We start from the raw sequence: 69,831 nt of genomic DNA, 5'->3' as shown, positions 1-69,831 counted from the left end.
TAGACCTCTCGGGTATGCATCACTTTCCCTCCAAGTTCAGCGAGTACCTCCAGACCCCTGTGGGGCGGCTGAGCAACTTCGAGGCCCATTGGTTGACCCCACTCCCCCACCCCCGGAGGCCCTCTGTGCGTGCCGCGCGATGGGCTACACACTGGACGTCCCTCGAGGAGCGCTACATTTCCAGAGCCCTCGAACAGCCTCAGGACAGCATTTCGGGTGAGTCCGACTTTGTCATGGCCCTTGTGTGAGCTGCCATGGGAAAACACTGTGCTTTGAATACTTGGAGGACCTCGTACCTGAAGTCACTCTGCCCGAGGAGAAAGTCAGCATCTTACCATGCCGTGTCGCTAACGGCACGCCCAGCACGAACACAGGCCTGGAAGTAAGGCCCCGAGTGGCGGTGCAGAAGCGGAGGCGTTCAGCAGTTTACAGGAGGTGGCGGCCTCGGCTCTGGGCACCTTCAACGGCAGCAGGGTTTACTGGACACCTAGGAGGCTGGCGCGGGCCCCCTGTTCCCGGCAGGAACACTGAGTACCGCCAGGCCCACCTGGGTCTGCTAAGCAACATCCAGGCCCGTAGCCCTTTAGAGCCCCTCTGTGTATGCCGAGCGTAGGGAAACGCGCTGCACTCTCCTTGGGAGCAGCTTAAGGTCCTCAGCAATCGCACACGTTCACGGACACCGTTCTGGCACGTCCCACATGGCGTCGAAGTCTTACGCATTACCCGAGGCTGAGCTGAACTCAGAGAAACCCTCGGCTTCGCATTCCACCTAGGACCTCCTGCCTGAAGTCACCGTGCCTCCCAGAGAGAGTCGGCTTGCGTTCTTACTGCCATGTAAGTCCCCTTCCTCCTGTGGCACTGCAGGCTTTGAATAGCCACAGGCCCAGAGGAGCAGCTACGGCGTTCCTTGGTTGAGGCAGGTCGCTTGATGCAGAACACCCTACTTCGAGAAGTTGATTCAGGGAAGGAAACTCAGGGTGACCTGTGTCTCTTTGGGCTTGTTAGAAACCACGGGGATGTCTGCTGAGTGCGCCCACGGAAACGGGGGCCTGCTGCAAGTAGCCTTGCTTTCCCGTTTGGAAGGCTGCGTTCATGCTGCCTTGAAGCTACCTGACATTCCCTGCTCTCGACAGGCCTGTTAGCCCTGTCAGAGTGCTTCGGGGAACGTTATGAGTCTGCTCTGTCTAAACCAGGTGCTTCCATGGCCGCGGCTCTGGTCCGCCTGACAAGCTCTAGAGCTAGAGGGAACCTCAACGTGACAAGTTGCCTCCAGCGTTGGCCCCTAGTAGCCGTGCAGAAAGGGAGGCAGGCAGCTGTCTCCATGAGTTCTCAGTCGCTTAGAGGCTTTCTTTTAAAGGAAGTAGTACACTTTGGAGGACTCCTAGGCCTCTCGGGTATGCATCACTTTCCCTCCAAGTTCAGCGAGTACCTCCAGACCCCTGTGGGGCGGCTGAGCATCTTCGAGGCCCATTGGTTGACCCCACTCCCCCACCCCCGGAGGCCCTCTGTGCGTGCCGCGCGATGGGCTACACACTGGACGTCCCTCGAGGAGCGCTACATTTCCAGAGCCCTCGACCAGCCTCAGGACAGCATTTCGGGTGAGTCCGACTTTGTCATGGCCCTTGTGTGAGCTGCCATGGGAAAACACTGTGCTTTGAATACTTGGAGGACCTCGTACCTGAAGTCACTCTGCCCGAGGAGAAAGTCAGCATCTTACCATGCCGTGTCGCTAACGGCACGCCCAGCACGAACACAGGCCTGGAAGGAAGGCCCCGAGTGGCGGTGCAGAAGCGGAGGCGTTCAGCAGTTTACAGGAGGTGGCGGCCTCGGCTCTGGGCACCTTCAACGGCAGCAGGGTTTACTGGACACCTAGGAGGCTGGCGCGGGCCCCCTGTTCCCGGCAGGAACACTGAGTACCGCCAGGCCCACCTGGGTCTGCTAAGCAACATCCAGGCCCGTAGCCCTTTAGAGCCCCTCTGTGTATGCCGAGCGTAGGGAAACGCGCTGCACTCTCCTTGGGAGCAGCTTAAGGTCCTCAGCACTCGCACACGTTCACGGACACCGTTCTGGCACGTCCCACATGGCGTCGAAGTCTTACGCATTACCCGAGGCTGAGCTGAACTCAGAGAAACCCTCGGCTTCGCATTCCACCTAGGACCTCCTGCCTGAAGTCACCGTGCCTCCCAGAGAGAGTCGGCTTGCGTTCTTACTGCCATGTAAGTCCCCTTCCTCCTGTGGCACTGCAGGCTTTGAATAGCCACAGGCCCAGAGGAGCAGCTACGGCGTTCCTTGGTTGAGGCAGTTCGCTTGATGCAGAACACCCTACTTCGAGAAGTTGATTCAGGGAAGGAAACTCAGGGTGACCTGTGTCTCTTTGGGCTTGTTAGAAACCACGGGGATGTCTGCTGAGTGCGCCCACGGAAACGGGGGCCTGCTGCAAGTAGCCTTGCTTTCCCGTTTGGAAGGCTGCGTTCATGCTGCCTTGAAGCTACCTGACATTCCCTGCTCTCGACAGGCCTGTTAGCCCTGTCAGAGTGCTTCGGGGAACGTTATGAGTCTGCTCTGTCTAAACCAGGTGCTTCCATGGCCACGGCTCTGGTCCGCCTGACAAGCTCTAGAGCTAGAGGGAACCTCAACGTGACAAGTTGCCTCCAGCGTTGGCCCCTAGTAGCCGTGCAGAAAGGGAGGCACGCAGCTGTCTCCATGAGTTCTCAGTCGCTTAGAGGCTTTCTTTTAAAGGAAGTAGTACACTTTGGAGGACTCCTAGGCCTCTCGGGTATGCATCACTTTCCCTCCAAGTTCAGCGAGTACCTCCAGACCCCTGTGGGGCGGCTGAGCATCTTCGAGGCCCATTGGTTGACCCCACTCCCCCACCCCCGGAGGCCCTCTGTGCGTGCCGCGCGATGGGCTACACACTGGACGTCCCTCGAGGAGCGCTACATTTCCAGAGCCCTCGACCAGCCTCAGGACAGCATTTCGGGTGAGTCCGACTTTGTCATGGCCCTTGTGTGAGCTGCCATGGGAAAACACTGTGCTTTGAATACTTGGAGGACCTCGTACCTGAAGTCACTCTGCCCGAGGAGAAAGTCAGCATCTTACCATGCCGTGTCGCTAACGGCACGCCCAGCACGAACACAGGCCTGGAAGGAAGGCCCCGAGTGGCGGTGCAGAAGCGGAGGCGTTCAGCAGTTTCCAGGAGGTGGCGGCCTCGGCTCTGGGCACCTTCAACGGCAGCAGGGTTTTCTGGACACCTAGGAGGCTGGCGCGGGCCCCCTGTTCCCGGCAGGAACACTGAGTACCGCCAGGCCCACCTGGGTCTGCTAAGCAACATCCAGGCCCGTAGCCCTTTAGAGCCCCTCTGTGTATGCCGAGCGTAGGGAAACGCGCTGCACTCTCCTTGGGAGCAGCTTAAGGTCCTCAGCAATCGCACACGTTCACGGACACCGTTCTGGCACGTCCCACATGGCGTCGAAGTCTCACGCATTACCCGAGGCTGAGCTGAACTCAGAGAAACCCTCGGCTTCGCATTCCACCTAGGACCTCCTGCCTGAAGTCACCGTGCCTCCCAGAGAGAGTCGGCTTGCGTTCTTACTGCCATGTAAGTCCCCTTCCTCCTGTGGCACTGCAGGCTTTGAATAGCCACAGGCCCAGAGGAGCAGCTACGGCGTTCCTTGGTTGAGGCAGGTCGCTTGATGCAGAACACCCTACTTCGAGAAGTTGATTCAGGGAAGGAAACTCAGGGTGACCTGTGTCTCTTTGGGCTTGTTAGAAACCACGGGGATGTCTGCTGAGTGCGCCCACGGAAACGGGGGCCTGCTGCAAGTAGCCTTGCTTTCCCGTTTGGAAGGCTGCGTTCATGCTGCCTTGAAGCTACCTGACATTCCCTGCTCTCGACAGGCCTGTTAGCCCTGTCAGAGTGCTTCGGGGAACGTTATGAGTCTGCTCTGTCTAAACCAGGTGCTTCCATGGCCGCGGCTCTGGTCCGCCTGACAAGCTCTAGAGCTAGAGGGAACCTCAACGTGACAAGTTGCCTCCAGCGTTGGCCCCTAGTAGCCGTGCAGAAAGGGAGGCACGCAGCTGTCTGCATGAGTTCTCAGTCGCTTAGAGGCTTTCTTTTAAAGGAAGTAGTACGCTTTGGAGGACTCCTAGGCCTCTCGGGTATGCATCACTTTCCCTCCAAGTTCAGCGAGTACCTCCAGACCCCTGTGGGGCGGCTGAGCAACTTCGAGGCCCATTGGTTGACCGCACACCCCATCCCTGGAGGCCCTCTGTGCGTGCCGCGCGATGGGCTACACACTGGACGTCCCTCGAGGAGCGCTACATTTCCAGAGCCCTCGAACAGCCTCAGGACAGCATTTCGGGTGAGTCCGACTTTGTCATGGCCCTTGTGTGAGCTGCCATGGGAAAACACTGTGCTTTGAATACTTGGAGGACCTCGTACCTGAAGTCACTCTGCCCGAGGAGAAAGTCAGCATCTTACCATGCCGTGTCGCTAACGGCACGCCCAGCACGAACACAGGCCTGGAAGTAAGGCCCCGAGTGGCGGTGCAGAAGCGGAGGCGTTCAGCAGTTTCCAGGAGGTGGCGGCCTCGGCTCTGGGCACCTTCAACGGCAGCAGGGTTTTCTGGACACCTAGGAGGCTGGCGCGGGCCCCCTGTTCCCGGCAGGAACACTGAGTACCGCCAGGCCCACCTGGGTCTGCTAAGCAACATCCAGGCCCGTAGCCCTTTAGAGCCCCTCTGTGTATGCCGAGCGTAGGGAAACGCGCTGCACTCTCCTTGGGAGCAGCTTAAGGTCCTCAGCACTCGCACACGTTCACGGACACCGTTCTGGCACGTCCCACATGGCGTCGAAGTCTTACGCATTACCCTAGGCTGAGGTGAACTCAGAGAAACCCTCGGCTTCGCATTCCACCTAGGACCTCCTGCCTGAAGTCACCGTGCCTCCCAGAGAGAGTCGGCTTGCGTTCTTACTGCCATGTAAGTCCCCTTCCTCCTGTGGCACTGCAGGCTTTGAATAGCCACAGGCCCAGAGGAGCAGCTACGGCGTTCCTTGGTTGAGGCAGGTCGCTTGATGCAGAACACCCTACTTCGAGAAGTTGATTCAGGGAAGGAAACTCAGGGTGACCTGTGTCTCTTTGGGCTTGTTAGAAACCACGGGGATGTCTGCTGAGTGCGCCCACGGAAACGGGGGCCTGCTGCAAGTAGCCTTGCTTTCCCGTTTGGAAGGCTGCGTTCATGCTGCCTTGAAGCTACCTGACATTCCCTGCTCTCGACAGGCCTGTTAGCCCTGTCAGAGTGCTTCGGGGAACGTTATGAGTCTGCTCTGTCTAAACCAGGTGCTTCCATGGCCGCGGCTCTGGTCCGCCTGACAAGCTCTAGAGCTAGAGGGAACCTCAACGTGACAAGTTGCCTCCAGCGTTGGCCCCTAGTAGCCGTGCAGAAAGGGAGGCACGCAGCTGTCTGCATGAGTTCTCAGTCGCTTAGAGGCTTTCTTTTAAAGGAAGTAGTACACTTTGGAGGACTCCTAGACCTCTCGGGTATGCATCACTTTCCCTCCAAGTTCAGCGAGTACCTCCAGACCCCTGTGGGGCGGCTGAGCAACTTCGAGGCCCATTGGTTGACCCCACTCCCCCACCCCCGGAGGCCCTCTGTGCGTGCCGCGCGATGGGCTACACACTGGACGTCCCTCGAGGAGCGCTACATTTCCAGAGCCCTCGAACAGCCTCAGGACAGCATTTCGGGTGAGTCCGACTTTGTCATGGCCCTTGTGTGAGCTGCCATGGGAAAACACTGTGCTTTGAATACTTGGAGGACCTCGTACCTGAAGTCACTCTGCCCGAGGAGAAAGTCAGCATCTTACCATGCCGTGTCGCTAACGGCACGCCCAGCACGAACACAGGCCTGGAAGTAAGGCCCCGAGTGGCGGTGCAGAAGCGGAGGCGTTCAGCAGTTTCCAGGAGGTGGCGGCCTCGGCTCTGGGCACCTTCAACGGCAGCAGGGTTTACTGGACACCTAGGAGGCTGGCGCGGGCCCCCTGTTCCCGGCAGGAACACTGAGTACCGCCAGGCCCACCTGGGTCTGCTAAGCAACATCCAGGCCCGTAGCCCTTTAGAGCCCCTCTGTGTATGCCGAGCGTAGGGAAACGCGCTGCACTCTCCTTGGGAGCAGCTTAAGGTCCTCAGCAATCGCACACGTTCACGGACACCGTTCTGGCACGTCCCACATGGCGTCGAAGTCTTACGCATTACCCGAGGCTGAGCTGAACTCAGAGAAACCCTCGGCTTCGCATTCCACCTAGGACCTCCTGCCTGAAGTCACCGTGCCTCCCAGAGAGAGTCGGCTTGCGTTCTTACTGCCATGTAAGTCCCCTTCCTCCTGTGGCACTGCAGGCTTTGAATAGCCACAGGCCCAGAGGAGCAGCTACGGCGTTCCTTGGTTGAGGCAGTTCGCTTGATGCAGAACACCCTACTTCGAGAAGTTGATTCAGGGAAGGAAACTCAGGGTGACCTGTGTCTCTTTGGGCTTGTTAGAAACCACGGGGATGTCTGCTGAGTGCGCCCACGGAAACGGGGGCCTGCTGCAAGTAGCCTTGCTTTCCCGTTTGGAAGGCTGCGTTCATGCTGCCTTGAAGCTACCTGACATTCCCTGCTCTCGACAGGCCTGTTAGCCCTGTCAGAGTGCTTCGGGGAACGTTATGAGTCTGCTCTGTCTAAACCAGGTGCTTCCATGGCCGCGGCTCTGGTCCGCCTGACAAGCTCTAGAGCTAGAGGGAACCTCAACGTGACAAGTTGCCTCCAGCGTTGGCCCCTAGTAGCCGTGCAGAAAGGGAGGCACGCAGCTGTCTCCATGAGTTCTCAGTCGCTTAGAGGCTTTCTTTTAAAGGAAGTAGTACACTTTGGAGGACTCCTAGGCCTCTCGGGTATGCATCACTTTCCCTCCAAGTTCAGCGAGTACCTCCAGACCCCTGTGGGGCGGCTGAGCATCTTCGAGGCCCATTGGTTGACCCCACTCCCCCACCCCCGGAGGCCCTCTGTGCGTGCCGCGCGATGGGCTACACACTGGACGTCCCTCGAGGAGCGCTACATTTCCAGAGCCCTCGACCAGCCTCAGGACAGCATTTCGGGTGAGTCCGACTTTGTCATGGCCCTTGTGTGAGCTGCCATGGGAAAACACTGTGCTTTGAATACTTGGAGGACCTCGTACCTGAAGTCACTCTGCCCGAGGAGAAAGTCAGCATCTTACCATGCCGTGTCGCTAACGGCACGCCCAGCACGAACACAGGCCTGGAAGGAAGGCCCCGAGTGGCGGTGCAGAAGCGGAGGCGTTCAGCAGTTTCCAGGAGGTGGCGGCCTCGGCTCTGGGCACCTTCAACGGCAGCAGGGTTTACTGGACACCTAGGAGGCTGGCGCGGGCCCCCTGTTCCCGGCAGGAACACTGAGTACCGCCAGGCCCACCTGGGTCTGCTAAGCAACATCCAGGCCCGTAGCCCTTTAGAGCCCCTCTGTGTATGCCGAGCGTAGGGAAACGCGCTGCACTCTCCTTGGGAGCAGCTTAAGGTCCTCAGCAATCGCACACGTTCACGGACACCGTTCTGGCACGTCCCACATGGCGTCGAAGTCTCACGCATTACCCGAGGCTGAGCTGAACTCAGAGAAACCCTCGGCTTCGCATTCCACCTAGGACCTCCTGCCTGAAGTCACCGTGCCTCCCAGAGAGAGTCGGCTTGCGTTCTTACTGCCATGTAAGTCCCCTTCCTCCTGTGGCACTGCAGGCTTTGAATAGCCACAGGCCCAGAGGAGCAGCTACGGCGTTCCTTGGTTGAGGCAGGTCGCTTGATGCAGAACACCCTACTTCGAGAAGTTGATTCAGGGAAGGAAACTCAGGGTGACCTGTGTCTCTTTGGGCTTGTTAGAAACCACGGGGATGTCTGCTGAGTGCGCCCACGGAAACGGGGGCCTGCTGCAAGTAGCCTTGCTTTCCCGTTTGGAAGGCTGCGTTCATGCTGCCTTGAAGCTACCTGACATTCCCTGCTCTCGACAGGCCTGTTAGCCCTGTCAGAGTGCTTCGGGGAACGTTATGAGTCTGCTCTGTCTAAACCAGGTGCTTCCATGGCCGCGGCTCTGGTCCGCCTGACAAGCTCTAGAGCTAGAGGGAACCTCAACGTGACAAGTTGCCTCCAGCGTTGGCCCCTAGTAGCCGTGCAGAAAGGGAGGCACGCAGCTGTCTGCATGAGTTCTCAGTCGCTTAGAGGCTTTCTTTTAAAGGAAGTAGTACGCTTTGGAGGACTCCTAGGCCTCTCGGGTATGCATCACTTTCCCTCCAAGTTCAGCGAGTACCTCCAGACCCCTGTGGGGCGGCTGAGCAACTTCGAGGCCCATTGGTTGACCGCACACCCCATCCCCGGAGGCCCTCTGTGCGTGCCGCGCGATGGGCTACACACTGGACGTCCCTCGAGGAGCGCTACATTTCCAGAGCCCTCGAACAGCCTCAGGACAGCATTTCGGGTGAGTCCGACTTTGTCATGGCCCTTGTGTGAGCTGCCATGGGAAAACACTGTGCTTTGAATACTTGGAGGACCTCGTACCTGAAGTCACTCTGCCCGAGGAGAAAGTCAGCATCTTACCATGCCGTGTCGCTAACGGCACGCCCAGCACGAACACAGGCCTGGAAGGAAGGCCCCGAGTGGCGGTGCAGAAGCGGAGGCGTTCAGCAGTTTCCAGGAGGTGGCGGCCTCGGCTCTGGGCACCTTCAACGGCAGCAGGGTTTTCTGGACACCTAGGAGGCTGGCGCGGGCCCCCTGTTCCCGGCAGGAACACTGAGTACCGCCAGGCCCACCTGGGTCTGCTAAGCAACATCCAGGCCCGTAGCCCTTTAGAGCCCCTCTGTGTATGCCGAGCGTAGGGAAACGCGCTGCACTCTCCTTGGGAGCAGCTTAAGGTCCTCAGCACTCGCACACGTTCACGGACACCGTTCTGGCACGTCCCACATGGCGTCGAAGTCTTACGCATTACCCTAGGCTGAGGTGAACTCAGAGAAACCCTCGGCTTCGCATTCCACCTAGGACCTCCTGCCTGAAGTCACCGTGCCTCCCAGAGAGAGTCGGCTTGCGTTCTTACTGCCATGTAAGTCCCCTTCCTCCTGTGGCACTGCAGGCTTTGAATAGCCACAGGCCCAGAGGAGCAGCTACGGCGTTCCTTGGTTGAGGCAGGTCGCTTGATGCAGAACACCCTACTTCGAGAAGTTGATTCAGGGAAGGAAACTCAGGGTGACCTGTGTCTCTTTGGGCTTGTTAGAAACCACGGGGATGTCTGCTGAGTGCGCCCACGGAAACGGGGGCCTGCTGCAAGTAGCCTTGCTTTCCCGTTTGGAAGGCTGCGTTCATGCTGCCTTGAAGCTACCTGACATTCCCTGCTCTCGACAGGCCTGTTAGCCCTGTCAGAGTGCTTCGGGGAACGTTATGAGTCTGCTCTGTCTAAACCAGGTGCTTCCATGGCCGCGGCTCTGGTCCGCCTGACAAGCTCTAGAGCTAGAGGGAACCTCAACGTGACAAGTTGCCTCCAGCGTTGGCCCCTAGTAGCCGTGCAGAAAGGGAGGCACGCAGCTGTCTGCATGAGTTCTCAGTCGCTTAGAGGCTTTCTTTTAAAGGAAGTAGTACACTTTGGAGGACTCCTAGACCTCTCGGGTATGCATCACTTTCCCTCCAAGTTCAGCGAGTACCTCCAGACCCCTGTGGGGCGGCTGAGCAACTTCGAGGCCCATTGGTTGACCCCACTCCCCCACCCCCGGAGGCCCTCTGTGCGTGCCGCGCGATGGGCTACACACTGGACGTCCCTCGAGGAGCGCTACATTTCCAGAGCCCTCGAACAGCCTCAGGACAGCATTTCGGGTGAGTCCGACTTTGTCATGGCCCTTGTGTGAGCTGCCATGGGAAAACACTGTGCTTTGAATACTTGGAGGACCTCGTACCTGAAGTCACTCTGCCCGAGGAGAAAGTCAGCATCTTACCATGCCGTGTCGCTAACGGCACGCCCAGCACGAACACAGGCCTGGAAGTAAGGCCCCGAGTGGCGGTGCAGAAGCGGAGGCGTTCAGCAGTTTCCAGGAGGTGGCGGCCTCGGCTCTGGGCACCTTCAACGGCAGCAGGGTTTACTGGACACCTAGGAGGCTGGCGCGGGCCCCCTGTTCCCGGCAGGAACACTGAGTACCGCCAGGCCCACCTGGGTCTGCTAAGCAACATCCAGGCCCGTAGCCCTTTAGAGCCCCTCTGTGTATGCCGAGCGTAGGGAAACGCGCTGCACTCTCCTTGGGAGCAGCTTAAGGTCCTCAGCAATCGCACACGTTCACGGACACCGTTCTGGCACGTCCCACATGGCGTCGAAGTCTTACGCATTACCCGAGGCTGAGCTGAACTCAGAGAAACCCTCGGCTTCGCATTCCACCTAGGACCTCCTGCCTGAAGTCACCGTGCCTCCCAGAGAGAGTCGGCTTGCGTTCTTACTGCCATGTAAGTCCCCTTCCTCCTGTGGCACTGCAGGCTTTGAATAGCCACAGGCCCAGAGGAGCAGCTACGGCGTTCCTTGGTTGAGGCAGTTCGCTTGATGCAGAACACCCTACTTCGAGAAGTTGATTCAGGGAAGGAAACTCAGGGTGACCTGTGTCTCTTTGGGCTTGTTAGAAACCACGGGGATGTCTGCTGAGTGCGCCCACGGAAACGGGGGCCTGCTGCAAGTAGCCTTGCTTTCCCGTTTGGAAGGCTGCGTTCATGCTGCCTTGAAGCTACCTGACATTCCCTGCTCTCGACAGGCCTGTTAGCCCTGTCAGAGTGCTTCGGGGAACGTTATGAGTCTGCTCTGTCTAAACCAGGTGCTTCCATGGCCGCGGCTCTGGTCCGCCTGACAAGCTCTAGAGCTAGAGGGAACCTCAACGTGACAAGTTGCCTCCAGCGTTGGCCCCTAGTAGCCGTGCAGAAAGGGAGGCACGCAGCTGTCTGCATGAGTTCTCAGTCGCTTAGAGGCTTTCTTTTAAAGGAAGTAGTACACTTTGGAGGACTCCTAGGCCTCTCGGGTATGCATCACTTTCCCTCCAAGTTCAGCGAGTACCTCCAGACCCCTGTGGGGCGGCTGAGCATCTTCGAGGCCCATTGGTTGACCCCACTCCCCCACCCCCGGAGGCCCTCTGTGCGTGCCGCGCGATGGGCTACACACTGGACGTCCCTCGAGGAGCGCTACATTTCCAGAGCCCTCGACCAGCCTCAGGACAGCATTTCGGGTGAGTCCGACTTTGTCATGGCCCTTGTGTGAGCTGCCATGGGAAAACACTGTGCTTTGAATACTTGGAGGACCTCGTACCTGAAGTCACTCTGCCCGAGGAGAAAGTCAGCATCTTACCATGCCGTGTCGCTAACGGCACGCCCAGCACGAACACAGGCCTGGAAGGAAGGCCCCGAGTGGCGGTGCAGAAGCGGAGGCGTTCAGCAGTTTCCAGGAGGTGGCGGCCTCGGCTCTGGGCACCTTCAACGGCAGCAGGGTTTTCTGGACACCTAGGAGGCTGGCGCGGGCCCCCTGTTCCCGGCAGGAACACTGAGTACCGCCAGGCCCACCTGGGTCTGCTAAGCAACATCCAGGCCCGTAGCCCTTTAGAGCCCCTCTGTGTATGCCGAGCGTAGGGAAACGCGCTGCACTCTCCTTGGGAGCAGCTTAAGGTCCTCAGCAATCGCACACGTTCACGGACACCGTTCTGGCACGTCCCACATGGCGTCGAAGTCTCACGCATTACCCGAGGCTGAGCTGAACTCAGAGAAACCCTCGGCTTCGCATTCCACCTAGGACCTCCTGCCTGAAGTCACCGTGCCTCCCAGAGAGAGTCGGCTTGCGTTCTTACTGCCATGTAAGTCCCCTTCCTCCTGTGGCACTGCAGGCTTTGAATAGCCACAGGCCCAGAGGAGCAGCTACGGCGTTCCTTGGTTGAGGCAGTTCGCTTGATGCAGAACACCCTACTTCGAGAAGTTGATTCAGGGAAGGAAACTCAGGGTGACCTGTGTCTCTTTGGGCTTGTTAGAAACCACGGGGATGTCTGCTGAGTGCGCCCACGGAAACGGGGGCCTGCTGCAAGTAGCCTTGCTTTCCCGTTTGGAAGGCTGCGTTCATGCTGCCTTGAAGCTACCTGACATTCCCTGCTCTCGACAGGCCTGTTAGCCCTGTCAGAGTGCTTCGGGGAACGTTATGAGTCTGCTCTGTCTAAACCAGGTGCTTCCATGGCCGCGGCTCTGGTCCGCCTGACAAGCTCTAGAGCTAGAGGGAACCTCAACGTGACAAGTTGCCTCCAGCGTTGGCCCCTAGTAGCCGTGCAGAAAGGGAGGCAGGCAGCTGTCTCCATGAGTTCTCAGTCGCTTAGAGGCTTTCTTTTAAAGGAAGTAGTACACTTTGGAGGACTCCTAGGCCTCTCGGGTATGCATCACTTTCCCTCCAAGTTCAGCGAGTACCTCCAGACCCCTGTGGGGCGGCTGAGCATCTTCGAGGCCCATTGGTTGACCCCACTCCCCCACCCCCGGAGGCCCTCTGTGCGTGCCGCGCGATGGGCTACACACTGGACGTCCCTCGAGGAGCGCTACATTTCCAGAGCCCTCGACCAGCCTCAGGACAGCATTTCGGGTGAGTCCGACTTTGTCATGGCCCTTGTGTGAGCTGCCATGGGAAAACACTGTGCTTTGAATACTTGGAGGACCTCGTACCTGAAGTCACTCTGCCCGAGGAGAAAGTCAGCATCTTACCATGCCGTGTCGCTAACGGCACGCCCAGCACGAACACAGGCCTGGAAGGAAGGCCCCGAGTGGCGGTGCAGAAGCGGAGGCGTTCAGCAGTTTCCAGGAGGTGGCGGCCTCGGCTCTGGGCACCTTCAACGGCAGCAGGGTTTTCTGGACACCTAGGAGGCTGGCGCGGGCCCCCTGTTCCCGGCAGGAACACTGAGTACCGCCAGGCCCACCTGGGTCTGCTAAGCAACATCCAGGCCCGTAGCCCTTTAGAGCCCCTCTGTGTATGCCGAGCGTAGGGAAACGTGCTGCACTCTCCTTGGGAGCAGCTTAAGGTCCTCAGCAATCGCACACGTTCACGGACACCGTTCTGGCACGTCCCACATGGCGTCGAAGTCTCACGCATTACCCGAGGCTGAGCTGAACTCAGAGAAACCCTCGGCTTCGCATTCCACCTAGGACCTCCTGCCTGAAGTCACCGTGCCTCCCAGAGAGAGTCGGCTTGCGTTCTTACTGCCATGTAAGTCCCCTTCCTCCTGTGGCACTGCAGGCTTTGAATAGCCACAGGCCCAGAGGAGCAGCTACGGCGTTCCTTGGTTGAGGCAGTTCGCTTGATGCAGAACACCCTACTTCGAGAAGTTGATTCAGGGAAGGAAACTCAGGGTGACCTGTGTCTCTTTGGGCTTGTTAGAAACCACGGGGATGTCTGCTGAGTGCGCCCACGGAAACGGGGGCCTGCTGCAAGTAGCCTTGCTTTCCCGTTTGGAAGGCTGCGTTCATGCTGCCTTGAAGCTACCTGACATTCCCTGCTCTCGACAGGCCTGTTAGCCCTGTCAGAGTGCTTCGGGGAACGTTATGAGTCTGCTCTGTCTAAACCAGGTGCTTCCATGGCCGCGGCTCTGGTCCGCCTGACAAGCTCTAGAGCTAGAGGGAACCTCAACGTGACAAGTTGCCTCCAGCGTTGGCCCCTAGTAGCCGTGCAGAAAGGGAGGCAGGCAGCTGTCTCCATGAGTTCTCAGTCGCTTAGAGGCTTTCTTTTAAAGGAAGTAGTACACTTTGGAGGACTCCTAGGCCTCTCGGGTATGCATCACTTTCCCTCCAAGTTCAGCGAGTACCTCCAGACCCCTGTGGGGCGGCTGAGCATCTTCGAGGCCCATTGGTTGACCCCACTCCCCCACCCCCGGAGGCCCTCTGTGCGTGCCGCGCGATGGGCTACACACTGGACGTCCCTCGAGGAGCGCTACATTTCCAGAGCCCTCGACCAGCCTCAGGACAGCATTTCGGGTGAGTCCGACTTTGTCATGGCCCTTGTGTGAGCTGCCATGGGAAAACACTGTGCTTTGAATACTTGGAGGACCTCGTACCTGAAGTCACTCTGCCCGAGGAGAAAGTCAGCATCTTACCATGCCGTGTCGCTAACGGCACGCCCAGCACGAACACAGGCCTGGAAGGAAGGCCCCGAGTGGCGGTGCAGAAGCGGAGGCGTTCAGCAGTTTCCAGGAGGTGGCGGCCTCGGCTCTGGGCACCTTCAACGGCAGCAGGGTTTTCTGGACACCTAGGAGGCTGGCGCGGGCCCCCTGTTCCCGGCAGGAACACTGAGTACCGCCAGGCCCACCTGGGTCTGCTAAGCAACATCCAGGCCCGTAGCCCTTTAGAGCCCCTCTGTGTATGCCGAGCGTAGGGAAACGCGCTGCACTCTCCTTGGGAGCAGCTTAAGGTCCTCAGCAATCGCACACGTTCACGGACACCGTTCTGGCACGTCCCACATGGCGTCGAAGTCTTACGCATTACCCGAGGCTGAGCTGAACTCAGAGAAACCCTCGGCTTCGCATTCCACCTAGGACCTCCTGCCTGAAGTCACCGTGCCTCCCAGAGAGAGTCGGCTTGCGTTCTTACTGCCATGTAAGTCCCCTTCCTCCTGTGGCACTGCAGGCTTTGAATAGCCACAGGCCCAGAGGAGCAGCTACGGCGTTCCTTGGTTGAGGCAGTTCGCTTGATGCAGAACACCCTACTTCGAGAAGTTGATTCAGGGAAGGAAACTCAGGGTGACCTGTGTCTCTTTGGGCTTGTTAGAAACCACGGGGATGTCTGCTGAGTGCGCCCACGGAAACGGGGGCCTGCTGCAAGTAGCCTTGCTTTCCCGTTTGGAAGGCTGCGTTCATGCTGCCTTGAAGCTACCTGACATTCCCTGCTCTCGACAGGCCTGTTAGCCCTGTCAGAGTGCTTCGGGGAACGTTATGAGTCTGCTCTGTCTAAACCAGGTGCTTCCATGGCCGCGGCTCTGGTCCGCCTGACAAGCTCTAGAGCTAGAGGGAACCTCAACGTGACAAGTTGCCTCCAGCGTTGGCCCCTAGTAGCCGTGCAGAAAGGGAGGCAGGCAGCTGTCTCCATGAGTTCTCAGTCGCTTAGAGGCTTTCTTTTAAAGGAAGTAGTACGCTTTGGAGGACTCCTAGGCCTCTCGGGTATGCATCACTTTCCCTCCAAGTTCAGCGAGTACCTCCAGACCCCTGTGGGGCGGCTGAGCATCTTCGAGGCCCATTGGTTGACCCCACTCCCCCACCCCCGGAGGCCCTCTGTGCGTGCCGCGCGATGGGCTACACACTGGACGTCCCTCGAGGAGCGCTACATTTCCAGAGCCCTCGACCAGCCTCAGGACAGCATTTCGGGTGAGTCCGACTTTGTCATGGCCCTTGTGTGAGCTGCCATGGGAAAACACTGTGCTTTGAATACTTGGAGGACCTCGTACCTGAAGTCACTCTGCCCGAGGAGAAAGTCAGCATCTTACCATGCCGTGTCGCTAACGGCACGCCCAGCACGAACACAGGCCTGGAAGGAAGGCCCCGAGTGGCGGTGCAGAAGCGGAGGCGTTCAGCAGTTTCCAGGAGGTGGCGGCCTCGGCTCTGGGCACCTTCAACGGCAGCAGGGTTTTCTGGACACCTAGGAGGCTGGCGCGGGCCCCCTGTTCCCGGCAGGAACACTGAGTACCGCCAGGCCCACCTGGGTCTGCTAAGCAACATCCAGGCCCGTAGCCCTTTAGAGCCCCTCTGTGTATGCCGAGCGTAGGGAAACGCGCTGCACTCTCCTTGGGAGCAGCTTAAGGTCCTCAGCAATCGCACACGTTCACGGACACCGTTCTGGCACGTCCCACATGGCGTCGAAGTCTCACGCATTACCCGAGGCTGAGCTGAACTCAGAGAAACCCTCGGCTTCGCATTCCACCTAGGACCTCCTGCCTGAAGTCACCGTGCCTCCCAGAGAGAGTCGGCTTGCGTTCTTACTGCCATGTAAGTCCCCTTCCTCCTGTGGCACTGCAGGCTTTGAATAGCCACAGGCCCAGAGGAGCAGCTACGGCGTTCCTTGGTTGAGGCAGGTCGCTTGATGCAGAACACCCTACTTCGAGAAGTTGATTCAGGGAAGGAAACTCAGGGTGACCTGTGTCTCTTTGGGCTTGTTAGAAACCACGGGGATGTCTGCTGAGTGCGCCCACGGAAACGGGGGCCTGCTGCAAGTAGCCTTGCTTTCCCGTTTGGAAGGCTGCGTTCATGCTGCCTTGAAGCTACCTGACATTCCCTGCTCTCGACAGGCCTGTTAGCCCTGTCAGAGTGCTTCGGGGAACGTTATGAGTCTGCTCTGTCTAAACCAGGTGCTTCCATGGCCGCGGCTCTGGTCCGCCTGACAAGCTCTAGAGCTAGAGGGAACCTCAACGTGACAAGTTGCCTCCAGCGTTGGCCCCTAGTAGCCGTGCAGAAAGGGAGGCACGCAGCTGTCTGCATGAGTTCTCAGTCGCTTAGAGGCTTTCTTTTAAAGGAAGTAGTACGCTTTGGAGGACTCCTAGGCCTCTCGGGTATGCATCACTTTCCCTCCAAGTTCAGCGAGTACCTCCAGACCCCTGTGGGGCGGCTGAGCAACTTCGAGGCCCATTGGTTGACCGCACACCCCATCCCCGGAGGCCCTCTGTGCGTGCCGCGCGATGGGCTACACACTGGACGTCCCTCGAGGAGCGCTACATTTCCAGAGCCCTCGAACAGCCTCAGGACAGCATTTCGGGTGAGTCCGACTTTGTCATGGCCCTTGTGTGAGCTGCCATGGGAAAACACTGTGCTTTGAATACTTGGAGGACCTCGTACCTGAAGTCACTCTGCCCGAGGAGAAAGTCAGCATCTTACCATGCCGTGTCGCTAACGGCACGCCCAGCACGAACACAGGCCTGGAAGGAAGGCCCCGAGTGGCGGTGCAGAAGCGGAGGCGTTCAGCAGTTTCCAGGAGGTGGCGGCCTCGGCTCTGGGCACCTTCAACGGCAGCAGGGTTTACTGGACACCTAGGAGGCTGGCGCGGGCCCCCTGTTCCCGGCAGGAACACTGAGTACCGCCAGGCCCACCTGGGTCTGCTAAGCAACATCCAGGCCCGTAGCCCTTTAGAGCCCCTCTGTGTATGCCGAGCGTAGGGAAACGCGCTGCACTCTCCTTGGGAGCAGCTTAAGGTCCTCAGCAATCGCACACGTTCACGGACACCGTTCTGGCACGTCCCACATGGCGTCGAAGTCTCACGCATTACCCGAGGCTGAGCTGAACTCAGAGAAACCCTCGGCTTCGCATTCCACCTAGGACCTCCTGCCTGAAGTCACCGTGCCTCCCAGAGAGAGTCGGCTTGCGTTCTTACTGCCATGTAAGTCCCCTTCCTCCTGTGGCACTGCAGGCTTTGAATAGCCACAGGCCCAGAGGAGCAGCTACGGCGTTCCTTGGTTGAGGCAGTTCGCTTGATGCAGAACACCCTACTTCGAGAAGTTGATTCAGGGAAGGAAACTCAGGGTGACCTGTGTCTCTTTGGGCTTGTTAGAAACCACGGGGATGTCTGCTGAGTGCGCCCACGGAAACGGGGGCCTGCTGCAAGTAGCCTTGCTTTCCCGTTTGGAAGGCTGCGTTCATGCTGCCTTGAAGCTACCTGACATTCCCTGCTCTCGACAGGCCTGTTAGCCCTGTCAGAGTGCTTCGGGGAACGTTATGAGTCTGCTCTGTCTAAACCAGGTGCTTCCATGGCCGCGGCTCTGGTCCGCCTGACAAGCTCTAGAGCTAGAGGGAACCTCAACGTGACAAGTTGCCTCCAGCGTTGGCCCCTAGTAGCCGTGCAGAAAGGGAGGCAGGCAGCTGTCTCCATGAGTTCTCAGTCGCTTAGAGGCTTTCTTTTAAAGGAAGTAGTACACTTTGGAGGACTCCTAGGCCTCTCGGGTATGCATCACTTTCCCTCCAAGTTCAGCGAGTACCTCCAGACCCCTGTGGGGCGGCTGAGCATCTTCGAGGCCCATTGGTTGACCCCACTCCCCCACCCCCGGAGGCCCTCTGTGCGTGCCGCGCGATGGGCTACACACTGGACGTCCCTCGAGGAGCGCTACATTTCCAGAGCCCTCGACCAGCCTCAGGACAGCATTTCGGGTGAGTCCGACTTTGTCATGGCCCTTGTGTGAGCTGCCATGGGAAAACACTGTGCTTTGAATACTTGGAGGACCTCGTACCTGAAGTCACTCTGCCCGAGGAGAAAGTCAGCATCTTACCATGCCGTGTCGCTAACGGCACGCCCAGCACGAACACAGGCCTGGAAGGAAGGCCCCGAGTGGCGGTGCAGAAGCGGAGGCGTTCAGCAGTTTCCAGGAGGTGGCGGCCTCGGCTCTGGGCACCTTCAACGGCAGCAGGGTTTTCTGGACACCTAGGAGGCTGGCGCGGGCCCCCTGTTCCCGGCAGGAACACTGAGTACCGCCAGGCCCACCTGGGTCTGCTAAGCAACATCCAGGCCCGTAGCCCTTTAGAGCCCCTCTGTGTATGCCGAGCGTAGGGAAACGCGCTGCACTCTCCTTGGGAGCAGCTTAAGGTCCTCAGCAATCGCACACGTTCACGGACACCGTTCTGGCACGTCCCACATGGCGTCGAAGTCTTACGCATTACCCGAGGCTGAGCTGAACTCAGAGAAACCCTCGGCTTCGCATTCCACCTAGGACCTCCTGCCTGAAGTCACCGTGCCTCCCAGAGAGAGTCGGCTTGCGTTCTTACTGCCATGTAAGTCCCCTTCCTCCTGTGGCACTGCAGGCTTTGAATAGCCACAGGCCCAGAGGAGCAGCTACGGCGTTCCTTGGTTGAGGCAGTTCGCTTGATGCAGAACACCCTACTTCGAGAAGTTGATTCAGGGAAGGAAACTCAGGGTGACCTGTGTCTCTTTGGGCTTGTTAGAAACCACGGGGATGTCTGCTGAGTGCGCCCACGGAAACGGGGGCCTGCTGCAAGTAGCCTTGCTTTCCCGTTTGGAAGGCTGCGTTCATGCTGCCTTGAAGCTACCTGACATTCCCTGCTCTCGACAGGCCTGTTAGCCCTGTCAGAGTGCTTCGGGGAACGTTATGAGTCTGCTCTGTCTAAACCAGGTGCTTCCATGGCCGCGGCTCTGGTCCGCCTGACAAGCTCTAGAGCTAGAGGGAACCTCAACGTGACAAGTTGCCTCCAGCGTTGGCCCCTAGTAGCCGTGCAGAAAGGGAGGCAGGCAGCTGTCTCCATGAGTTCTCAGTCGCTTAGAGGCTTTCTTTTAAAGGAAGTAGTACGCTTTGGAGGACTCCTAGGCCTCTCGGGTATGCATCACTTTCCCTCCAAGTTCAGCGAGTACCTCCAGACCCCTGTGGGGCGGCTGAGCATCTTCGAGGCCCATTGGTTGACCCCACTCCCCCACCCCCGGAGGCCCTCTGTGCGTGCCGCGCGATGGGCTACACACTGGACGTCCCTCGAGGAGCGCTACATTTCCAGAGCCCTCGACCAGCCTCAGGACAGCATTTCGGGTGAGTCCGACTTTGTCATGGCCCTTGTGTGAGCTGCCATGGGAAAACACTGTGCTTTGAATACTTGGAGGACCTCGTACCTGAAGTCACTCTGCCCGAGGAGAAAGTCAGCATCTTACCATGCCGTGTCGCTAACGGCACGCCCAGCACGAACACAGGCCTGGAAGGAAGGCCCCGAGTGGCGGTGCAGAAGCGGAGGCGTTCAGCAGTTTCCAGGAGGTGGCGGCCTCGGCTCTGGGCACCTTCAACGGCAGCAGGGTTTTCTGGACACCTAGGAGGCTGGCGCGGGCCCCCTGTTCCCGGCAGGAACACTGAGTACCGCCAGGCCCACCTGGGTCTGCTAAGCAACATCCAGGCCCGTAGCCCTTTAGAGCCCCTCTGTGTATGCCGAGCGTAGGGAAACGCGCTGCACTCTCCTTGGGAGCAGCTTAAGGTCCTCAGCAATCGCACACGTTCACGGACACCGTTCTGGCACGTCCCACATGGCGTCGAAGTCTCACGCATTACCCGAGGCTGAGCTGAACTCAGAGAAACCCTCGGCTTCGCATTCCACCTAGGACCTCCTGCCTGAAGTCACCGTGCCTCCCAGAGAGAGTCGGCTTGCGTTCTTACTGCCATGTAAGTCCCCTTCCTCCTGTGGCACTGCAGGCTTTGAATAGCCACAGGCCCAGAGGAGCAGCTACGGCGTTCCTTGGTTGAGGCAGGTCGCTTGATGCAGAACACCCTACTTCGAGAAGTTGATTCAGGGAAGGAAACTCAGGGTGACCTGTGTCTCTTTGGGCTTGTTAGAAACCACGGGGATGTCTGCTGAGTGCGCCCACGGAAACGGGGGCCTGCTGCAAGTAGCCTTGCTTTCCCGTTTGGAAGGCTGCGTTCATGCTGCCTTGAAGCTACCTGACATTCCCTGCTCTCGACAGGCCTGTTAGCCCTGTCAGAGTGCTTCGGGGAACGTTATGAGTCTGCTCTGTCTAAACCAGGTGCTTCCATGGCCGCGGCTCTGGTCCGCCTGACAAGCTCTAGAGCTAGAGGGAACCTCAACGTGACAAGTTGCCTCCAGCGTTGGCCCCTAGTAGCCGTGCAGAAAGGGAGGCACGCAGCTGTCTGCATGAGTTCTCAGTCGCTTAGAGGCTTTCTTTTAAAGGAAGTAGTACGCTTTGGAGGACTCCTAGGCCTCTCGGGTATGCATCACTTTCCCTCCAAGTTCAGCGAGTACCTCCAGACCCCTGTGGGGCGGCTGAGCAACTTCGAGGCCCATTGGTTGACCGCACACCCCATCCCCGGAGGCCCTCTGTGCGTGCCGCGCGATGGGCTACACACTGGACGTCCCTCGAGGAGCGCTACATTTCCAGAGCCCTCGAACAGCCTCAGGACAGCATTTCGGGTGAGTCCGACTTTGTCATGGCCCTTGTGTGAGCTGCCATGGGAAAACACTGTGCTTTGAATACTTGGAGGACCTCGTACCTGAAGTCACTCTGCCCGAGGAGAAAGTCAGCATCTTACCATGCCGTGTCGCTAACGGCACGCCCAGCACGAACACAGGCCTGGAAGGAAGGCCCCGAGTGGCGGTGCAGAAGCGGAGGCGTTCAGCAGTTTCCAGGAGGTGGCGGCCTCGGCTCTGGGCACCTTCAACGGCAGCAGGGTTTACTGGACACCTAGGAGGCTGGCGCGGGCCCCCTGTTCCCGGCAGGAACACTGAGTACCGCCAGGCCCACCTGGGTCTGCTAAGCAACATCCAGGCCCGTAGCCCTTTAGAGCCCCTCTGTGTATGCCGAGCGTAGGGAAACGCGCTGCACTCTCCTTGGGAGCAGCTTAAGGTCCTCAGCAATCGCACACGTTCACGGACACCGTTCTGGCACGTCCCACATGGCGTCGAAGTCTCACGCATTACCCGAGGCTGAGCTGAACTCAGAGAAACCCTCGGCTTCGCATTCCACCTAGGACCTCCTGCCTGAAGTCACCGTGCCTCCCAGAGAGAGTCGGCTTGCGTTCTTACTGCCATGTAAGTCCCCTTCCTCCTGTGGCACTGCAGGCTTTGAATAGCCACAGGCCCAGAGGAGCAGCTACGGCGTTCCTTGGTTGAGGCAGGTCGCTTGATGCAGAACACCCTACTTCGAGAAGTTGATTCAGGGAAGGAAACTCAGGGTGACCTGTGTCTCTTTGGGCTTGTTAGAAACCACGGGGATGTCTGCTGAGTGCGCCCACGGAAACGGGGGCCTGCTGCAAGTAGCCTTGCTTTCCCGTTTGGAAGGCTGCGTTCATGCTGCCTTGAAGCTACCTGACATTCCCTGCTCTCGACAGGCCTGTTAGCCCTGTCAGAGTGCTTCGGGGAACGTTATGAGTCTGCTCTGTCTAAACCAGGTGCTTCCATGGCCGCGGCTCTGGTCCGCCTGACAAGCTCTAGAGCTAGAGGGAACCTCAACGTGACAAGTTGCCTCCAGCGTTGGCCCCTAGTAGCCGTGCAGAAAGGGAGGCACGCAGCTGTCTCCATGAGTTCTCAGTCGCTTAGAGGCTTTCTTTTAAAGGAAGTAGTACACTTTGGAGGACTCCTAGGCCTCTCGGGTATGCATCACTTTCCCTCCAAGTTCAGCGAGTACCTCCAGACCCCTGTGGGGCGGCTGAGCATCTTCGAGGCCCATTGGTTGACCCCACTCCCCCACCCCCGGAGGCCCTCTGTGCGTGCCGCGCGATGGGCTACACACTGGACGTCCCTCGAGGAGCGCTACATTTCCAGAGCCCTCGACCAGCCTCAGGACAGCATTTCGGGTGAGTCCGACTTTGTCATGGCCCTTGTGTGAGCTGCCATGGGAAAACACTGTGCTTTGAATACTTGGAGGACCTCGTACCTGAAGTCACTCTGCCCGAGGAGAAAGTCAGCATCTTACCATGCCGTGTCGCTAACGGCACGCCCAGCACGAACACAGGCCTGGAAGGAAGGCCCCGAGTGGCGGTGCAGAAGCGGAGGCGTTCAGCAGTTTCCAGGAGGTGGCGGCCTCGGCTCTGGGCACCTTCAACGGCAGCAGGGTTTTCTGGACACCTAGGAGGCTGGCGCGGGCCCCCTGTTCCCGGCAGGAACACTGAGTACCGCCAGGCCCACCTGGGTCTGCTAAGCAACATCCAGGCCCGTAGCCCTTTAGAGCCCCTCTGTGTATGCCGAGCGTAGGGAAACGCGCTGCACTCTCCTTGGGAGCAGCTTAAGGTCCTCAGCAATCGCACACGTTCACGGACACCGTTCTGGCACGTCCCACATGGCGTCGAAGTCTCACGCATTACCCGAGGCTGAGCTGAACTCAGAGAAACCCTCGGCTTCGCATTCCACCTAGGACCTCCTGCCTGAAGTCACCGTGCCTCCCAGAGAGAGTCGGCTTGCGTTCTTACTGCCATGTAAGTCCCCTTCCTCCTGTGGCACTGCAGGCTTTGAATAGCCACAGGCCCAGAGGAGCAGCTACGGCGTTCCTTGGTTGAGGCAGTTCGCTTGATGCAGAACACCCTACTTCGAGAAGTTGATTCAGGGAAGGAAACTCAGGGTGACCTGTGTCTCTTTGGGCTTGTTAGAAACCACGGGGATGTCTGCTGAGTGCGCCCACGGAAACGGGGGCCTGCTGCAAGTAGCCTTGCTTTCCCGTTTGGAAGGCTGCGTTCATGCTGCCTTGAAGCTACCTGACATTCCCTGCTCTCGACAGGCCTGTTAGCCCTGTCAGAGTGCTTCGGGGAACGTTATGAGTCTGCTCTGTCTAAACCAGGTGCTTCCATGGCCGCGGCTCTGGTCCGCCTGACAAGCTCTAGAGCTAGAGGGAACCTCAACGTGACAAGTTGCCTCCAGCGTTGGCCCCTAGTAGCCGTGCAGAAAGGGAGGCAGGCAGCTGTCTCCATGAGTTCTCAGTCGCTTAGAGGCTTTCTTTTAAAGGAAGTAGTACACTTTGGAGGACTCCTAGGCCTCTCGGGTATGCATCACTTTCCCTCCAAGTTCAGCGAGTACCTCCAGACCCCTGTGGGGCGGCTGAGCATCTTCGAGGCCCATTGGTTGACCCCACTCCCCCACCCCCGGAGGCCCTCTGTGCGTGCCGCGCGATGGGCTACACACTGGACGTCCCTCGAGGAGCGCTACATTTCCAGAGCCCTCGACCAGCCTCAGGACAGCATTTCGGGTGAGTCCGACTTTGTCATGGCCCTTGTGTGAGCTGCCATGGGAAAACACTGTGCTTTGAATACTTGGAGGACCTCGTACCTGAAGTCACTCTGCCCGAGGAGAAAGTCAGCATCTTACCATGCCGTGTCGCTAACGGCACGCCCAGCACGAACACAGGCCTGGAAGTAAGGCCCCGAGTGGCGGTGCAGAAGCGGAGGCGTTCAGCAGTTTACAGGAGGTGGCGGCCTCGGCTCTGGGCACCTTCAACGGCAGCAGGGTTTACTGGACACCTAGGAGGCTGGCGCGGGCCCCCTGTTCCCGGCAGGAACACTGAGTACCGCCAGGCCCACCTGGGTCTGCTAAGCAACATCCAGGCCCGTAGCCCTTTAGAGCCCCTCTGTGTATGCCGAGCGTAGGGAAACGCGCTGCACTCTCCTTGGGAGCAGCTTAAGGTCCTCAGCAATCGCACACGTTCACGGACACCGTTCTGGCACGTCCCACATGGCGTCGAAGTCTTACGCATTACCCGAGGCTGAGCTGAACTCAGAGAAACCCTCGGCTTCGCATTCCACCTAGGACCTCCTGCCTGAAGTCACCGTGCCTCCCAGAGAGAGTCGGCTTGCGTTCTTACTGCCATGTAAGTCCCCTTCCTCCTGTGGCACTGCAGGCTTTGAATAGCCACAGGCCCAGAGGAGCAGCTACGGCGTTCCTTGGTTGAGGCAGTTCGCTTGATGCAGAACACCCTACTTCGAGAAGTTGATTCAGGGAAGGAAACTCAGGGTGACCTGTGTCTCTTTGGGCTTGTTAGAAACCACGGGGATGTCTGCTGAGTGCGCCCACGGAAACGGGGGCCTGCTGCAAGTAGCCTTGCTTTCCCGTTTGGAAGGCTGCGTTCATGCTGCCTTGAAGCTACCTGACATTCCCTGCTCTCGACAGGCCTGTTAGCCCTGTCAGAGTGCTTTGGGGAAAGTTATGAGTCTGCTCTGTCTAAACCAGGTGCTTCCATGGCCGCGGCTCTGGTCCGCCTGACAAGCTCTAGAGCTAGAGGGAACCTCAACGTGACAAGTTGCCTCCAGCGTTGGCCCCTAGTAGCCGTGCAGAAAGGGAGGCACGCAGCTGTCTCCATGAGTTCTCAGTCGCTTAGAGGCTTTCTTTTAAAGGAAGTAGTACACTTTGGAGGACTCCTAGGCCTCTCGGGTATGCATCACTTTCCCTCCAAGTTCAGCGAGTACCTCCAGACCCCTGTGGGGCGGCTGAGCATCTTCGAGGCCCATTGGTTGACCCCACTCCCCCACCCCCGGAGGCCCTCTGTGCGTGCCGCGCGATGGGCTACACACTGGACGTCCCTCGAGGAGCGCTACATTTCCAGAGCCCTCGACCAGCCTCAGGACAGCATTTCGGGTGAGTCCGACTTTGTCATGGCCCTTGTGTGAGCTGCCATGGGAAAACACTGTGCTTTGAATACTTGGAGGACCTCGTACCTGAAGTCACTCTGCCCGAGGAGAAAGTCAGCATCTTACCATGCCGTGTCGCTAACGGCACGCCCAGCACGAACACAGGCCTGGAAGGAAGGCCCCGAGTGGCGGTGCAGAAGCGGAGGCGTTCAGCAGTTTCCAGGAGGTGGCGGCCTCGGCTCTGGGCACCTTCAACGGCAGCAGGGTTTTCTGGACACCTAGGAGGCTGGCGCGGGCCCCCTGTTCCCGGCAGGAACACTGAGTACCGCCAGGCCCACCTGGGTCTGCTAAGCAACATCCAGGCCCGTAGCCCTTTAGAGCCCCTCTGTGTATGCCGAGCGTAGGGAAACGCGCTGCACTCTCCTTGGGAGCAGCTTAAGGTCCTCAGCAATCGCACACGTTCACGGACACCGTTCTGGCATGTCCCACATGGCGTCGAAGTCTCACGCATTACCCGAGGCTGAGCTGAACTCAGAGAAACCCTCGGCTTCGCATTCCACCTAGGACCTCCTGCCTGAAGTCACCGTGCCTCCCAGAGAGAGTCGGCTTGCGTTCTTACTGCCATGTAAGTCCCCTTCCTCCTGTGGCACTGCAGGCTTTGAATAGCCACAGGCCCAGAGGAGCAGCTACGGCGTTCCTTGGTTGAGGCAGTTCGCTTGATGCAGAACACCCTACTTCGAGAAGTTGATTCAGGGAAGGAAACTCAGGGTGACCTGTGTCTCTTTGGGCTTGTTAGAAACCACGGGGATGTCTGCTGAGTGCGCCCACGGAAACGGGGGCCTGCTGCAAGTAGCCTTGCTTTCCCGTTTGGAAGGCTGCGTTCATGCTGCCTTGAAGCTACCTGACATTCCCTGCTCTCGACAGGCCTGTTAGCCCTGTCAGAGTGCTTCGGGGAACGTTATGAGTCTGCTCTGTCTAAACCAGGTGCTTCCATGGCCGCGGCTCTGGTCCGCCTGACAAGCTCTAGAGCTAGAGGGAACCTCAACGTGACAAGTTGCCTCCAGCGTTGGCCCCTAGTAGCCGTGCAGAAAGGGAGGCACGCAGCTGTCTGCATGAGTTCTCAGTCGCTTAGAGGCTTTCTTTTAAAGGAAGTAGTACGCTTTGGAGGACTCCTAGGCCTCTCGGGTATGCATCACTTTCCCTCCAAGTTCAGCGAGTACCTCCAGACCCCTGTGGGGCGGCTGAGCATCTTCGAGGCCCATTGGTTGACCCCACTCCCCCACCCCCGGAGGCCCTTTGTGCGTGCCGCGCGATGAGCTACACACTGGACGTCCCTCGAGGAGCGCTACATTTCCAGAGCCCTCGACCAGCCTCAGGACAGCATTTCGGGTGAGTCCGACTTTGTCATGGCCCTTGTGTGAGCTGCCATGGGAAAACACTGTGCTTTGAATACTTGGAGGACCTCGTACCTGAAGTCACTCTGCCCGAGGAGAAAGTCAGCATCTTACCATGCCGTGTCGCTAACGGCACGCCCAGCACGAACACAGGCCTGGAAGGAAGGCCCCGAGTGGCGGTGCAGAAGAGGAGGCGTTCAGCAGTTTACACGAGGTGGCGGCCTCGGCTCTGGGCACCTTCAACGGCAGCAGGGTTTTCTGGACACCTAGGAGGCTGGCGCGGGCCCCCTGTTCCCGGCAGGAACACTGAGTACCGCCAGGCCCACCTGGGTCTGCTAAGCAACATCCAGGCCCGTAGCCCTTTAGAGCCCCTCTGTGTATGCCGAGCGTAGGGAAACGCGCTGCACTCTCCTTGGGAGCAGCTTAAGGTCCTCAGCAATCGCACACGTTCACGGACACCGTTCTGGCACGTCCCACATGGCGTCGAAGTCTCACGCATTACCCGAGGCTGAGCTGAACTCAGAGAAACCCTCGGCTTCGCATTCCACCTAGGACCTCCTGCCTGAACTCACCGTGCCTCCCAGAGAGAGTCAGCTTGCGTTCTTACTGCCATGTAAGTCCCCTTCCTCCTGTGGCACTGCAGGCTTTGAATAGCCACAGGCCCAGAGGAGCAGCTACGGCGTTCCTTGGTTGAGGCAGTTCGCTTGATGCAGAACACCCTACTTCGAGAAGTTGATTCAGGGAAGGAAACTCAGGGTGACCTGTGTCTCTTTGGGCTTGTTAGAAACCACGGGGATGTCTGCTCAGTGCGTCCACGGAAACGGGGGCCTGCTGCAAGTAGCCTTGCTTTCCCGTTTGGAAGGCTGTCTTCATGCTGCCTTGAAGCTACCTGACATTCCCTGCTCTCGACAGGGCTGTTAGCCCTGTCAGAGTGCTTCGGGGAAAGTTATGAGTCTGCTCTGTCTAAACCAGGTGCTTCCATGGCCGCGGCTCTGGTCCGCCTGACAAGCTCTAGAGCTAGAGGGAACCTCAACGTGACAAGTTGCCTCCAGCGTAGGCCCCTAGTAGCCGTGCAGAAAGGGAGGCAGGCAGCTGTCTCCATGAGTTCTCAGTCGCTTAGAGGCTTTCTTTTAAAGGAAGTAGTACACTTTGGAGGACTCCTAGGCCTCTCGGGTATGCATCACTTTCCCTCCAAGTTCAGCGAGTACCTCCAGACCCCTGTGGGGCGGCTGAGCAACTTCGAGGCCCATTGGTTGACCACACGCCCCCACCCCCGGAGGCCCTCTGTGCGTGCCGCGCGATGGGCTACACACTGGACGTCCCTCGAGGAGCGCTACATTTCCAGAGCCCTCGACCAGCCTCAGGATAGCATTTCGGGTGAGTCCGATTTTGTCATGGCCTTTGTGTGAGCTGCCATGGGAAAACACTGTGCTTTGAATACTTGGAGGACCTCGTACCTGAAGTCACTCTGCCCGAGGAGAAAGTCAGCATGTTACCATGCCGTGTCGCTAACGGCACGCCCAGCACGAACACAGGCCTGGAAGTAAGGCCCCGAGTGGCGGTGCAGAAGCGGAGGCGTTCAGCAGTTTCCAGGAGGTGGCGGCCTCGGCTCTGGGCACCTTCAACGGCAGCAGGGTTTTCTGGACACCTAGGAGGCTGGCGCGGGCCCCCTGTTCCCGGCAGGAACACTGAGTACCGCCAGGCCCACCTGGGTCTGCTAAGCAACATCCAGGCCCGTAGCCCTTTAGAGCCCCTCTGTGTATGCCGAGCGTAGGGAAACGCGCTGCACTCTCCTTGGGAGCAGCTTAAGGTCCTCAGCAATCGCACACGTTCACGGACACCGTTCTGGCACGTCCCACATGGCGTCGAAGTCTTACGCATTACCCTAGGCTGAGGTGAACTCAGAGAAACCCTCGGCTTCGCATTCCACCTAGGACCTCCTGCCTGAAGTCACCGTGCCTCCCAGAGAGAGTCGGCTTGCGTTCTTACTGCCATGTAAGTCCCCTTCCTCCTGTGGCACTGCAGGCTTTGAATAGCCACAGGCCCAGAGGAGCAGCTACGGCGTTCCTTGGTTGAGGCAGGTCGCTTGATGCAGAACACCCTACTTCGAGAAGTTGATTCAGGGAAGGAAACTCAGGGTGACCTGTGTCTCTTTGGGCTTGTTAGAACCCACGGGGATGTCTGCTGAGTGCGCCCACGGAAACGGGGGCCTGCTGCAAGTAGCCTTGCTTTCCCGTTTGGAAGGCTGCGTTCATGCTGCCTTGAAGCTACCTGACATTCCCTGCTCTCGACAGGCCTGTTAGCCCTGTCAGAGTGCTTCGGGGAACGTTATGAGTCTGCTCTGTCTAAACCAGGTGCTTCCATGGCCGCGGCTCTGGTCCGCCTGACAAGCTCTAGAGCTAGAGGGAACCTCAACGTGACAAGTTGCCTCCAGCGTTGGCCCCTAGTAGCCGTGCAGAAAGGGAGGCACGCAGCTGTCTGCATGAGTTCTCAGTCACTTAGAGGCTTTCTTTTAAAGGAAGTAGTACACTTTGGAGGACTCCTAGGCCTCTCGGGTATGCATCACTTTCCCTCCAAGTTCAGCGAGTACCTCCAGACCCCTGTGGGGCGGCTGAGCATCTTCGAGGCCCATTGGTTGACCCCACCCCCCCATCCCCGGAGGCCCTCTGTGCGTGCCGCGCGATGGGCTACACACTGGACGTCCCTCGAGGAGCGCTACATTTCCAGAGCCCTCGAACAGCCTCAGGACAGCATTTCGGGTGAGTCCGACTTTGTCATGGCCCTTGTGTGAGCTGCCATGGGAAAACACTGTGCTTTGAATACTTGGAGGACCTCGTACCTGAAGTCACTCTGCCCGAGGAGAAAGTCAGCATCTTACCATGCCGTGTCGCTAACGGCACGCCCAGCACGAACACAGGCCTGGAAGTAAGGCCCCGAGTGGCGGTGCAGAAGCGGAGGCGTTCAGCAGTTTCCAGGAGGTGGCGGCCTCGGCTCTGGGCACCTTCAACGGCAGCAGGGTTTTCTGGACACCTAGGAGGCTGGCGCGGGCCCCCTGTTCCCGGCAGGAACACTGAGTACCGCCAGGCCCACCTGGGTCTGCTAAGCAACATCCAGGCCCGTAGCCCTTTAGAGCCCCTCTGTGTATGCCGAGCGTAGGGAAACGCGCTGCACTCTCCTTGGGAGCAGCTTAAGGTCCTCAGCAATCGCACACGTTCACGGACACCGTTCTGGCACGTCCCACATGGCGTCGAAGTCTCACGCATTACCCGAGGCTGAGCTGAACTCAGAGAAACCCTCGGCTTCGCATTCCACCTAGGACCTCCTGCCTGAAGTCACCGTGCCTCCCAGAGAGAGTCGGCTTGCGTTCTTACTGCCATGTAAGTCCCCTTCCTCCTGTGGCACTGCAGGCTTTGAATAGCCACAGGCCCAGAGGAGCAGCTACGGCGTTCCTTGGTTGAGGCAGTTCGCTTGATGCAGAACACCCTACTTCGAGAAGTTGATTCAGGGAAGGAAACTCAGGGTGACCTGTGTCTCTTTGGGCTTGTTAGAAACCACGGGGATGTCTGCTGAGTGCGCCCACGGAAACGGGGGCCTGCTGCAAGTAGCCTTGCTTTCCCGTTTGGAAGGCTGCGTTCATGCTGCCTTGAAGCTACCTGACATTCCCTGCTCTCGACAGGCCTGTTAGCCCTGTCAGAGTGCTTCGGGGAACGTTATGAGTCTGCTCTGTGTAAACCAGGTGCTTCCATGGCCGCGGCTCTGGTCCGCCTGACAAGCTCTAGAGCTAGAGGGAACCTCAACGTGACAAGTTGCCTCCAGCGTTGGCCCCTAGTAGCCGTGCAGAAAGGGAGGCACGCAGCTGTCTCCATGAGTTCTCAGTCGCTTAGAGGCTTTCTTTTAAAGGAAGTAGTACACTTTGGAGGACTCCTAGGCCTCTCGGGTATGCATCACTTTCCCTCCAAGTTCAGCGAGTACCTCCAGACCCCTGTGGGGAGGCTGAGCAACTTCGAGGCCCATTGGTTGACCCCACCCCCCCACCCCCGGAGGCCCTCTGTGCGTGCCGCGCGATGGGCTACACACTGGACGTCCCTCGAGGAGCGCTACATTTCCAGAGCCCTCGAACAGCCTCAGGACAGCATTTCGGGTGAGTCCGACTTTGTCATGGCCCTTGTGTGAGCTGCCATGGGAAAACACTGTGCTTTGAATACTTGGAGGACCTCGTACCTGAAGTCACTCTGCCCGAGGAGAAAGTCAGCATGTTACCATGCCGTGTCGCTAACGGCACGCCCAGCACGAACCCAGGCCTGGAAGTAAGGCCCCTAGAGGCGGTGCAGAAGCGGAGGCGTTCAGCAGTTTCCAGGAGGTGGCGGCCTCGGCTCTGGGCACCTTCAACGGCAGCAGGGTTTTCTGGACACCTAGGAGGCTGGCGCGGGCCCCCTGTTCCCGGCAGGAACACTGAGTACCGCCAGGCCCACCTGGGTCTGCTAAGCAACATCCAGGCCCGTAGCCCTTTAGAGCCCCTCTGTGTATGCCGAGCGTAGGGAAACGCGCTGCACTCTCCTTGGGAGCAGCTTAAGGTCCTCAGCAATCGCACACGTTCACGGACACCGTTCTGGCACGTCCCACATGGCGTCGAAGTCTCACGCATTACCCGAGGCTGAGGTGAACTCAGAGAAACCCTCGGCTTCGCATTCCACCTAGGACCTCCTGCCTGAAGTCACCGTGCCTCCCAGAGAGAGTCGGCTTGCGTTCTTACTGCCATGTAAGTCCCCTTCCTCCTGTGGCACTGCAGGCTTTGAATAGCCACAGGCCCAGAGGAGCAGCTACGGCGTTCCTTGGTTGAGGCAGTTCGCTTGATGCAGAACACCCTACTTCGAGAAGTTGATTCAGGGAAGGAAACTCAGGGTGACCTGTGTCTCTTTGGGCTTGTTAGAAACCACGGGGATGTCTGCTGAGTGCGCCCACGGAAACGGGGGCCTGCTGCAAGTAGCCTTGCTTTCCCGTTTGGAAGGCTGCGTTCATGCTGCCTTGAAGCTACCTGACATTCCCTGCTCTCGACAGGCCTGTTAGCCCTGTCAGAGTGCTTCGGGGAACGTTATGAGTCTGCTCTGTGTAAACCAGGTGCTTCCATGGCCGCGGCTCTGGTCCGCCTGACAAGCTCTAGAGCTAGAGGGAACCTCAACGTGACAAGTTGCCTCCAGCGTTGGCCCCTAGTAGCCGTGCAGAAAGGGAGGCACGCAGCTGTCTCCATGAGTTCTCAGTCGCTTAGAGGCTTTCTTTTAAAGGAAGTAGTACACTTTGGAGGACTCCTAGGCCTCTCGGGTATGCATCACTTTCCCTCCAAGTTCAGCGAGTACCTCCAGACCCCTGTGGGGCGGCTGAGCATCTTCGAGGCCCATTGGTTGACCCCACTCCCCCACCCCCGGAGGCCCTCTGTGCGTGCCGCGCGATGGGCTACACACTGGACGTCCCTCGAGGAGCGCTACATTTCCAGAGCCCTCGACCAGCCTCAGGACAGCATTTCGGGTGAGTCCGACTTTGTCATGGCCCTTGTGTGAGCTGCCATGGGAAAACACTGTGCTTTGAATACTTGGAGGACCTCGTACCTGAGGTCACTCTGCCCGAGGAGAAAGTCAGCATCTTACCATGCCGTGTCGCTAACGGCACGCCCAGCACGAACACAGGCCTGGAAGGAAGGCCCCGAGTGGCGGTGCAGAAGCGGAGGCGTTCAGCAGTTTCCAGGAGGTGGCGGCCTCGGCTCTGGGCACCTTCAACGGCAGCAGGGTTTTCTGGACACCTAGGAGGCTGGCGCGGGCCCCCTGTTCCCGGCAGGAACACTGAGTACCGCCAGGCCCACCTGGGTCTGCTAAGCAACATCCAGGCCCGTAGCCCTTTAGAGCCCCTCTGTGTATGCCGAGCGTAGGGAAACGCGCTGCACTCTCCTTGGGAGCAGCTTAAGGTCCTCAGCAATCGCACACGTTCACGGACACCGTTCTGGCACGTCCCACATGGCGTCGAAGTCTCACGCATTACCCGAGGCTGAGCTGAACTCAGAGAAACCCTCGGCTTCGCATTCCACCTAGGACCTCCTGCCTGAAGTCACCGTGCCTCCCAGAGAGAGTCGGCTTGCGTTCTTACTGCCATGTAAGTCCCCTTCCTCCTGTGGCACTGCAGGCTTTGAATAGCCACAGGCCCAGAGGAGCAGCTACGGCGTTCCTTGGTTGAGGCAGTTCGCTTGATGCAGAACACCCTACTTCGAGAAGTTGATTCAGGGAAGGAAACTCAGGGTGACCTGTGTCTCTTTGGGCTTGTTAGAAACCACGGGGATGTCTGCTGAGTGCGCCCACGGAAACGGGGGCCTGCTGCAAGTAGCCTTGCTTTCCCGTTTGGAAGGCTGCGTTCATGCTGCCTTGAAGCTACCTGACATTCCCTGCTCTCGACAGGCCTGTTAGCCCTGTCAGAGTGCTTCGGGGAACGTTATGAGTCTGCTCTGTGTAAACCAGGTGCTTCCATGGCCGCGGCTCTGGTCCGCCTGACAAGCTCTAGAGCTAGAGGGAACCTCAACGTGACAAGTTGCCTCCAGCGTTGGCCCCTAGTAGCCGTGCAGAAAGGGAGGCACGCAGCTGTCTCCATGAGTTCTCAGTCGCTTAGAGGCTTTCTTTTAAAGGAAGTAGTACACTTTGGAGGACTCCTAGGCCTCTCGGGTATGCATCACTTTCCCTCCAAGTTCAGCGAGTACCTCCAGACCCCTGTGGGGCGGCTGAGCAACTTCGAGGCCCATTGGTTGACCCCACCCCCCCACCCCCGGAGGCCCTCTGTGCGTGCCGCGCGATGGGCTACACACTGGACGTCCCTCGAGGAGCGCTACATTTCCAGAGCCCTCGAACAGCCTCAGGACAGCATTTCGGGTGAGTCCGACTTTGTCATGGCCCTTGTGTGAGCTGCCATGGGAAAACACTGTGCTTTGAATACTTGGAGGACCTCGTACCTGAAGTCACTCTGCCCGAGGAGAAAGTCAGCATGTTACCATGCCGTGTCGCTAACGGCACGCCCAGCACGAACCCAGGCCTGGAAGTAAGGCCCCTAGAGGCGGTGCAGAAGCGGAGGCGTTCAGCAGTTTACAGGAGGTGGCGGCCTCGGCTCTGGGCACCTTCAACGGCAGCAGGGTTTACTGGACACCTAGGAGACTGGCGCGGGCCCCCTGTTCCCGGCAGGAACACTGAGTACCGCCAGGCCCACCTGGGTCTGCTAAGCAACATCCAGGCCCGTAGCCCTTTAGAGCCCCTCTGTGTATGCCGAGCGTAGGGAAACGCGCTGCACTCTCCTTGGGAGCAGCTTAAGGTCCTCAGCAATCGCACACGTTCACGGACACCGTTCTGGCACGTCCCACATGGCGTCGAAGTCTCACGCATTACCCTAGGCTGAGCTGAACTCAGAGAAACCCTCGGCTTCGCATTCCACCTAGGACCTCCTGCCTGAAGTCACCGTGCCTCCCAGAGAGAGTCGGCTTGCGTTCTTACTGCCATGTAAGTCCCCTTCCTCCTGTGGCACTGCAGGCTTTGAATAGCCACAGGCCCAGAGGAGCAGCTACGGCGTTCCTTGGTTGAGGCAGTTCGCTTGATGCAGAACACCCTACTTCGAGAAGTTGATTCAGGGAAGGAAACTCAGGGTGACCTGTGTCTCTTTGGGCTTGTTAGAAACCACGGGGATGTCTGCTGAGTGCGCCCACGGAAACGGGGGCCTGCTGCAAGTAGCCTTGCTTTCCCGTTTGGAAGGCTGCGTTCATGCTGCCTTGAAGCTACCTGACATTCCCTGCTCTCGACAGGCCTGTTAGCCCTGTCAGAGTGCTTCGGGGAACGTTATGAGTCTGCTCTGTGTAAACCAGGTGCTTCCATGGCCGCGGCTCTGGTCCGCCTGACAAGCTCTAGAGCTAGAGGGAACCTCAACGTGACAAGTTGCCTCCAGCGTTGGCCCCTAGTAGCCGTGCAGAAAGGGAGGCACGCAGCTGTCTGCATGAGTTCTCAGTCGCTTAGAGGCTTTCTTTTAAAGGAAGTAGTACACTTTGGAGGACTCCTAGGCCTCTCGGGTATGCATCACTTTCCCTCCAAGTTCAGCGAGTACCTCCAGACCCCTGTGGGGCGGCTGAGCATCTTCGAGGCCCATTGGTTGACCCCACTCCCCCACCCCCGGAGGCCCTCTGTGCGTGCCGCGCGATGGGCTACACACTGGACGTCCCTCGAGGAGCGCTACATTTCCAGAGCCCTCGACCAGCCTCAGGACAGCATTTCGGGTGAGTCCGACTTTGTCATGGCCCTTGTGTGAGCTGCCATGGGAAAACACTGTGCTTTGAATACTTGGAGGACCTCGTACCTGAAGTCACTCTGCCCGAGGAGAAAGTCAGCATGTTACCATGCCGTGTCGCTAACGGCACGCCCAGCACGAACCCAGGCCTGGAAGGAAGGCCCCGAGTGGCGGTGCAGAAGCGGAGGCGTTCAGCAGTTTCCAGGAGGTGGCGGCCTCGGCTCTGGGCACCTTCAACGGCAGCAGGGTTTTCTGGACACCTAGGAGGCTGGCGCGGGCCCCCTGTTCCCGGCAGGAACACTGAGTACCGCCAGGCCCACCTGGGTCTGCTAAGCAACATCCAGGCCCGTAGCCCTTTAGAGCCCCTCTGTGTATGCCGAGCGTAGGGAAACGCGCTGCACTCTCCTTGGGAGCAGCTTAAGGTCCTCAGCAATCGCACACGTTCACGGACACCGTTCTGGCACGTCCCACATGGCGTCGAAGTCTCACGCATTACCCGAGGCTGAGGTGAACTCAGAGAAACCCTCGGCTTCGCATTCCACCTAGGACCTCCTGCCTGAAGTCACCGTGCCTCCCAGAGAGAGTCGGCTTGCGTTCTTACTGCCATGTAAGTCCCCTTCCTCCTGTGGCACTGCAGGCTTTGAATAGCCACAGGCCCAGAGGAGCAGCTACGGCGTTCCTTGGTTGAGGCAGTTCGCTTGATGCAGAACACCCTACTTCGAGAAGTTGATTCAGGGAAGGAAACTCAGGGTGACCTGTGTCTCTTTGGGCTTGTTAGAAACCACGGGGATGTCTGCTGAGTGCGCCCACGGAAACGGGGGCCTGCTGCAAGTAGCCTTGCTTTCCCGTTTGGAAGGCTGCGTTCATGCTGCCTTGAAGCTACCTGACATTCCCTGCTCTCGACAGGCCTGTTAGCCCTGTCAGAGTGCTTCGGGGAACGTTATGAGTCTGCTCTGTGTAAACCAGGTGCTTCCATGGCCGCGGCTCTGGTCCGCCTGACAAGCTCTAGAGCTAGAGGGAACCTCAACGTGACAAGTTGCCTCCAGCGTTGGCCCCTAGTAGCCGTGCAGAAAGGGAGGCACGCAGCTGTCTCCATGAGTTCTCAGTCGCTTAGAGGCTTTCTTTTAAAGGAAGTAGTACACTTTGGAGGACTCCTAGGCCTCTCGGGTATGCATCACTTTCCCTCCAAGTTCAGCGAGTACCTCCAGACCCCTGTGGGGCGGCTGAGCAACTTCGAGGCCCATTGGTTGACCCCACCCCCCCACCCCCGGAGGCCCTCTGTGCGTGCCGCGCGATGGGCTACACACTGGACGTCCCTCGAGGAGCGCTACATTTCCAGAGCCCTCGAACAGCCTCAGGACAGCATTTCGGGTGAGTCCGACTTTGTCATGGCCCTTGTGTGAGCTGCCATGGGAAAACACTGTGCTTTGAATACTTGGAGGACCTCGTACCTGAAGTCACTCTGCCCGAGGAGAAAGTCAGCATGTTACCATGCCGTGTCGCTAACGGCACGCCCAGCACGAACCCAGGCCTGGAAGTAAGGCCCCTAGAGGCGGTGCAGAAGCGGAGGCGTTCAGCAGTTTACAGGAGGTGGCGGCCTCGGCTCTGGGCACCTTCAACGGCAGCAGGGTTTACTGGACACCTAGGAGGCTGTCGCGGGCCCCCTGTTCCCGGCAGGAACACTGAGTACCGCCAGGCCCACCTGGGTCTGCTAAGCAACATCCAGGCCCGTAGCCCTTTAGAGCCCCTCTGTGTATGCCGAGCGTAGGGAAACGCGCTGCACTCTCCTTGGGAGCAGCTTAAGGTCCTCAGCAATCGCACACGTTCACGGACACCGTTCTGGCACGTCCCACATGGCGTCGAAGTCTCACGCATTACCCGAGGCTGAGCTGAACTCAGAGAAACCCTCGGCTTCGCATTCCACCTAGGACCTCCTGCCTGAAGTCACCGTGCCTCCCAGAGAGAGTCGGCTTGCGTTCTTACTGCCATGTAAGTCCCCTTCCTCCTGTGGCACTGCAGGCTTTGAATAGCCACAGGCCCAGAGGAGCAGCTACGGCGTTCCTTGGTTGAGGCAGGTCGCTTGATGCAGAACACCCTACTTCGAGAAGTTGATTCAGGGAAGGAAACTCAGGGTGACCTGTGTCTCTTTGGGCTTGTTAGAAACCACGGGGATGTCTGCTGAGTGCGCCCACGGAAACGGGGGCCTGCTGCAAGTAGCCTTGCTTTCCCGTTTGGAAGGCTGCGTTCATGCTGCCTTGAAGCTACCTGACATTCCCTGCTCTCGACAGGCCTGTTAGCCCTGTCAGAGTGCTTCGGGGAACGTTATGAGTCTGCTCTGTGTAAACCAGGTGCTTCCATGGCCGCGGCTCTGGTCCGCCTGACAAGCTCTAGAGCTAGAGGGAACCTCAACGTGACAAGTTGCCTCCAGCGTTGGCCCCTAGTAGCCGTGCAGAAAGGGAGGCACGCAGCTGTCTCCATGAGTTCTCAGTCGCTTAGAGGCTTTCTTTTAAAGGAAGTAGTACACTTTGGAGGACTCCTAGGCCTCTCGGGTATGCATCACTTTCCCTCCAAGTTCAGCGAGTACCTCCAGACCCCTGTGGGGCGGCTGAGCAACTTCGAGGCCCATTGGTTGACCCCACCCCCCCACCCCCGGAGGCCCTCTGTGCGTGCCGCGCGATGGGCTACACACTGGACGTCCCTCGAGGAGCGCTACATTTCCAGAGCCCTCGAACAGCCTCAGGACAGCATTTCGGGTGAGTCCGACTTTGTCATGGCCCTTGTGTGAGCTGCCATGGGAAAACACTGTGCTTTGAATACTTGGAGGACCTCGTACCTGAAGTCACTCTGCCCGAGGAGAAAGTCAGCATGTTACCATGCCGTGTCGCTAACGGCACGCCCAGCACGAACCCAGGCCTGGAAGTAAGGCCCCTAGAGGCGGTGCAGAAGCGGAGGCGTTCAGCAGTTTCCAGGAGGTGGCGGCCTCGGCTCTGGGCACCTTCAACGGCAGCAGGGTTTACTGGACACCTAGGAGACTGGCGCGGGCCCCCTGTTCCCGGCAGGAACACTGAGTACCGCCAGGCCCACCTGGGTCTGCTAAGCAACATCCAGGCCCGTAGCCCTTTAGAGCCCCTCTGTGTATGCCGAGCGTAGGGAAACGCGCTGCACTCTCCTTGGGAGCAGCTTAAGGTCCTCAGCAATCGCACACGTTCACGGACACCGTTCTGGCACGTCCCACATGGCGTCGAAGTCTCACGCATTACCCTAGGCTGAGCTGAACTCAGAGAAACCCTCGGCTTCGCATTCCACCTAGGACCTCCTGCCTGAAGTCACCGTGCCTCCCAGAGAGAGTCGGCTTGCGTTCTTACTGCCATGTAAGTCCCCTTCCTCCTGTGGCACTGCAGGCTTTGAATAGCCACAGGCCCAGAGGAGCAGCTACGGCGTTCCTTGGTTGAGGCAGTTCGCTTGATGCAGAACACCCTACTTCGAGAAGTTGATTCAGGGAAGGAAACTCAGGGTGACCTGTGTCTCTTTGGGCTTGTTAGAAACCACGGGGATGTCTGCTGAGTGCGCCCACGGAAACGGGGGCCTGCTGCAAGTAGCCTTGCTTTCCCATTTGGAAGGCTGCGTTCATGCTGCCTTGAAGCTACCTGACATTCCCTGCTCTCGACAGGCCTGTTAGCCCTGTCAGAGTGCTTCGGGGAACGTTATGAGTCTGCTCTGTGTAAACCAGGTGCTTCCATGGCCGCGGCTCTGGTCCGCCTGACAAGCTCTAGAGCTAGAGGGAACCTCAACGTGACAAGTTGCCTCCAGCGTTGGCCCCTAGTAGCCGTGCAGAAAGGGAGGCACGCAGCTGTCTCCATGAGTTCTCAGTCGCTTAGAGGCTTTCTTTTAAAGGAAGTAGTACACTTTGGAGGACTCCTAGGCCTCTCGGGTATGCATCACTTTCCCTCCAAGTTCAGCGAGTACCTCCAGACCCCTGTGGGGCGGCTGAGCAACTTCGAGGCCCATTGGTTGACCCCACCCCCCCACCCCCGGAGGCCCTCTGTGCGTGCCGCGCGATGGGCTACACACTGGACGTCCCTCGAGGAGCGCTACATTTCCAGAGCCCTCGAACAGCCTCAGGACAGCATTTCGGGTGAGTCCGACTTTGTCATGGCCCTTGTGTGAGCTGCCATGGGAAAACACTGTGCTTTGAATACTTGGAGGACCTCGTACCTGAAGTCACTCTGCCCGAGGAGAAAGTCAGCATGTTACCATGCCGTGTCGCTAACGGCACGCCCAGCACGAACCCAGGCCTGGAAGTAAGGCCCCTAGAGGCGGTGCAGAAGCGGAGGCGTTCAGCAGTTTACAGGAGGTGGCGGCCTCGGCTCTGGGCACCTTCAACGGCAGCAGGGTTTACTGGACACCTAGGAGGCTGGCGCGGGCCCCCTGTTCCCGGCAGGAACACTGAGTACCGCCAGGCCCACCTGGGTCTGCTAAGCAACATCCAGGCCCGTAGCCCTTTAGAGCCCCTCTGTGTATGCCGAGCGTAGGGAAACGTGCTGCACTCTCCTTGGGAGCAGCTTAAGGTCCTCAGCAATCGCACACGTTCACGGACACCGTTCTGGCACGTCCCACATGGCGTCGAAGTCTCACGCATTACCCGAGGCTGAGCTGAACTCAGAGAAACCCTCGGCTTCGCATTCCACCTAGGACCTCCTGCCTGAAGTCACCGTGCCTCCCAGAGAGAGTCGGCTTGCGTTCTTACTGCCATGTAAGTCCCCTTCCTCCTGTGGCACTGCAGGCTTTGAATAGCCACAGGCCCAGAGGAGCAGCTACGGCGTTCCTTGGTTGAGGCAGGTCGCTTGATGCAGAACACCCTACTTCGAGAAGTTGATTCAGGGAAGGAAACTCAGGGTGACCTGTGTCTCTTTGGGCTTGTTAGAAACCACGGGGATGTCTGCTGAGTGCGCCCACGGAAACGGGGGCCTGCTGCAAGTAGCCTTGCTTTCCCGTTTGGAAGGCTGCGTTCATGCTGCCTTGAAGCTACCTGACATTCCCTGCTCTCGACAGGCCTGTTAGCCCTGTCAGAGTGCTTCGGGGAACGTTATGAGTCTGCTCTGTGTAAACCAGGTGCTTCCATGGCCGCGGCTCTGGTCCGCCTGACAAGCTCTAGAGCTAGAGGGAACCTCAACGTGACAAGTTGCCTCCAGCGTTGGCCCCTAGTAGCCGTGCAGAAAGGGAGGCACGCAGCTGTCTGCATGAGTTCTCAGTCGCTTAGAGGCTTTCTTTTAAAGGAAGTAGTACACTTTGGAGGACTCCTAGGCCTCTCGGGTATGCATCACTTTCCCTCCAAGTTCAGCGAGTACCTCCAGACCCCTGTGGGGCGGCTGAGCATCTTCGAGGCCCATTGGTTGACCCCACTCCCCCACCCCCGGAGGCCCTCTGTGCGTGCCGCGCGATGGGCTACACACTGGACGTCCCTCGAGGAGCGCTACATTTCCAGAGCCCTCGACCAGCCTCAGGACAGCATTTCGGGTGAGTCCGACTTTGTCATGGCCCTTGTGTGAGCTGCCATGGGAAAACACTGTGCTTTGAATACTTGGAGGACCTCGTACCTGAAGTCACTCTGCCCGAGGAGAAAGTCAGCATGTTACCATGCCGTGTCGCTAACGGCACGCCCAGCACGAACCCAGGCCTGGAAGTAAGGCCCCTAGAGGCGGTGCAGAAGCGGAGGCGTTCAGCAGTTTACAGGAGGTGGCGGCCTCGGCTCTGGGCACCTTCAACGGCAGCAGGGTTTACTGGACACCTAGGAGGCTGGCGCGGGCCCCCTGTTCCCGGCAGGAACACTGAGTACCGCCAGGCCCACCTGGGTCTGCTAAGCAACATCCAGGCCCGTAGCCCTTTAGAGCCCCTCTGTGTATGCCGAGCGTAGGGAAACGCGCTGCACTCTCCTTGGGAGCAGCTTAAGGTCCTCAGCAATCGCACACGTTCACGGACACCGTTCTGGCACGTCCCACATGGCGTCGAAGTCTCACGCATTACCCGAGGCTGAGCTGAACTCAGAGAAACCCTCGGCTTCGCATTCCACCTAGGACCTCCTGCCTGAAGTCACCGTGCCTCCCAGAGAGAGTCGGCTTGCGTTCTTACTGCCATGTAAGTCCCCTTCCTCCTGTGGCACTGCAGGCTTTGAATAGCCACAGGCCCAGAGGAGCAGCTACGGCGTTCCTTGGTTGAGGCAGGTCGCTTGATGCAGAACACCCTACTTCGAGAAGTTGATTCAGGGAAGGAAACTCAGGGTGACCTGTGTCTCTTTGGGCTTGTTAGAAACCACGGGGATGTCTGCTGAGTGCGCCCACGGAAACGGGGGCCTGCTGCAAGTAGCCTTGCTTTCCCGTTTGGAAGGCTGCGTTCATGCTGCCTTGAAGCTACCTGACATTCCCTGCTCTCGACAGGCCTGTTAGCCCTGTCAGAGTGCTTCGGGGAACGTTATGAGTCTGCTCTGTGTAAACCAGGTGCTTCCATGGCCGCGGCTCTGGTCCGCCTGACAAGCTCTAGAGCTAGAGGGAACCTCAACGTGACAAGTTGCCTCCAGCGTTGGCCCCTAGTAGCCGTGCAGAAAGGGAGGCACGCAGCTGTCTGCATGAGTTCTCAGTCGCTTAGAGGCTTTCTTTTAAAGGAAGTAGTACACTTTGGAGGACTCCTAGGCCTCTCGGGTATGCATCACTTTCCCTCCAAGTTCAGCGAGTACCTCCAGACCCCTGTGGGGCGGCTGAGCATCTTCGAGGCCCATTGGTTGACCCCACTCCCCCACCCCCGGAGGCCCTCTGTGCGTGCCGCGCGATGGGCTACACACTGGACGTCCCTCGAGGAGCGCTACATTTCCAGAGCCCTCGACCAGCCTCAGGACAGCATTTCGGGTGAGTCCGACTTTGTCATGGCCCTTGTGTGAGCTGCCATGGGAAAACACTGTGCTTTGAATACTTGGAGGACCTCGTACCTGAAGTCACTCTGCCCGAGGAGAAAGTCAGCATCTTACCATGCCGTGTCGCTAACGGCACGCCCAGCACGAACACAGGCCTGGAAGGAAGGCCCCGAGTGGCGGTGCAGAAGCGGAGGCGTTCAGCAGTTTCCAGGAGGTGGCGGCCTCGGCTCTGGGCACCTTCAACGGCAGCAGGGTTTTCTGGACACCTAGGAGGCTGGCGCGGGCCCCCTGTTCCCGGCAGGAACACTGAGTACCGCCAGGCCCACCTGGGTCTGCTAAGCAACATCCAGGCCCGTAGCCCTTTAGAGCCCCTCTGTGTATGCCGAGCGTAGGGAAACGCGCTGCACTCTCCTTGGGAGCAGCTTAAGGTCCTCAGCAATCGCACACGTTCACGGACACCGTTCTGGCACGTCCCACATGGCGTCGAAGTCTCACGCATTACCCGAGGCTGAGCTGAACTCAGAGAAACCCTCGGCTTCGCATTCCACCTAGGACCTCCTGCCTGAACTCACCGTGCCTCCCAGACAGAGTCGGCTTGCGTTCTTACTGCCATGTAAGTCCCCTTCCTCCTGTGGCACTGCAGGCTTTGAATAGCCACAGGCCCAGAGGAGCAGCTACGGCGTTCCTTGGTTGAGGCAGGTCGCTTGATGCAGAACACCCTACTTCGAGAAGTTGATTCAGGGAAGGAAACTCAGGGTGACCTGTGTCTCTTTGGGCTTGTTAGAAACCACGGGGATGTCTGCTGAGTGCGCCCACGGAAACGGGGGCCTGCTGCAAGTAGCCTTGCTTTCCCGTTTGGAAGGCTGCGTTCATGCTGCCTTGAAGCTACCTGACATTCCCTGCTCTCGACAGGCCTGTTAGCCCTGTCAGAGTGCTTCGGGGAACGTTATGAGTCTGCTCTGTGTAAACCAGGTGCTTCCATGGCCGCGGCTCTGGTCCGCCTGACAAGCTCTAGAGCTAGAGGGAACCTCAACGTGACAAGTTGCCTCCAGCGTTGGCCCCTAGTAGCCGTGCAGAAAGGGAGGCACGCAGCTGTCTGCATGAGTTCTCAGTCGCTTAGAGGCTTTCTTTTAAAGGAAGTAGTACACTTTGGAGGACTCCTAGGCCTCTCGGGTATGCATCACTTTCCCTCCAAGTTCAGCGAGTACCTCCAGACCCCTGTGGGGCGGCTGAGCATCTTCGAGGCCCATTGGTTGACCCCACTCCCCCACCCCCGGAGGCCCTCTGTGCGTGCCGCGCGATGGGCTACACACTGGACGTCCCTCGAGGAGCGCTACATTTCCAGAGCCCTCGACCAGCCTCAGGACAGCATTTCGGGTGAGTCCGACTTTGTCATGGCCCTTGTGTGAGCTGCCATGGGAAAACACTGTGCTTTGAATACTTGGAGGACCTCGTACCTGAAGTCACTCTGCCCGAGGAGAAAGTCAGCATCTTACCATGCCGTGTCGCTAACGGCACGCCCAGCACGAACACAGGCCTGGAAGGAAGGCCCCGAGTGGCGGTGCAGAAGCGGAGGCGTTCAGCAGTTTCCAGGAGGTGGCGGCCTCGGCTCTGGGCACCTTCAACGGCAGCAGGGTTTTCTGGACACCTAGGAGGCTGGCGCGGGCCCCCTGTTCCCGGCAGGAACACTGAGTACCGCCAGGCCCACCTGGGTCTGCTAAGCAACATCCAGGCCCGTAGCCCTTTAGAGCCCCTCTGTGTATGCCGAGCGTAGGGAAACGCGCTGCACTCTCCTTGGGAGCAGCTTAAGGTCCTCAGCAATCGCACACGTTCACGGACACCGTTCTGGCACGTCCCACATGGCGTCGAAGTCTCACGCATTACCCGAGGCTGAGCTGAACTCAGAGAAACCCTCGGCTTCGCATTCCACCTAGGACCTCCTGCCTGAACTCACCGTGCCTCCCAGACAGAGTCGGCTTGCGTTCTTACTGCCATGTAAGTCCCCTTCCTCCTGTGGCACTGCAGGCTTTGAATAGCCACAGGCCCAGAGGAGCAGCTACGGCGTTCCTTGGTTGAGGCAGTTCGCTTGATGCAGAACACCCTACTTCGAGAAGTTGATTCAGGGAAGGAAACTCAGGGTGACCTGTGTCTCTTTGGGCTTGTTAGAAACCACGGGGATGTCTGCTGAGTGCGCCCACGGAAACGGGGGCCTGCTGCAAGTAGCCTTGCTTTCCCGTTTGGAAGGCTGCGTTCATGCTGCCTTGAAGCTACCTGACATTCCCTGCTCTCGACAGGCCTGTTAGCCCTGTCAGAGTGCTTCGGGGAACGTTATGAGTCTGCTCTGTGTAAACCAGGTGCTTCCATGGCCGCGGCTCTGGTCCGCCTGACAAGCTCTAGAGCTAGAGGGAACCTCAACGTGACAAGTTGCCTCCAGCGTTGGCCCCTAGTAGCCGTGCAGAAAGGGAGGCACGCAGCTGTCTCCATGAGTTCTCAGTCGCTTAGAGGCTTTCTTTTAAAGGAAGTAGTACACTTTGGAGGACTCCTAGGCCTTTCGGGTATGCATCACTTTCCCTCCAAGTTCAGCGAGTACCTCCAGACCCCTGTGGGGCGGCTGAGCAACTTCGAGGCCCATTGGTTGACCCCACCCCCCCACCCCCGGAGGCCCTCTGTGCGTGCCGCGCGATGGGCTACACACTGGACGTCCCTCGAGGAGCGCTACATTTCCAGAGCCCTCGAACAGCCTCAGGACAGCATTTCGGGTGAGTCCGACTTTGTCATGGCCCTTGTGTGAGCTGCCATGGGAAAACACTGTGCTTTGAATACTTGGAGGACCTCGTACCTGAAGTCACTCTGCCCGAGGAGAAAGTCAGCATGTTACCATGCCGTGTCGCTAACGGCACGCCCAGCACGAACCCAGGCCTGGAAGTAAGGCCCCTAGAGGCGGTGCAGAAGCGGAGGCGTTCAGCAGTTTACAGGAGGTGGCGGCCTCGGCTCTGGGCACCTTCAACGGCAGCAGGGTTTACTGGACACCTAGGAGGCTGGCGCGGGCCCCCTGTTCCCGGCAGGAACACTGAGTACCGCCAGGCCCACCTGGGTCTGCTAAGCAACATCCAGGCCCGTAGCCCTTTAGAGCCCCTCTGTGTATGCCGAGCGTAGGGAAACGCGCTGCACTCTCCTTGGGAGCAGCTTAAGGTCCTCAGCAATCGCACACGTTCACGGACACCGTTCTGGCACGTCCCACATGGCGTCGAAGTCTCACGCATTACCCGAGGCTGAGCTGAACTCAGAGAAACCCTCGGCTTCGCATTCCACCTAGGACCTCCTGCCTGAAGTCACCGTGCCTCCCAGAGAGAGTCGGCTTGCGTTCTTACTGCCATGTAAGTCCCCTTCCTCCTGTGGCACTGCAGGCTTTGAATAGCCACAGGCCCAGAGGAGCAGCTACGGCGTTCCTTGGTTGAGGCAGGTCGCTTGATGCAGAACACCCTACTTCGAGAAGTTGATTCAGGGAAGGAAACTCAGGGTGACCTGTGTCTCTTTGGGCTTGTTAGAAACCACGGGGATGTCTGCTGAGTGCGCCCACGGAAACGGGGGCCTGCTGCAAGTAGCCTTGCTTTCCCGTTTGGAAGGCTGCGTTCATGCTGCCTTGAAGCTACCTGACATTCCCTGCTCTCGACAGGCCTGTTAGCCCTGTCAGAGTGCTTCGGGGAACGTTATGAGTCTGCTCTGTGTAAACCAGGTGCTTCCATGGCCGCGGCTCTGGTCCGCCTGACAAGCTCTAGAGCTAGAGGGAACCTCAACGTGACAAGTTGCCTCCAGCGTTGGCCCCTAGTAGCCGTGCAGAAAGGGAGGCACGCAGCTGTCTCCATGAGTTCTCAGTCGCTTAGAGGCTTTCTTTTAAAGGAAGTAGTACACTTTGGAGGACTCCTAGGCCTCTCGGGTATGCATCACTTTCCCTCCAAGTTCAGCGAGTACCTCCAGACCCCTGTGGGGCGGCTGAGCAACTTCGAGGCCCATTGGTTGACCCCACCCCCCCACCCCCGGAGGCCCTCTGTGCGTGCCGCGCGATGGGCTACACACTGGACGTCCCTCGAGGAGCGCTACATTTCCAGAGCCCTCGAACAGCCTCAGGACAGCATTTCGGGTGAGTCCGACTTTGTCATGGCCCTTGTGTGAGCTGCCATGGGAAAACACTGTGCTTTGAATACTTGGAGGACCTCGTACCTGAAGTCACTCTGCCCGAGGAGAAAGTCAGCATGTTACCATGCCGTGTCGCTAACGGCACGCCCAGCACGAACCCAGGCCTGGAAGTAAGGCCCCTAGAGGCGGTGCAGAAGCGGAGGCGTTCAGCAGTTTCCAGGAGGTGGCGGCCTCGGCTCTGGGCACCTTCAACGGCAGCAGGGTTTACTGGACACCTAGGAGACTGGCGCGGGCCCCCTGTTCCCGGCAGGAACACTGAGTACCGCCAGGCCCACCTGGGTCTGCTAAGCAACATCCAGGCCCGTAGCCCTTTAGAGCCCCTCTGTGTATGCCGAGCGTAGGGAAACGCGCTGCACTCTCCTTGGGAGCAGCTTAAGGTCCTCAGCAATCGCACACGTTCACGGACACCGTTCTGGCACGTCCCACATGGCGTCGAAGTCTCACGCATTACCCGAGGCTGAGCTGAACTCAGAGAAACCCTCGGCTTCGCATTCCACCTAGGACCTCCTGCCTGAAGTCACCGTGCCTCCCAGAGAGAGTCGGCTTGCGTTCTTACTGCCATGTAAGTCCCCTTCCTCCTGTGGCACTGCAGGCTTTGAATAGCCACAGGCCCAGAGGAGCAGCTACGGCGTTCCTTGGTTGAGGCAGTTCGCTTGATGCAGAACACCCTACTTCGAGAAGTTGATTCAGGGAAGGAAACTCAGGGTGACCTGTGTCTCTTTGGGCTTGTTAGAAACCACGGGGATGTCTGCTGAGTGCGCCCACGGAAACGGGGGCCTGCTGCAAGTAGCCTTGCTTTCCCGTTTGGAAGGCTGCGTTCATGCTGCCTTGAAGCTACCTGACATTCCCTGCTCTCGACAGGCCTGTTAGCCCTGTCAGAGTGCTTCGGGGAACGTTATGAGTCTGCTCTGTGTAAACCAGGTGCTTCCATGGCCGCGGCTCTGGTCCGCCTGACAAGCTCTAGAGCTAGAGGGAACCTCAACGTGACAAGTTGCCTCCAGCGTTGGCCCCTAGTAGCCGTGCAGAAAGGGAGGCACGCAGCTGTCTCCATGAGTTCTCAGTCGCTTAGAGGCTTTCTTTTAAAGGAAGTAGTACACTTTGGAGGACTCCTAGGCCTCTCGGGTATGCATCACTTTCCCTCCAAGTTCAGCGAGTACCTCCAGACCCCTGTGGGGCGGCTGAGCAACTTCGAGGCCCATTGGTTGACCCCACCCCCCCACCCCCGGAGGCCCTCTGTGCGTGCCGCGCGATGGGCTACACACTGGACGTCCCTCGAGGAGCGCTACATTTCCAGAGCCCTCGAACAGCCTCAGGACAGCATTTCGGGTGAGTCCGACTTTGTCATGGCCCTTGTGTGAGCTGCCATGGGAAAACACTGTGCTTTGAATACTTGGAGGACCTCGTACCTGAAGTCACTCTGCCCGAGGAGAAAGTCAGCATGTTACCATGCCGTGTCGCTAACGGCACGCCCAGCACGAACCCAGGCCTGGAAGTAAGGCCCCTAGAGGCGGTGCAGAAGCGGAGGCGTTCAGCAGTTTACAGGAGGTGGCGGCCTCGGCTCTGGGCACCTTCAACGGCAGCAGGGTTTACTGGACACCTAGGAGGCTGGCGCGGGCCCCCTGTTCCCGGCAGGAACACTGAGTACCGCCAGGCCCACCTGGGTCTGCTAAGCAACATCCAGGCCCGTAGCCCTTTAGAGCCCCTCTGTGTATGCCGAGCGTAGGGAAACGCGCTGCACTCTCCTTGGGAGCAGCTTAAGGTCCTCAGCAATCGCACACGTTCACGGACACCGTTCTGGCACGTCCCACATGGCGTCGAAGTCTCACGCATTACCCGAGGCTGAGCTGAACTCAGAGAAACCCTCGGCTTCGCATTCCACCTAGGACCTCCTGCCTGAAGTCACCGTGCCTCCCAGAGAGAGTCGGCTTGCGTTCTTACTGCCATGTAAGTCCCCTTCCTCCTGTGGCACTGCAGGCTTTGAATAGCCACAGGCCCAGAGGAGCAGCTACGGCGTTCCTTGGTTGAGGCAGTTCGCTTGATGCAGAACACCCTACTTCGAGAAGTTGATTCAGGGAAGGAAACTCAGGGTGACCTGTGTCTCTTTGGGCTTGTTAGAAACCACGGGGATGTCTGCTGAGTGCGCCCACGGAAACGGGGGCCTGCTGCAAGTAGCCTTGCTTTCCCGTTTGGAAGGCTGCGTTCATGCTGCCTTGAAGCTACCTGACATTCCCTGCTCTCGACAGGCCTGTTAGCCCTGTCAGAGTGCTTCGGGGAACGTTATGAGTCTGCTCTGTGTAAACCAGGTGCTTCCATGGCCGCGGCTCTGGTCCGCCTGACAAGCTCTAGAGCTAGAGGGAACCTCAACGTGACAAGTTGCCTCCAGCGTTGGCCCCTAGTAGCCGTGCAGAAAGGGAGGCACGCAGCTGTCTCCATGAGTTCTCAGTCGCTTAGAGGCTTTCTTTTAAAGGAAGTAGTACACTTTGGAGGACTCCTAGGCCTCTCGGGTATGCATCACTTTCCCTCCAAGTTCAGCGAGTACCTCCAGACCCCTGTGGGGCGGCTGAGCATCTTCGAGGCCCATTGGTTGACCCCACTCCCCCACCCCCGGAGGCCCTCTGTGCGTGCCGCGCGATGGGCTACACACTGGACGTCCCTCGAGGAGCGCTACATTTCCAGAGCCCTCGACCAGCCTCAGGACAGCATTTCGGGTGAGTCCGACTTTGTCATGGCCCTTGTGTGAGCTGCCATGGGAAAACACTGTGCTTTGAATACTTGGAGGACCTCGTACCTGAAGTCACTCTGCCCGAGGAGAAAGTCAGCATCTTACCATGCCGTGTCGCTAACGGCACGCCCAGCACGAACACAGGCCTGGAAGGAAGGCCCCGAGTGGCGGTGCAGAAGCGGAGGCGTTCAGCAGTTTCCAGGAGGTGGCGGCCTCGGCTCTGGGCACCTTCAACGGCAGCAGGGTTTTCTGGACACCTAGGAGGCTGGCGCGGGCCCCCTGTTCCCGGCAGGAACACTGAGTACCGCCAGGCCCACCTGGGTCTGCTAAGCAACATCCAGGCCCGTAGCCCTTTAGAACCCCTCTGTGTATGCCGAGTGTAGGGAAACGCGCTGCACTCTCCTTGGGAGCAGCTTAAGGTCCTCAGCAATCGCACACGTTCACGGACACCGTTCTGGCACGTCCCACATGGCGTCGAAGTCTCACGCATTACCCGAGGCTGAGCTGAACTCAGAGAAACCCTCGGCTTCGCATTCCACCTAGGACCTCCTGCCTGAAGTCACCGTGCCTCCCAGAGAGAGTCGGCTTGCGTTCTTACTGCCATGTAAGTCCCCTTCCTCCTGTGGCACTGCAGGCTTTGAATAGCCACAGGCCCAGAGGAGCAGCTACGGCGTTCCTTGGTTGAGGCAGTTCGCTTGATGCAGAACACCCTACTTCGAGAAGTTGATTCAGGGAAGGAAACTCAGGGTGACCTGTGTCTCTTTGGGCTTGTTAGAAACCACGGGGATGTCTGCTGAGTGCGCCCACGGAAACGGGGGCCTGCTGCAAGTAGCCTTGCTTTCCCGTTTGGAAGGCTGCGTTCATGCTGCCTTGAAGCTACCTGACATTCCCTGCTCTCGACAGGCCTGTTAGCCCTGTCAGAGTGCTTCAGGGAACGTTATGAGTCTGCTCTGTCTAAACCAGGTGCTTCCATGGCCGCGGCTCTGGTCCGCCTGACAAGCTCTAGAGCTAGAGGGAACCTCAACGTGACAAGTTGCCTCCAGCGTTGGCCCCTAGTAGCCGTGCAGAAAGGGAGGCACGCAGCTGTCTCCATGAGTTCTCAGTCGCTTAGAGGCTTTCTTTTAAAGGAAGTAGTACACTTTGGAGGACTCCTAGGCCTCTCGGGTATGCATCACTTTCCCTCCAAGTTCAGCGAGTACCTCCAGACCCCTGTGGGGCGGCTGAGCATCTTCGAGGCCCATTGGTTGACCCCACTCCCCCACCCCCGGAGGCCCTCTGTGCGTGCCGCGCGATGGGCTACACACTGGACGTCCCTCGAGGAGCGCTACATTTCCAGAGCCCTCGACCAGCCTCAGGACAGCATTTCGGGTGAGTCCGACTTTGTCATGGCCCTTGTGTGAGCTGCCATGGGAAAACACTGTGCTTTGAATACTTGGAGGACCTCGTACCTGAAGTCACTCTGCCCGAGGAGAAAGTCAGCATCTTATCATGCCGTGTCGCTAACGGCACGCCCAGCACGAACACAGGCCTGGAAGGAAGGCCCCGAGTGGCGGTGCAGAAGCGGAGGCGTTCAGCAGTTTACAGGAGGTGGCGGCCTCGGCTCTGGGCACCTTCAACGGCAGCAGGGTTTTCTGGACACCTAGGAGGCTGGCGCGGGCCCCCTGTTCCCGGCAGGAACACTGAGTACCGCCAGGCCCACCTGGGTCTGCTAAGCAACATCCAGGCCCGTAGCCCTTTAGAGCCCCTCTGTGTATGCCGAGCGTAGGGAAACGCGCTGCACTCTCCTTGGGAGCAGCTTAAGGTCCTCAGCACTCGCACACGTTCACGGACACCGTTCTGGCACGTCCCACATGGCGTCGAAGTCTTACGCATTACCCTAGGCTGAGGTGAACTCAGAGAAACCCTCGGCTTCGCATTCCACCTAGGACCTCCTGCCTGAAGTCACCGTGCCTCCCAGAGAGAGTCGGCTTGCGTTCTTACTGCCATGTAAGTCCCCTTCCTCCTGTGGCACTGCAGGCTTTGAATAGCCACAGGCCCAGAGGAGCAGCTACGGCGTTCCTTGGTTGAGGCAGGTCGCTTGATGCAGAACACCCTACTTCGAGAAGTTGATTCAGGGAAGGAAACTCAGGGTGACCTGTGTCTCTTTGGGCTTGTTAGAAACCACGGGGATGTCTGCTGAGTGCGCCCACGGAAACGGGGGCCTGCTGCAAGTAGCCTTGCTTTCCCGTTTGGAAGGCTGCGTTCATGCTGCCTTGAAGCTACCTGACATTCCCTGCTCTCGACAGGCCTGTTAGCCCTGTCAGAGTGCTTCGGGGAACGTTATGAGTCTGCTCTGTCTAAACCAGGTGCTTCCATGGCCGCGGCTCTGGTCCGCCTGACAAGCTCTAGAGCTAGAGGGAACCTCAACGTGACAAGTTGCCTCCAGCGTTGGCCCCTAGTAGCCGTGCAGAAAGGGAGGCACGCAGCTGTCTCCATGAGTTCTCAGTCGCTTACAGGCTTTCTTTTAAAGGAAGTAGTACACTTTGGAGGACTCCTAGGCCTCTCGGGTATGCATCACTTTCCCTCCAAGTTCAGCGAGTACCTCCAGACCCCTGTGGGGCGGCTGAGCAACTTCGAGGCCCATTGGTTGACCCCACCCCCCCATCCCCGGAGGCCCTCTGTGCGTGCCGCGCGATGGGCTACACACTGGACGTCCCTCGAGGAGCGCTACATTTCCAGAGCCCTCGACCAGCCTCAGGACAGCATTTCGGGTGAGTCCGACTTTGTCATGGCCCTTGTGTGAGCTGCCATGGGAAAACACTGTGCTTTGAATACTTCCAGGACCTCGTACCTGAGGTCACTCTGCCCGAGGAGAAAGTCAGCATCTTACCATGCCGTGTCGCTAACGGCACGCCCAGCACGAACACAGGCCTGGAAGTAAGGCCCCGAGTGGCGGTGCAGAAGCGGAGGCGTTCAGCAGTTTACAGGAGGTGGCGGCCTCGGCTCTGGGCACCTTCAACGGCAGCAGGGTTTTCTGGACACCTAGGAGGCTGGCGCGGGCCCCCTGTTCCCGGCAGGAACACTGAGTACCGCCAGGCCCACCTGGGTCTGCTAAGCAACATCCAGGCCCGTAGCCCTTTAGAGGCCCTCTGTGTATGCCGAGCGTAGGGAAACGCGCTGCACTCTCCTTGGGAGCAGCTTAAGGTCCTCAGCAATCGCACACGTTCACGGACACCGTTCTGGCACGTCCCACATGGCGTCGAAGTCTCACGCATTACCCGAGGCTGAGCTGAACTCAGAGAAACCCTCGGCTTCGCATTCCACCTAGGACCTCCTGCCTGAAGTCACCGTGCCTCCCAGAGAGAGTCGGCTTGCGTTCTTACTGCCATGTAAGTCCCCTTCCTCCTGTGGCACTGCAGGCTTTGAATAGCCACAGGCCCAGAGGAGCAGCTACGGCGTTCCTTGGTTGAGGCAGTTCGCTTGATGCAGAACACCCTACTTCGAGAAGTTGATTCAGGGAAGGAAACTCAGGGTGACCTGTGTCTCTTTGGGCTTGTTAGAAACCACGGGGTTGTCTGCTGAGTGCGCCCACGGAAACGGGGCCCTGCTGCAAGTAGCCTTGCTTTCCCGTTTGGAAGGCTGCGTTCATGCTGCCTTGAAGCTACCTGACATTCCCTGCTCTCGACAGGCCTGTTAGCCCTGTCAGAGTGCTTCGGGGAACGTTATGAGTCTGCTCTGTCTAAACCAGGTGCTTCCATGGCCGCGGCTCTGGTCCGCCTGACAAGCTCTAGAGCTAGAGGGAACCTCAACGTGACAAGTTGCCTCCAGCGTAGGCCCCTAGTAGCCGTGCAGAAAGGGAGGCAGGCAGCTGTCTCCATGAGTTCTCAGTCGCTTAGAGGCTTTATTTTAAAGGAAGTAGTACACTTTGGAAGACTCCTAGGCCTCTCGGGTATGCATCACTTTCCCTCCAAGTTCAGCGAGTACCTCCAGACCCCTGTGGGGCGGCTGAGCAACTTCGAGGCCCATTGGTTGACCCCACCCCCCCACCCCCGGAGGCCCTCAGTGCGTGCCGCGCGATGGGCTACACACTGGACGTCCCTCGAGGAGCGCTACATTTCCAGAGCCCTCGACCAGCCTCAGGACAGCATTTCGGGTGAGTCCGACTTTGTCATGGCCCTTGTGTGAGCTGCCATGGGAAAACACTGTGCTTTGAATACTTGGAGGACCTCGTACCTGAAGTCACTCTGCCCGAGGAGAAAGTCAGCATCTTACCATGCCGTGTCGCTAACGGCACGCCCAGCACGAACACAGGCCTGGAAGTAAGGCCCCGAGTGGCGGTGCAGAAGCGGAGGCGTTCAGCAGTTTACAGGAGGTGGCGGCCTCGGCTCTGGGCACCTTCAACGGCAGCAGGGTTTTCTGGACACCTAGGAGGCTGGCGCGGGCCCCCTGTTCCCGGCAGGAACACTGAGTATCGCCAGGCCCACCTGGGTCTGCTAAGCAACATCCAGGCCCGTAGCCCTTTACAGCCCCTCTGTGTATGCCGAGCATAGGGAAACGCGCTGCACTCTCCTTGGGAGCAGCTTAAGGTCCTCAGCAATCGCACACGTTCACGGACACTGTTCTGGCACGTCCCACATGGCGTCGAAGTCTCACGCATTACCCGAGGCTGAGCTGAACTCAGAGAAACCCTCGGCTTCGCATTCCACCTAGGACCTCCTGCCTGAAGTCACCGTGCCTCCCAGAGAGAGTCGGCTTGCGTTCTTACTGCCATGTAAGTCCCCTTCCTCCTGTGGCACTGCAGGCTTTGAATAGCCACAGGCCCAGAGGAGCAGCTACGGCGTTCCTTGGTTGAGGCAGTTCGCTTGATGCAGAACACCCTACTTCGAGAAGTTGATTCAGGGAAGGAAACTCAGGGTGACCTGTGTCTCTTTGGGCTTGTTAGAAACCACGAGGTTGTCTGCTGAGTGCGCCCACGGAAACGGGGCCCTGCTGCAAGTAGCCTTGCTTTCCCGTTTGGAAGGCTGCGTTCATGCTGCCTTGAAGCTACCTGACATTCCCTGCTCTCGACAGGCCTGTTAGCCCTGTCAGAGTGCTTCGGGGAACGTTATGAGTCTGCTCTGTCTAAACCAGGTGCTTCCATGGCCGCGGCTCTGGTCCGCCTGACAAGCTCTAGAGCTAGAGGGAACCTCAACGTGACAAGTTGCCTCCAGCGTAGGCCCCTAGTAGCCGTGCAGAAAGGGAGGCAGGCAGCTGTCTCCATGAGTTCTCAGTCGCTTAGAGGCTTTATTTTAAAGGAAGTAGTACACTTTGGAAGACTCCTAGGCCTCTCGGGTATGCATCACTTTCCCTCCAAGTTCAGCGAGTACCTCCAGACCCCTGTGGGGCGGCTGAGCAACTTCGAGGCCCATTGGTTGACCCCACCCCCCCACCCCCGGAGGCCCTCAGTGCGTGCCGCGCGATGGGCTACACACTGGACGTCCCTCGAGGAGCGCTACATTTCCAGAGCCCTCGACCAGCCTCAGGACAGCATTTCGGGTGAGTCCGACTTTGTCATGGCCCTTGTGTGAGCTGCCATGGGAAAACACTGTGCTTTGAATACTTCCAGGACCTCGTACCTGAGGTCACTCTGCCCGAGGAGAAAGTCAGCATCTTACCATGCCGTGTCGCTAACGGCATGCCCAGCACGAACACAGGCCTGGAAGTAAGGCCCCGAGTGGCGGTGCAGAAGCGGAGGCGTTCAGCAGTTTACAGGAGGTGGCGGCCTCGGCTCTGGGCACCTTCAACGGCAGCAGGGTTTTCTGGACACCTAGGAGGCTGGCGCGGGCCCCCTGTTCCCGGCAGGAACACTGAGTATCGCCAGGCCCACCTGGGTCTGCTAAGCAACATCCAGGCCCGTAGCCCTTTACAGCCCCTCTGTGTATGCCGAGCATAGGGAAACGCGCTGCACTCTCCTTGGGAGCAGCTTAAGGTCCTCAGCAATCGCACACGTTCACGGACACTGTTCTGGCACGTCCCACATGGCGTCGAAGTCTCACGCATTACCCGAGGCTGAGCTGAACTCAGAGAAACCCTCGGCTTCGCATTCCACCTAGGACCTCCTGCCTGAAGTCACCGTGCCTCCCAGAGAGAGTCGGCTTGCGTTCTTACTGCCATGTAAGTCCCCTTCCTCCTGTGGCACTGCAGGCTTTGAATAGCCACAGGCCCAGAGGAGCAGCTACGGCGTTCCTTGGTTGAGGCAGTTCGCTTGATGCAGAACACCCTACTTCGAGAAGTTGATTTAGGGAAGGAAACTCAGGGTGACCTGTGTCTCTTTGGGCTTGTTAGAAACCACGGGGTTGTCTGCTGAGTGCGCCCACGGAAACGGGGGCCTGCTGCAAGTAGCCTTGCTTTCCCGTTTGGAAGGCTGTCTTCATGCTGCCTTGAAGCTACCTGACATTCCCTGCTCTCGACAGGCCTCTTAGCCCTGTCAGAGTGCTTCGGGGAACGTTATGAGTCTGCTCTGTCTAAACCAGGTGCTTCCATGGCCGCGGCTCTGGTCCGCCTGACAAGCTCTAGAGCTAGAGGGAACCTCAACGTGAGAAGTTGCCTCCAGCGTAGGCCCCTAGTAGCCGTGCAGAAAGGGAGGCAGGCAGCTGTCTCCATGAGTTCTCAGTCGCTTAGAGGCTTTCTTTTAAAGGAAGTAGTACACTTTGGAGGACTCCTAGGCCTCTCGGGTATGCATCACTTTCCCTCCAAGTTCAGCGAGTACCTCCAGACCCCTGTGGGGCGGCTGAGCAACTTCGAGGCCCATTGGTTGACCCCACCACCCCACCCCCGGAGGCCCTCTGTGCGTGCCGCGCGATGAGCTACACACTGGAAGTCCATCGAGGAGCGCTATATTTCCAGAGCCCTCGACCAGCCTCCGGACAGCATTTCGGGTGAGTCCGACTTTGTCATGGCCCTTGTGTGAGCTGCCATGGGAAAACACTGTGCTTTGAATACTTGGAGGACCTCGTACCTGAAGTCACTCTGCCCGAGGAGAAAGTCAGCATCTTACCATGCCGTGTCGCTAACGGCACGCCCAGCACGAACACAGGCCTGGAAGGAAGGCCCCGAGTGGCGGTGCAGAAGCGGAGGCGTTCAGCAGTTTCCAGGAGGTGGCGGCCTCGGCTCTGGGCACCTTCAACGGCAGCAGGGTTTTCTGGACACCTAGGAGGCTGGCGCGGGCCCCCTGTTCCCGGCAGGAACACTGAGTACCGCCAGGCCCACCTGGGTCTGCTAAGCAACATCCAGGCCCGTAGCCCTTTAGAACCCCTCTGTGTATGCCGAGTGTAGGGAAACGCGCTGCACTCTCCTTGGGAGCAGCTTAAGGTCCTCAGCAATCGCACACGTTCACGGACACCGTTCTGGCACGTCCCACATGGCGTCGAAGTCTCACGCATTACCCGAGGCTGAGCTGAACTCAGAGAAACCCTCGGCTTCGCATTCCACCTAGGACCTCCTGCCTGAAGTCACCGTGCCTCCCAGAGAGAGTCGGCTTGCGTTCTTACTGCCATGTAAGTCCCCTTCCTCCTGTGGCACTGCAGGCTTTGAATAGCCACAGGCCCAGAGGAGCAGCTACGGCGTTCCTTGGTTGAGGCAGTTCGCTTGATGCAGAACACCCTACTTCGAGAAGTTGATTCAGGGAAGGAAACTCAGGGTGACCTGTGTCTCTTTGGGCTTGTTAGAAACCACGGGGATGTCTGCTGAGTGCGCCCACGGAAACGGGGGCCTGCTGCAAGTAGCCTTGCTTTCCCGTTTGGAAGGCTGCGTTCATGCTGCCTTGAAGCTACCTGACATTCCCTGCTCTCGACAGGCCTGTTAGCCCTGTCAGAGTGCTTCGGGGAACGTTATGAGTCTGCTCTGTCTAAACCAGGTGCTTCCATGGCCGCGGCTCTGGTCCGCCTGACAAGCTCTAGAGCTAGAGGGAACCTCAACGTGACAAGTTGCCTCCAGCATTGGCCCCTAGTAGCCGTGCAGAAAGGGAGGCACGCAGCTGTCTCCGTGAGTTCTCAATCGCTTAGAGGCTTTCTTTTAAAGGAAGTAGTACACTTTGGAGGACTCCTAGGCCTCTCGGGTATGCATCACTTTCCCTCCAAGTTCAGCGAGTACCTCCAGACCCCTGTGGGGCGGCTGAGCATCTTCGAGGCCCATTGGTTGACCCCACTCCCCCATCCCCGGAGGCCCTCTGTGCGTGCCGCGCGATGGGCTACACACTGGACGTCCCTCGAGGAGCGCTACATTTCCAGAGCCCTCGACCAGCCTCAGGACAGCATTTCGGGTGAGTCCGACTTTGTCATGGCCCTTGTGTGAGCTGCCATGGGAAAACACTGTGCTTTGAATACTTGGAGGACCTCGTACCTGAAGTCACTCTGCCCGAGGAGAAAGTCAGCATCTTACCATGCCGTGTCGCTAACGGCACGCCCAGCACGAACACAGGCCTGGAAGGAAGGCCCCGAGTGGCGGTGCAGAAGCGGAGGCGTTCAGCAGTTTCCAGGAGGTGGCGGCCTCGGCTCTGGGCACCTTCAACGGCAGCAGGGTTTTCTGGACACCTAGGAGGCTGGCGCGGGCCCCCTGTTCCCGGCAGGAACACTGAGTACCGCCAGGCCCACCTGGGTCTGCTAAGCAACATCCAGGCCCGTAGCCCTTTAGAGCCCCTCTGTGTATGCCGAGCGTAGGGAAACGCGCTGCACTCTCCTTGGGAGCAGCTTAAGGTCCTCAGCACTCGCACACGTTCACGGACACCGTTCTGGCACGTCCCACATGGCGTCGAAGTCTTACGCATTACCCTAGGCTGAGGTGAACTCAGAGAAACCCTCGGCTTCGCATTCCACCTAGGACCTCCTGCCTGAAGTCACCGTGCCTCCCAGAGAGAGTCGGCTTGCGTTCTTACTGCCATGTAAGTCCCCTTCCTCCTGTGGCACTGCAGGCTTTGAATAGCCACAGGCCCAGAGGAGCAGCTACGGCGTTCCTTGGTTGAGGCAGGTCGCTTGATGCAGAACACCCTACTTCGAGAAGTTGATTCAGGGAAGGAAACTCAGGGTGACCTGTGTCTCTTTGGGCTTGTTAGAAACCACGGGGATGTCTGCTGAGTGCGCCCACGGAAACGGGGGCCTGCTGCAAGTAGCCTTGCTTTCCCGTTTGGAAGGCTGCGTTCATGCTGCCTTGAAGCTACCTGACATTCCCTGCTCTCGACAGGCCTGTTAGCCCTGTCAGAGTGCTTCGGGGAACGTTATGAGTCTGCTCTGTCTAAACCAGGTGCTTCCATGGCCGCGGCTCTGGTCCGCCTGACAAGCTCTAGAGCTAGAGGGAACCTCAACGTGACAAGTTGCCTCCAGCGTTGGCCCCTAGTAGCCGTGCAGAAAGGGAGGCACGCAGCTGTCTCCATGAGTTCTCAGTCGCTTACAGGCTTTCTTTTAAAGGAAGTAGTACACTTTGGAGGACTCCTAGGCCTCTCGGGTATGCATCACTTTCCCTCCAAGTTCAGCGAGTACCTCCAGACCCCTGTGGGGCGGCTGAGCAACTTCGAGGCCCATTGGTTGACCCCACCCCCCCATCCCCGGAGGCCCTCTGTGCGTGCCGCGCGATGGGCTACACACTGGACGTCCCTCGAGGAGCGCTACATTTCCAGAGCCCTCGACCAGCCTCAGGACAGCATTTCGGGTGAGTCCGACTTTGTCATGGCCCTTGTGTGAGCTGCCATGGGAAAACACTGTGCTTTGAATACTTCCAGGACCTCGTACCTGAGGTCACTCTGCCCGAGGAGAAAGTCAGCATCTTACCATGCCGTGTCGCTAACGGCACGCCCAGCACGAACACAGGCCTGGAAGTAAGGCCCCGAGTGGCGGTGCAGAAGCGGAGGCGTTCAGCAGTTTACAGGAGGTGGCGGCCTCGGCTCTGGGCACCTTCAACGGCAGCAGGGTTTTCTGGACACCTAGGAGGCTGGCGCGGGCCCCCTGTTCCCGGCAGGAACACTGAGTACCGCCAGGCCCACCTGGGTCTGCTAAGCAACATCCAGGCCCGTAGCCCTTTAGAGGCCCTCTGTGTATGCCGAGCGTAGGGAAACGCGCTGCACTCTCCTTGGGAGCAGCTTAAGGTCCTCAGCAATCGCACACGTTCACGGACACCGTTCTGGCACGTCCCACATGGCGTCGAAGTCTCACGCATTACCCGAGGCTGAGCTGAACTCAGAGAAACCCTCGGCTTCGCATTCCACCTAGGACCTCCTGCCTGAAGTCACCGTGCCTCCCAGAGAGAGTCGGCTTGCGTTCTTACTGCCATGTAAGTCCCCTTCCTCCTGTGGCACTGCAGGCTTTGAATAGCCACAGGCCCAGAGGAGCAGCTACGGCGTTCCTTGGTTGAGGCAGTTCGCTTGATGCAGAACACCCTACTTCGAGAAGTTGATTCAGGGAAGGAAACTCAGGGTGACCTGTGTCTCTTTGGGCTTGTTAGAAACCACGGGGTTGTCTGCTGAGTGCGCCCACGGAAACGGGGCCCTGCTGCAAGTAGCCTTGCTTTCCCGTTTGGAAGGCTGCGTTCATGCTGCCTTGAAGCTACCTGACATTCCCTGCTCTCGACAGGCCTGTTAGCCCTGTCAGAGTGCTTCGGGGAACGTTATGAGTCTGCTCTGTCTAAACCAGGTGCTTCCATGGCCGCGGCTCTGGTCCGCCTGACAAGCTCTAGAGCTAGAGGGAACCTCAACGTGACAAGTTGCCTCCAGCGTAGGCCCCTAGTAGCCGTGCAGAAAGGGAGGCAGGCAGCTGTCTGCATGAGTTCTCAGTCGCTTAGAGGCTTTATTTTAAAGGAAGTAGTACACTTTGGAAGACTCCTAGGCCTCTCGGGTATGCATCACTTTCCCTCCAAGTTCAGCGAGTACCTCCAGACCCCTGTGGGGCGGCTGAGCAACTTCGAGGCCCATTGGTTGACCCCACCCCCCCACCCCCGGAGGCCCTCAGTGCGTGCCGCGCGATGGGCTACACACTGGACGTCCCTCGAGGAGCGCTACATTTCCAGAGCCCTCGACCAGCCTCAGGACAGCATTTCGGGTGAGTCCGACTTTGTCATGGCCCTTGTGTGAGCTGCCATGGGAAAACACTGTGCTTTGAATACTTCCAGGACCTCGTACCTGAGGTCACTCTGCCCGAGGAGAAAGTCAGCATCTTACCATGCCGTGTCGCTAACGGCACGCCCAGCACGAACACAGGCCTGGAAGTAAGGCCCCGAGTGGCGGTGCAGAAGCGGAGGCGTTCAGCAGTTTACAGGAGGTGGCGGCCTCGGCTCTGGGCACCTTCAACGGCAGCAGGGTTTTCTGGACACCTAGGAGGCTGGCGCGGGCCCCCTGTTCCCGGCAGGAACACTGAGTATCGCCAGGCCCACCTGGGTCTGCTAAGCAACATCCAGGCCCGTAGCCCTTTACAGCCCCTCTGTGTATGCCGAGCATAGGGAAACGCGCTGCACTCTCCTTGGGAGCAGCTTAAGGTCCTCAGCAATCACACACGTTCACGGACACTGTTCTGGCACGTCCCACATGGCGTCGAAGTCTCACGCATTACCCGAGGCTGAGCTGAACTCAGAGAAACCCTCGGCTTCGCATTCCACCTAGGACCTCCTGCCTGAAGTCACCGTGCCTCCCAGAGAGAGTCGGCTTGCGTTCTTACTGCCATGTAAGTCCCCTTCCTCCTGTGGCACTGCAGGCTTTGAATAGCCACAGGCCCAGAGGAGCAGCTACGGCGTTCCTTGGTTGAGGCAGTTCGCTTGATGCAGAACACCCTACTTCGAGAAGTTGATTCAGGGAAGGAAACTCAGGGTGACCTGTGTCTCTTTGGGCTTGTTAGAAACCACGAGGTTGTCTGCTGAGTGCGCCCACGGAAACGGGGCCCTGCTGCAAGTAGCCTTGCTTTCCCGTTTGGAAGGCTGCGTTCATGCTGCCTTGAAGCTACCTGACATTCCCTGCTCTCGACAGGCCTGTTAGCCCTGTCAGAGTGCTTCGGGGAACGTTATGAGTCTGCTCTGTCTAAACCAGGTGCTTCCATGGCCGCGGCTCTGGTCCGCCTGACAAGCTCTAGAGCTAGAGGGAACCTCAACGTGACAAGTTGCCTCCAGCGTAGGCCCCTAGTAGCCGTGCAGAAAGGGAGGCAGGCAGCTGTCTCCATGAGTTCTCAGTCGCTTAGAGGCTTTATTTTAAAGGAAGTAGTACACTTTGGAAGACTCCTAGGCCTCTCGGGTATGCATCACTTTCCCTCCAAGTTCAGCGAGTACCTCCAGACCCCTGTGGGGCGGCTGAGCAACTTCGAGGCCCATTGGTTGACCCCACCCCCCCACCCCCGGAGGCCCTCAGTGCGTGCCGCGCGATGGGCTACACACTGGACGTCCCTCGAGGAGCGCTACATTTCCAGAGCCCTCGACCAGCCTCAGGACAGCATTTCGGGTGAGTCCGACTTTGTCATGGCCCTTGTGTGAGCTGCCATGGGAAAACACTGTGCTTTGAATACTTCCAGGACCTCGTACCTGAGGTCACTCTGCCCGAGGAGAAAGTCAGCATCTTACCATGCCGTGTCGCTAACGGCATGCCCAGCACGAACACAGGCCTGGAAGTAAGGCCCCGAGTGGCGGTGCAGAAGCGGAGGCGTTCAGCAGTTTACAGGAGGTGGCGGCCTCGGCTCTGGGCACCTTCAACGGCAGCAGGGTTTTCTGGACACCTAGGAGGCTGGCGCGGGCCCCCTGTTCCCGGCAGGAACACTGAGTATCGCCAGGCCCACCTGGGTCTGCTAAGCAACATCCAGGCCCGTAGCCCTTTACAGCCCCTCTGTGTATGCCGAGCATAGGGAAACGCGCTGCACTCTCCTTGGGAGCAGCTTAAGGTCCTCAGCAATCGCACACGTTCACGGACACTGTTCTGGCACGTCCCACATGGCGTCGAAGTCTCACGCATTACCCGAGGCTGAGCTGAACTCAGAGAAACCCTCGGCTTCGCATTCCACCTAGGACCTCCTGCCTGAAGTCACCGTGCCTCCCAGAGAGAGTCGGCTTGCGTTCTTACTGCCATGTAAGTCCCCTTCCTCCTGTGGCACTGCAGGCTTTGAATAGCCACAGGCCCAGAGGAGCAGCTACGGCGTTCCTTGGTTGAGGCAGTTCGCTTGATGCAGAACACCCTACTTCGAGAAGTTGATTTAGGGAAGGAAACTCAGGGTGACCTGTGTCTCTTTGGGCTTGTTAGAAACCACGGGGTTGTCTGCTGAGTGCGCCCACGGAAACGGGGGCCTGCTGCAAGTAGCCTTGCTTTCCCGTTTGGAAGGCTGTCTTCATGCTGCCTTGAAGCTACCTGACATTCCCTGCTCTCGACAGGCCTCTTAGCCCTGTCAGAGTGCTTCGGGGAACGTTATGAGTCTGCTCTGTCTAAACCAGGTGCTTCCATGGCCGCGGCTCTGGTCCGCCTGACAAGCTCTAGAGCTAGAGGGAACCTCAACGTGAGAAGTTGCCTCCAGCGTAGGCCCCTAGTAGCCGTGCAGAAAGGGAGGCAGGCAGCTGTCTCCATGAGTTCTCAGTCGCTTAGAGGCTTTCTTTTAAAGGAAGTAGTACACTTTGGAGGACTCCTAGGCCTCTCGGGTATGCATCACTTTCCCTCCAAGTTCAGCGAGTACCTCCAGACCCCTGTGGGGCGGCTGAGCAACTTCGAGGCCCATTGGTTGACCCCACCACCCCACCCCCGGAGGCCCTCTGTGCGTGCCGCGCGATGAGCTACACACTGGAAGTCCATCGAGGAGCGCTATATTTCCAGAGCCCTCGACCAGCCTCCGGACAGCATTTCGGGTGAGTCCGACTTTGTCATGGCCCTTGTGTGAGCTGCCATGGGAAAACACTGTGCTTTGAATACTTGGAGGACCTCGTACCTGAAGTCACTCTGCCCGAGGAGAAAGTCAGCATCTTACCATGCCGTGTCGCTAACGGCACGCCCAGCACGAACACAGGCCTGGAAGTAAGGCCCCGAGTGGCGGTGCAGGAGCGGAGGCGTGCAGCAGTTTCCATGAGGCGGCGGCCTCGGTTCTGGGCATCTTCAACGGCAGCAGGGTTTTCTGGACACCTAGGAGGCTGGCGCGGGCCCCCTGTTCCCGGTAGGAACACTGAGTACCGCCAGGCCCACCTGGGTCTTCTAAGCAACATCCAGGCCCGTAGCCCTTTAGAGCCCCTCTGTGTATGCCGAGCGTAGGGAAACGCGCTGCACTCTCCTTGGGAGCAGCTTAAGGTCCTCAGCAATCGCACACGTTCACGGACACCGTTCTGGCACGTCCCACATGGCGTCGAAGTCTCACGCATTACCCGAGGCTGAGCTGAACTCAGAGAAACCCTCGGCTTCGCATTCCACCTAGGACCTCCTGCCTGAAGTCACCGTGCCTCCCAGAGAGAGTCGGCTTGCGTTCTTACTGCCATGTAAGTCCCCTTCCTCCTGTGGCACTGCAGGCTTTGAATAGCCACAGGCCCAGAGGAGCAGCTACGGCGTTCCTTGGTTGAGGCAGTTCGCTTGATGCAGAACACCCTACTTCGAGAAGTTGATTCAGGGAAGGAAACTCAGGGTGACCTGTGTCTCTTTGGGCTTGTTAGAAACCACGGGGATGTCTGCTGAGTGCGCCCACGGAAACGGGGGCCTGCTGCAAGTAGCCTTGCTTTCCCGTTTGGAAGGCTGCGTTCATGCTGCCTTGAAGCTACCTGACATTCCCTGCTCTCGACAGGCCTGTTAGCCCTGTCAGAGTGCTTCGGGGAACGTTATGAGTCTGCTCTGTCTAAACCAGGTGCTTCCATGGCCGCGGCTCTGGTCCGCCTGACAAGCTCTAGAGCTAGAGGGAACCTCAACGTGACAAGTTGCCTCCAGCGTTGGCCCCTAGTAGCCGTGCAGAAAGGGAGGCACGCAGCTGTCTCCATGAGTTCTCAGTCGCTTAGAGGCTTTCTTTTAAAGGAAGTAGTACACTTTGGAGGACTCCTAGGCCTCTCGGGTATGCATCACTTTCCCTCCAAGTTCAGCGAGTACCTCCAGACCCCTGTGGGGCGGCTGAGCAACTTCGAGGCCCATTGGTTGACCCCACCCCCCCACCCCCGGAGGCCCTCTGTGCGTGCCGCGCGATGGGCTACACACTGGACGTCCCTCGAGGAGCGCTACATTTCCAGAGCCCTCGAACAGCCTCAGGACAGCATTTCGGGTGAGTCCGACTTTGTCATGGCCCTTGTGTGAGCTGCCATGGGAAAACACTGTGCTTTGAATACTTGGAGGACCTCGTACCTGAAGTCACTCTGCCCGAGGAGAAAGTCAGCATCTTACCATGCCGTGTCGCTAACGGCACGCCCAGCACGAACCCAGGCCTGGAAGTAAGGCCCCTAGAGGCGGTGCAGAAGCGGAGGCGTTCAGCAGTTTACAGGAGGTGGCGGCCTCGGCTCTGGGCACCTTCAACGGCAGCAGGGTTTACTGGACACCTAGGAGGCTGGCGCGGGCCCCCTGTTCCCGGCAGGAACACTGAGTACCGCCAGGCCCACCTGGGTCTGCTAAGCAACATCCAGGCCCGTAGCCCTTTAGAGCCCCTCTGTGTATGCCGAGCGTAGGGAAACGCGCTGCACTCTCCTTGGGAGCAGCTTAAGGTCCTCAGCAATCGCACACGTTCACGGACACCGTTCTGGCACGTCCCACATGGCGTCGAAGTCTTACGCATTACCCGAGGCTGAGCTGAACTCAGAGAAACCCTCGGCTTCGCATTCCACCTAGGACCTCCTGCCTGAAGTCACCGTGCCTCCCAGAGAGAGTCGGCTTGCGTTCTTACTGCCATGTAAGTCCCCTTCCTCCTGTGGCACTGCAGGCTTTGAATAGCCACAGGCCCAGAGGAGCAGCTACGGCGTTCCTTGGTTGAGGCAGTTCGCTTGATGCAGAACACCCTACTTCGAGAAGTTGATTCAGGGAAGGAAACTCAGGGTGACCTGTGTCTCTTTGGGCTTGTTAGAAACCACGGGGATGTCTGCTGAGTGCGCCCACGGAAACGGGGGCCTGCTGCAAGTAGCCTTGCTTTCCCGTTTGGAAGGCTGCGTTCATGCTGCCTTGAAGCTACCTGACATTCCCTGCTCTCGACAGGCCTGTTAGCCCTGTCAGAGTGCTTCGGGGAACGTTATGAGTCTGCTCTGTCTAAACCAGGTGCTTCCATGGCCGCGGCTCTGGTCCGCCTGACAAGCTCTAGAGCTAGAGGGAACCTCAACGTGACAAGTTGCCTCCAGCGTTGGCCCCTAGTAGCCGTGCAGAAAGGGAGGCACGCAGCTGTCTGCATGAGTTCTCAGTCGCTTAGAGGCTTTCTTTTAAAGGAAGTAGTACGCTTTGGAGGACTCCTAGGCCTCTCGGGTATGCATCACTTTCCCTCCAAGTTCAGCGAGTACCTCCAGACCCCTGTGGGGCGGCTGAGCATCTTCGAGGCCCATTGGTTCACCCCACTCCCCCACCCCCGGAGGCCCTCTGTGCGTGCCGCGCGATGAGCTACACACTGGACGTCCCTCGAGGAGCGCTACATTTCCAGAGCCCTCGACCAGCCTCAGGACAGCATTTCGGGTGAGTCCGACTTTGTCATGGCCCTTGTGTGAGCTGCCATGGGAAAACACTGTGCTTTGAATACTTGGAGGACCTCGTACCTGAAGTCACTCTGCCCGAGGAGAAAGTCAGCATCTTACCATGCCGTGTCGCTAACGGCACGCCCAGCACGAACACAGGCCTGGAAGGAAGGCCCCGAGTGGCGGTGCAGAAGAGGAGGCGTTCAGCAGTTTACAGGAGGTGGCGGCCTCGGCTCTGGGCACCTTCAACGGCAGCAGGGTTTTCTGGACACCTAGGAGGCTGGCGCGGGCCCCCTGTTCCCGGCAGGAACACTGAGTACCGCCAGGCCCACCTGGGTCTGCTAAGCAACATCCAGGCCCGTAGCCCTTTAGAGCCCCTCTGTGTATGCCGAGCGTAGGGAAACGCGCTGCACTCTCCTTGGGAGCAGCTTAAGGTCCTCAGCAATCGCACACGTTCACGGACACCGTTCTGGCACGTCCCACATGGCGTCGAAGTCTCACGCATTACCCGAGGCTGAGCTGAACTCAGAGAAACCCTCGGCTTCGCATTCCACCTAGGACCTCCTGCCTGAAGTCACCGTGCCTCCCAGAGAGAGTCAGCTTGCGTTCTTACTGCCATGTAAGTCCCCTTCCTCCTGTGGCACTGCAGGCTTTGAATAGCCACAGGCCCAGAGGAGCAGCTACGGCGTTCCTTGGTTGAGGCAGTTCGCTTGATGCAGAACACCCTACTTCGAGAAGTTGATTCAGGGAAGGAAACTCAGGGTGACCTGTGTCTCTTTGGGCTTGTTAGAAACCACGGGGATGTCTGCTCAGTGCGTCCACGGAAACGGGGGCCTGCTGCAAGTAGCCTTGCTTTCCCGTTTGGAAGGCTGTCTTCATGCTGCCTTGAAGCTACCTGACATTCCCTGCTCTCGACAGGGCTGTTAGCCCTGTCAGAGTGCTTCGGGGAAAGTTATGAGTCTGCTCTGTCTAAACCAGGTGCTTCCATGGCCGCGGCTCTGGTCCGCCTGACAAGCTCTAGAGCTAGAGGGAACCTCAACGTGACAAGTTGCCTCCAGCGTAGGCCCCTAGTAGCCGTGCAGAAAGGGAGGCAGGCAGCTGTCTCCATGAGTTCTCAGTCGCTTAGAGGCTTTCTTTTAAAGGAAGTAGTACACTTTGGAGGACTCCTAGGCCTCTCGGGTATGCATCACTTTCCCTCCAAGTTCAGCGAGTACCTCCAGACCCCTGTGGGGCGGCTGAGCAACTTCGAGGCCCATTGGTTGACCACACGCCCCCACCCCCGGAGGCCCTCTGTGCGTGCCGCGCGATGGGCTACACACTGGACGTCCCTCGAGGAGCGCTACATTTCCAGAGCCCTCGACCAGCCTCAGGATAGCATTTCGGGTGAGTCCGATTTTGTCATGGCCTTTGTGTGAGCTGCCATGGGAAAACACTGTGCTTTGAATACTTCGAGGACCTCGTACCTGAAGTCACTCTGCCCGAGGAGAAAGTCAGCATGTTACCATGCCGTGTCGCTAACGGCACGCCCAGCACGAACACAGGCCTGGAAGTAAGGCCCCTAGTGGCGGTGCAGAAGCGGAGGCGTTCAGCAGTTTACAGGAGGTGGCGGCCTCGGCTCTGGGCACCTTCAACGGCAGCAGGGTTTTCTGGACACCTAGGAGGCTGGCGCGGGCCCCCTGTTCCCGGCAGGAACACTGAGTACCGCCAGGCCCACCTGGGTCTGCTAAGCAACATCCAGGCCCGTAGCCCTTTAGAGCCCCTCTGTGTATGCCGAGCGTAGGGAAACGCGCTGCACTCTCCTTGGGAGCAGCTTAAGGTCCTCAGCACTCGCACACGTTCACGGACACCGTTCTGGCACGTCCCACATGGCGTCGAAGTCTCACGCATTACCCGAGGCTGAGCTGAACTCAGAGAAACCCTCGGCTTCGCATTCCACCTAGGACCTCCTGCCTGAAGTCACCGTGCCTCCCAGAGAGAGTCGGCTTGCGTTCTTACTGCCATGTAAGTCCCCTTCCTCCTGTGGCACTGCAGGCTTTGAATAGCCACAGGCCCAGAGGAGCAGCTACGGCGTTCCTTGGTTGAGGCAGGTCGCTTGATGCAGAACACCCTACTTCGAGAAGTTGATTCAGGGAAGGAAACTCAGGGTGACCTGTGTCTCTTTGGGCTTGTTAGAAACCACGGGGATGTCTGCTGAGTGCGCCCACGGAAACGGGGCCTGCTGCAAGTAGCCTTGCTTTCCCGTTTGGAAGGCTGCGTTCATGCTGCCTTGAAGCTACCTGACATTCCCTGCTCTCGACAGGCCTGTTAGCCCTGTCAGAGTGCTTCGGGGAACGTTATGAGTCTGCTCTGTGTAAACCAGGTGCTTCCATGGCCGCGGCTCTGGTCCGCCTGACAAGCTCTAGAGCTAGAGGGAACCTCAACGTGACAAGTTGCCTCCAGCGTTGGCCCCTAGTAGCCGTGCAGAAAGGGAGGCACGCAGCTGTCTGCATGAGTTCTCAGTCGCTTAGAGGCTTTCTTTTAAAGGAAGTAGTACACTTTGGAGGACTCCTAGGCCTCTCGGGTATGCATCACTTTCCCTCCAAGTTCAGCGAGTACCTCCAGACCGCTGTGGGGCGGCTGAGCATCTTCGAGGCCCATTGGTTGACCCCACTCCCCCACCCCCGGAGGCCCTCTGTGCGTGCCGCGCGATGGGCTACACACTGGACGTCCCTCGAGGAGCGCTACATTTCCAGAGCCCTCGACCAGCCTCAGGACAGCATTTCGGGTGAGTCCGACTTTGTCATGGCCCTTGTGTGAGCTGCCATGGGAAAACACTGTGCTTTGAATACTTGGAGGACCTCGTACCTGAAGTCACTCTGCCCGAGGAGAAAGTCAGCATCTTACCATGCCGTGTCGCTAACGGCACGCCCAGCACGAACACAGGCCTGGAAGGAAGGCCCCGAGTGGCGGTGCAGAAGCGGAGGCGTTCAGCAGTTTCCAGGAGGTGGCGGCCTCGGCTCTGGGCACCTTCAACGGCAGCAGGGTTTTCTGGACACCTAGGAGGCTGGCGCGGGCCCCCTGTTCCCGGCAGGAACACTGAGTACCGCCAGGCCCACCTGGGTCTGCTAAGCAACATCCAGGCCCGTAGCCCTTTAGAGCCCCTCTGTGTATGCCGAGCGTAGGGAAACGCGCTGCACTCTCCTTGGGAGCAGCTTAAGGTCCTCAGCAATCGCACACGTTCACGGACACCGTTCTGGCACGTCCCACATGGCGTCGAAGTCTCACGCATTACCCGAGGCTGAGCTGAACTCAGAGAAACCCTCGGCTTCGCATTCCACCTAGGACCTCCTGCCTGAAGTCACCGTGCCTCCCAGAGAGAGTCGGCTTGCGTTCTTACTGCCATGTAAGTCCCCTTCCTCCTGTGGCACTGCAGGCTTTGAATAGCCACAGGCCCAGAGGAGCAGCTACGGCGTTCCTTGGTTGAGGCAGTTCGCTTGATGCAGAACACCCTACTTCGAGAAGTTGATTCAGGGAAGGAAACTCAGGGTGACCTGTGTCTCTTTGGGCTTGTTAGAAACCACGGGGATGTCTGCTGAGTGCGCCCACGGAAACGGGGGCCTGCTGCAAGTAGCCTTGCTTTCCCGTTTGGAAGGCTGCGTTCATGCTGCCTTGAAGCTACCTGACATTCCCTGCTCTCGACAGGCCTGTTAGCCCTGTCAGAGTGCTTCGGGGAACGTTATGAGTCTGCTCTGTGTAAACCAGGTGCTTCCATGGCCACGGCTCTGGTCCGCCTGACAAGCTCTAGAGCTAGAGGGAACCTCAACGTGACAAGTTGCCTCCAGCGTTGGCCCCTAGTAGCCGTGCAGAAAGGGAGGCAGGCAGCTGTCTCCATGAGTTCTCAGTCGCTTAGAGGCTTTCTTTTAAAGGAAGTAGTACACTTTGGAGGACTCCTAGGCCTCTCGGGTATGCATCACTTTCCCTCCAAGTTCAGCGAGTACCTCCAGACCCCTGTGGGGCGGCTGAGCAACTTCGAGGCCCATTGGTTGACCCCACCCCCCCACCCCCGGAGGCCCTCTGTGCGTGCCGCGCGATGGGCTACACACTGGACGTCCCTCGAGGAGCGCTACATTTCCAGAGCCCTCGAACAGCCTCAGGACAGCATTTCGGGTGAGTCCGACTTTGTCATGGCCCTTGTGTGAGCTGCCATGGGAAAACACTGTGCTTTGAATACTTGGAGGACCTCGTACCTGAAGTCACTCTGCCCGAGGAGAAAGTCAGCATGTTACCATGCCGTGTCGCTAACGGCACGCCCAGCACGAACCCAGGCCTGGAAGTAAGGCCCCTAGAGGCGGTGCAGAAGCGGAGGCGTTCAGCAGTTTACAGGAGGTGGCGGCCTCGGCTCTGGGCACCTTCAACGGCAGCAGGGTTTACTAGACACCTAGGAGGCTGGCGCGGGCCCCCTGTTCCCGGCAGGAACACTGAGTACCGCCAGGCCCACCTGGGTCTGCTAAGCAACATCCAGGCCCGTAGCCCTTTAGAGCCCCTCTGTGTATGCCGAGCGTAGGGAAACGCGCTGCACTCTCCTTGGGAGCAGCTTAAGGTCCTCAGCAATCGCACACGTTCACGGACACCGTTCTGGCACGTCCCACATGGCGTCGAAGTCTCACGCATTACCCGAGGCTGAGCT

The sequence above is a fragment of the Delphinus delphis genome, chromosome 5 (genome assembly GCF_949987515.2).
Source record: "Delphinus delphis chromosome 5, mDelDel1.2, whole genome shotgun sequence".
NCBI classification, from domain to species: Eukaryota; Metazoa; Chordata; class Mammalia; order Artiodactyla; family Delphinidae; genus Delphinus; species Delphinus delphis.
The sequence above is the reverse complement of the archived record's forward strand: the minus strand, read 5'-3'. Positions refer to the sequence as shown.